At 38.6% G+C, this 72,089-nt stretch overlaps 1 protein-coding gene across 2 annotated transcripts; it reads right to left on the bottom strand.

Annotated features, from left to right (window-relative positions):
• Positions 1-20,186: 20,186 nt before the first annotated feature.
• Dcn (decorin) lies at positions 20,187-53,791 on the bottom strand. 2 transcript variants are annotated; one of them, XM_006989034.4, is made up of 8 exons: positions 53,332-53,791; positions 49,545-49,810; positions 41,303-41,415; positions 31,600-31,813; positions 30,660-30,773; positions 25,844-25,937; positions 23,774-23,912; positions 20,187-20,901 (listed from the first exon to the last, which is right to left on the bottom strand). In XM_006989034.4, exons 2-8 carry the CDS (start codon positions 49,765-49,767, stop codon positions 20,707-20,709), a joined length of 1,092 nt encoding a protein of 363 aa, XP_006989096.2. In that variant the 5' UTR covers positions 49,768-49,810; positions 53,332-53,791; the 3' UTR covers positions 20,187-20,706. The 2 variants fall into 2 exon arrangements, with proteins under 2 accessions (XP_006989096.2, XP_006989097.2); XM_006989035.4 differs by lacking the exon at positions 53,332-53,791 and adding an exon at positions 50,502-50,640.
• Between the last annotated feature and the right edge of the window lie 18,298 nt (positions 53,792-72,089).

The raw sequence follows: 72,089 nt of genomic DNA, 5'->3' as shown, positions 1-72,089 counted from the left end.
GGTGTATATTCTGACATTACTAGGACCCATGACAAACTCCTGGATCCTCTAGCTGTTGCAATCTTAATGTCCACTCTAATAAGAAGATTATTGCTAAAAGAAAAGCCTAACTGAGACACCATTAGGCATTTGAAAGGGTTTTACTACCCCAGAAATTAACCTTAGATTTTTTTTTCCTTTATTAGTCTAGCTTACCAGTATAGTAATGGTTGAGTAGCTCAGTGGTAAGTATGGACACTGAAATTAAGTTCCATGTCTCCCTCTGGTTTCAGAAAATGCTGTTCTACAGCCTCTCTCGATCATCTTTAAAAACATGAGCCTGGATTAGGGCAAAATTCCTGGAATCTGACAGGCTGTTCATCTATAACAAAATTTATGGTGTTGGAAACTTGCAACTTCTGGTAAAAACCCATCAAAATTTATGTTTCTTTCTGAAATTCATTTTCTATTCTTGCCTTCAGCAAAGAAAATGCTGTAACTAATATGCATCCTAAGAACATGAATGGCAGGTGTGGCTGCCATGTTCAGGTTCAGACATGTAGATGATGAAGTTACATTTCTCACATTGTCATCAGCTGACCGGGTGTAAACAATGCAAGTCCTTCACAGAATATGAAGGAACAGATAGTCTGGGTCTTTATTTCCAATAGGGGGAAAAAGTAGTACATCTGTCTGGAATATCCACTACTTCATGAGTAAGAAATGTGCATTTATTACATTAAATAAAAGGCTGGAAGATTTTCTTTTCTTCTAAATGAGCTGTTATCTTGTTTGGCATTTCACTGAGAAGCAGTACAAGGTCAAATCAAGTGCTTTTTGTTCTACAATGACTCTCGAAAATACCTCAGAACAGTGCAAGCACCCAAATTCCTTCCATTCTCTCAATATTTTACACATGGATTGAGACATAATAACCTGGGATGACTGCTTTAATCACATGACATTCTTTCCCTAAATGTTTCTAGGAATCTACATGTTTACCTTGTACTTCCCTTTATAAATTTTCCCCCAAGTCCTCTCCCCTTTTAAGTAAGTAATTAACACTACTGATGAATTTAAGCTACAGCATACTTGACAGGAATGCTTCTCTTCAGGCTACAAAGAACAAACTATTTTTATTTGAGTATTAAGAAAATAAAGGCTGGGCCTGGAGAGATAGCTCAGAAGTTAAGAACACTGACTACTTTTCCAGAGGACCTGGGTTCGATTCTCAGCACCCACATGGCAGCTCACAACTGTCTGTGACTCCAGTTCCAGGAGACCTGACACCCTCATATATGAAGGCAAAAACACTGATGCATATAAAGTAAAAATAATAATGTTTTTAAAAAGGAAAACATCCCCTTTTTAAAAAAAAGGAAGAAAATAATGCCATGTGTTTCTGTCCACTTACAATAACAAATACCAAAATAAATTGACATGAAAAAATTAAGGGCTCTTTCTGGCTTACTCTTTTAGAAGTTTTGGCTCTCAGGTATGGAGCCCTATCACTTTAGACCTTCAGAAGCATGATCATTCATCTGGAGCTCATGGTAGTAGACAAGGATTGTTCATCTGCCAAGAGACAAAAGGAAGGAAACCTTCCTTCAGGGACACACCTGGTATGACCTGAAGACCTCCTATTATTCCCAATCTAGTGAAAGTTCTACTGCCTGCCAAGTCCACCTCAGGTTGAGGACAGATACATCAACTTTTAGTGGTTAGTTCAGGTCTAAACTATAGCACCATAGAAGAGACACATCTACAAGGAGCATCACTTGTCACTGCCTGCATAGGCCCTTATAGCATGCCTTTCTTGCTCTCTCTCTGTGTAACTCCTATATTTGTGTCATGCGGTACATGATGTTCAGAAAACTCTCATATCCAGCATCAATACCGCCTATATTTTATTTCCTCATCCCAGGAACTTTCTGAACGCATTTAAAGTATACGATTTCATTCCACATGGTAGATGTTCAGACCTCTGAAACTTTCCCCTTCATCATCATGTGGATCATAAACATCATTAGCACCAAAAGTTTCCCCTTTCCCTTCACAGTCCATCCTTTCTGTGGCTCTCTTTATGTTATTATTATTCCATTTTATTAATAAACCACTTTCTAGAAAAACATCTCTTCATCTGTCAGTGAATATTCCAAGGGTGTCTGTCTTTGGGTTACCAGAGACCTGCTTTTAATATTCACATACAAGTATTCAGATGAACACACTTTCTCTGGTAAATATTCTGGCATGAAATAGCTGGAGAATACAATAAGTTTACACTTCAACCTATATTGTTTGTGCTCATTAGTTTTAACTGTTCACTTGACCTAACCTAAAATCTATAAGGAGGACAGTCTCATGTGAGTGATATCCTAGGTTGACTTTATCTATGGTCATGCCTACAGGGACAGTCTCATGTGAGTGATATCCTAGGTTGACTTTGCCTATGGTCATGCCCTTAGGGACTGTCTTGATTGTTAATTGAGGTGGGAAGAAGGTGTACATTAAAGTTTCATGATCTTGGCCCTGAACTGTGTGGGGGCTGAAGAAAGATCGCAAAGCAAGTAGCAGGTAGCAGGGGTACACACGTTTCTCTCTGCTCTCGACTGTGAATATACTATGACCGGTCAGCTCTACAAGTTTCTGACCCTGTCACTTCTCTCCAGTTAAGGACTGTCTCCAGGAATTATAAGTCAAACTTATATAAATTGCTTTGTTTTTCAGGGGTTTTGTCATAGTAATAGATGTGGAACCAGAGAAGAAGCCAGAAAAGTGAGGTTGGTTAGCTGTGGTATACCTCCCCACATGGCTTTTGTTCCTTGGACTAATTTCTTTGGAGAAAAGTGAAAGCACTTGGGACTTAAGGCTGGAGAAGATTTTAAGTGCCAGAGGCAGAGCTTAACAGGCCATTCTACTACAAGCTTGGAATATAAGAATGCTGAGAGAACATGGACTGTGGATGCCTGGCTCATTAGGGATTAAGAGTCTCAGGAGGGATTAAGATCTTTATCAGGAATTAAGGCAGGACAGGAGCCATTCATGTGATTTTGGCTAAAACTATGTGCCTGCTGGTCACGTTGGAGCTTTAGGTCCGGACTGAAGAAGCAGCTTTGATTAAGAAGAGATTGGCACTACTGAATTTTCTGTGCTGCATGGGCATGTAGGAAATGTTTCCTCGTAGTTGAGCACGCAGAAGCTGATGCAGCGGTGGTTCAAGGAGACCAATCTACATCTTAGCAGAAGTAGGCAAATGTAAGAGTTGTTAAGAGGGTACTCATGTCAAAGGTATGAACTTGTCATGGAGAACATTCTAGGCTTGGCATGTTATGTCAGGAAAATTGAAAACTCCAAATAGAAGCTCTGATATGCCATTAGCAAAGACGAAGCCTTGGTGGCAATGGGGACCTCAGCATATCTGAGATGCCAGGGCCATGTTTCACCTACCCAAGTAAGATGCAGGTGTGGAGCGGAACTGACCTAAGCCTAAGAGAGAAACTGTGCATGCTGCAGATGGCAGAACTGAAAAATATGAAGCTACACAAGTCTTTGGAGCCCAGAAGATAAGCCCCAGATGATGAAAACTGAACTACAGGATTTGGATTTGCATTGTTGGACTTTAGTCTTGTTTAAGTGTTGTTCCCTTGCTGTGCCCTGACATAGTTCTTCCCTTCCAGAATAACAATGTGTATATAACTTAAAAAAGTAAACTAGGGCTGTGTGTGTGTATGTGTTTACTTATGTCTGGGTTAGGCTAGGTACAAAAAGAGAACCCTTGGAGCTGAAGTTATAAGCAATTGTAAACTTCCTGATTTCCTGGTATAGGTACTGGAAATTGAACTGGTCCTCTGAACTAGGTCCTCTGAAAGAACAGTATGTATTCTTTACCACTGAATCACCTCCCCAGCCCCTATACCATTTAAAAAGAGAACTCAAAGTTCAGTTATTTCAGACTTCTAATGGGGCCCTTAACTTTTAAGAAGACTCTGATTTTTTTAAAGGTTTGAATATTTAAAGTTTGTGGTTTAAAAACTTGCTGGGCAGTGGTGGTGGATGCCTTTAATACCAGCACTTGAGATGCAGAAGCAGGCTGATCACTGAGTTAAAGGCCAGCCTAATCTAAGATGACAAGGGATACTCAGAGAAACCCTGTCTTGAACATAATATATATATATATATATATATATATATATATATATATATATATATATATACTATATTTTACATTATGAAGTTATGAGACCTTGAGAATATGAGGCCAGATTTATGTCTTAAAGTAATATGATTATGTGTCAAGCTGAGAAGGGTTGTATGGTGCTGCTCATTTTTAATGTCAAATTAATAAAAATCTTCAATTGCCTAAGAAGGGAGTCGTGAATGCCTAAATCAATTTGGCCTGTGGGGCGATGTCTTGATTATTGAGATGGGAAGACCCACTCTGAATTTAGGAAGCACCATTTCATTGATGGGGTTCTGAAATATATGAGTGAGGAAAACTAGCTGAGCACAAGTAGTAAGGAAGCAAGCAAACATACAAGGATCCATGCATTTATTCATCCTCTGTTCTTTACTGTAGATACGATGTTTTAAGTTCCTGCCTTGACTTCCCCAAAGCAATGGACTATAATCTGGAGCTATGAACCAAATAAAGCCCTCCTTCTTTAAGTTGCTTTTTTTCAGAATTTTATCACAGCAACACAAATGAAAGGAAGACACTTCTTCTTCTCCTCCTCCTTCTTTTTCTTCTTCTTCCTCTTCCCTTTCCCCTTCCTCCTCCTTCTCTTCCTCTTCCTTTTTTACATACCAACCACAGTTTGCCTGCCTTCTTCTCTTCCCATTTCCTTCCCCCACCTCCCCCATCTGCACCCCCACCCACTTCTCCTCCTTTCAGAAAGGGACAGCCCTCCTATGGGAGTCCTCAAAGCATTACATGTTAAGTTAAGGCAGAACCAAGTCCTTCTCTGTTGTTAAGCTTTCTACAGACCCACATTGGGTGCCAAAATGTGGTTGGTTGTTTTTTGCTCTTTTGAGAGGCTCACCACCCAGCTCCCAAATTAAATCACACACAGAGATTTATTCTTAATTATAAATGCTTAGCCATTGCTTGGCTTGTTTCTAGCCAGCTCTCCTTAACTTTTATTATGCCATCTACCTTTTGCCTCTGGGCTTTTACCTTTCTCTTACTTCGATAAATTTCACTTTCACTCTTACTCCATGGCTGGCAGGGTGGCTGGCCACTGATGTCCTCCTCTCCTTCTTCTCTTTCTCTTCCTTTTTCCTTCTTTTCTTCCAGATTTTTCTTTCTATTTATTCTCTCTGCCTGGAAGTCCTGCCTAACCCTCTCTTTTGCCTTGCTATTGGCCATTCAGCTCTTTATTAGGCAATCAGGTGTATTAGACAGGCAAAGTAACACAACTTCACAGAGTTAAACAAATGCAACATAAAAGCTTGCAACACATCTTTGCATCATTAACAAATGTTCCACAGCACAAATGTAGCACATTTTGAAATAATATTTGACACCTCCCACTGCATTAAGGCATCCCAGCATGAGGAACAGATTCCAAAAAGCCAGCTCATATGCCAGGGATAGGTCCTGATCCCACTGCTGGGGGCCCCACAAACAGATCAAGCTACACAATTATCACTCACATACAGGGGGCCTATGTCAGTCCCATGCAAGATTCTAGCTGTTGGTCCAATGTCTTTAAGCTCTCACTAGCTCAGGTAGGCTGTCTTTGTGGGTTCTCCTGTCATGATCTTGTCCCTCCTCCCTTGCTCATGCAATCCCTCCTCCTCCTCTTCAATTGTACTCATGGAGCTCATCCTAGTGTTTAGCTGTGAATCTCTGCATTTGCTTCCATCAGTTAATGGATGAAGGCTCTCTGATGGCAATTAGGATAGTCACCAATCTGATTACAGGAGGTCAGTTCAGGTACTCTCTCCACTATTGCTAGGAATCTTAGCTGGGGTTAACTTTGTGGATTCTTGGAAATTTCTCTGACACCAGGTTTCTCCCTAATCCCAAATTGGCTCCCTCTATGAAGATAACTCTTTCATTACTCTATCCCTCCTTCCCGCCCCCAACTAGACCAACCTGATCCCTCATGTTCTCATCCCCCATCTTCATCCCTCCATCCCCTACTCCAAGTTTATCCAGAAGATCTTAACCTATTTTCCGTTCCCAGAGAAATCCGTGTGTCCCTCTTAGGGTCCTCCTTGTTAGCTAGCTTCTCTGTGGTTGTGGATTGTAGCCTGATTGTCCTTTTCTATCCACTTATGAGTGAGTACACACCATGTTTGTCTTTTTAGGTCTGGGTTACCTCACTCAGGATGATTTTTTTCTCTAGTTCCATCGATTTGACTGCAAATTTCATGATGTCATTGTTTTTTGCCACTGAGTAATACTCCACTGTATAAATGTGCCACATTTTCTTTATCCATTCTTCAATTCTGGGGCATCTAGGTTTGTGGTGGTATTGTGTTCCCCAAATTATTGTGCACCCTAATAAATTTATCTGGGGTCAGAGAACAGACAGCCACTAGATGCAGAGGCTAGAAAATGGTGTCACTCATGCCTTTAATCCTAGCATTCCAGAGACAGAAATCCCTCTGGATCTCTGTGAGTTCAAGGCCACACTGGAAACAGCCAGGCATGGTGACACACGCCTTTAATCCCAGAAAAATGAGCCTTTAATCCCAGGGAGTGGTGGTAGAAGGCAGAAAGGTATATAAGGTGTGAGGACCAGAAACTACAAGCATTTGGCTGGTTAAACTTTTAGCTGGTTAAGCTTCAGGCTTTCGAACAGCAGTTCAGCTGAGAGATATTGGGATGAGGACATAGAAGTATGCAGTCTGAGGAAACAAGACCAGCTGAGAAGTTGGCCAGGTGAGGTTAGCTGTGATTTGTTCTGTCTCTCTGATCTTCCAGAATTCACCCCAATGCCTGGTCAGGGTTTGATCTTATTAATAAGAACTTTTAAAGATTCATGCTACACTAAGTTGTTTCCAGGTTCTGGCTATTATGAATTATGCTGCTATGAATATAGTTGAGCAAGTGTCTTTGTGGTAGGATGTAACATCCTTTGGATATATGCCCAAGATTGGTATAGCTGGGTCTTGAGGTAGATTGATTGCCAATTTTCTGAGAAACTGCCATACTGAGTAAAATAAAAATGCTACATATTCTGTTTATATTCATGAGTTCAAGCAGTGAGTTTTGCCAGTGTAAGTGTTTTCTGTATGCATGTTGATGTCATCATCTAATGAATACAGACTTATATTTTCTTGCCTGATATTTTTCTTGCAAAGTATATTGTTGAGGACTTTTGGGTCAATGTTTAGTAGAAATAGTAAGATTAATAATTTTTCTATTTTCTGGTTTTAAATGATAATGCTGCTTTTCATTGTTTAAAAAGTATGCTAATGTGTCTCTACTTTCCATAATAGACACCTTTATCATAGTTTTGGGTTAAGATTGTGAAACTGGTAACACATAAATTATATATTGCAAATGCAAAGGGTGTACCTGGTCAATTTGACCGCAGACATTGTGTCCTAATGACTCCTCTGTACTGGTCCAACAGAAGCTGGACCACATCCAGCAGCTACAGTTCAAGCTTCCACACAAGCTCCTGATCTTGGACTGCCTGCACACCCTTCCTTTACTCTGAATCTACACTGACCACACAGCCAGACCCCATCCTCTTATACTTATACTACTTTACTATTCATGTACTAAGGGTTTGGCTTTGTGGCAAGTGTGGGATGTAATGCATAAATTGGAGAAGGGAATGTAAAGGAATGGGAAGACAGAGAAGACCCAGGAAGCTGGAACTGGGAAAAGATCTGTTTTCTTCACCAACATTTTTAGCTACTCAGTTCCTTTCCTTGTGGAGAACAGAAGAAGCCTGTATCTAATCACAAAGATACATTCATAAATATATCAATGCCTTGTGAATCTCTCAGTCCTTGTTTCCTTTTCCTACCACAGTATGACTTGGTTGCATTGTTGTGAAACAACAATGAGCATACACTTGTGAGTGTACTTGTAAACCAAACAGAATATACAAAATGCAGAGCATAGCACTTGATTGGTGTTGTGAGTTACTCTGACATCCATGACCCAAGAGAAGTTTGCTGTTTTCAAGAGTCAAAAGTTTCAATTATCCAACTGTATTGTTGCAAATTTTATATATATATATAATACAGTTGGATATATATTATATAATATTTGCTAATCTTCATACTCAGGTATGACTCAAGTACAACTCATACCTTTAATACCAATGTTTGTGAGACTGACAGAGGAGGATTGTCATGAGGTCCAGGCCAGTCTCGATTCCACTGCAAAACTGTAAAACATAAAATAAACTAAGTATTCCATAGTATATACGTAGAGGAATCGAGTTGGAATATTGTTGTCCTAAGTGATGTAAACCAGACACAGAGAAACAGGAGGTACCTGGTCTCACAAGCTAAAATCTAAAAAGCTGACTTCACAGAAGATGAGAACAGAAGGAGGCTGCCAGAGCTGAAGAAAGGATGAGGAGAAGTTGAACAGTCAGCACTAACAAATAAAAAATCAAAAGTTCTGCTATGTTATTACACAAACGATGATCACAAACACCAAAAATGAACTGTATATGAAAAATAAAACTGGGAGGATTGTGAATGTCTTTGCCATGAAGAAATGGCTACAGTTTGAGGAGTTAGATATGCTTAACTCGATTTTTTTTTGTTGTTGTTGTTGATTCATTTGTTTGGTTTGTTTTTCTGAGATGGGTTCTCCTTATATAGATCAAGTTGACCAGACCTCACTGGATACACCAGGCTGGCCTTGAACTTACAGTTCTGCACTTGCTTCTTCCTCCCAATGGCAAGACTAGCAGGTATACATCATTACATTTAACCAACTTGACTTACAAATTGCACATTGTGGTTGTGAAACAAAATATCACACGGCATCTCCTCAATGTGTACTCTCTTCTGTTTTGATGCATCCATCAAAAACATATAACATACAAAATAGAACAGAAACCTGAAGGTCACTAGCAACCCACAAAACACTATTCTTTGCATTTTTACCACTCTAGTCCAACCAGTGTTGAAAGCAGTTTCTGCGAAAGAAATTTAGAATTAGATACTAACATCTGGAGAAAACATCTGCTCCGGGAAAGTGACAGCCGCTTGCAAGCTGGAGCTGAATCACAGTTATGCAGAGACAAGATCTCCATTAACACTGCTTCAGAAAACCACTGCTTTATAAGCATCCATCTTTAAAAAATAAATCTCTCACCAGTGAAAGTGGATCCAGGAAGGAATAACTTTCAAAGTCACCTATCAATCCAGATGGTGTGAGAAATTTTATTTTATTTTTTAATTTTTTTTTAAGCAGCATCCAGAAACATCTAGAGCTGTGGCTTCATTTGTCATTTCCTGGATCCAGGTGAAAGCCATCCCTTGACTTGTAGGTTGCCTGACATTTATTAAAGTGTTCCAGATGACTTTGCTGAAGTGGGATAAACCACAGGAAATTTATATAGCATTATACTTTTTAATCACCAGTGACTATGCAGTATTTTTGACTTTCATTTCCTCTGAGGACCCTTTTAGGTATTATCACTTAATTCATTTTTTTTCTTTTAAATTTGTTGCTGCCAGATGTGGTGCTACATGCCTATAACTCAAGGACTAGGGAAGCTGATGTAGGGGGTTCATAAGTTCAAGATCAGTTTCAGCTACATAGTGAAATGCCTGTCTGAGGAGAGAGGGAAAAGAAAAAAGGAAAAATGGAAGGAAGGGTGGGAGGAAAAGTATTTATGTACTATCTCACATTTTAAAGCTATCTATTAATCCAAAGAAAACAGACATATTTTGTTTTTATTTTCTTGAAATCTAGCATAGTTTCTGTGATATTGTAGCTCCTCAATAAACATGTGAATTAATTAAATCAGTGGCTAAGTTGTCAGACTAATATTTCATTTCTAGTTTCTGTCATAGAAACATGTTCAGATCAGAAGAGCACACGCCTCGCCTACACACAGGGATCCCTTATCTTACGAAAAGAGAAAGAAAAGGGGAATTATTTCAAGATTTCTTTTTATTTATTTCTGTTGCTAGATCAAGTAATCATATGTGTTCTTTATAAACCAGCGATTAATGTAAGTTACAGAAGAATTGTCTAAATGTTCCTCTTAGTTTTCTATTAGAAATTGCTTTAACTACAAAATTCATGCTTTTTACGGTTTTGTAGTTACAAGTGCTTGTAAAGTTAGTGCCTGAGCCCCACTGAGACTACCTACAGCATGAGGAATATGCTATTTTATCTTTTAACACTGTTTCTTTGTGACTGTGAAACCACTAGCAAGTTGTCCAGCCATAGCAACACACAAGGCAGCTCCAACAACTCCTGCTAATGCGAACTCCTGCGGGAAGAGAAACTAGAGAACCTTTACACAATTTGAAATTCACAAGAGAAAACAACGTGATGTTAAAATAAACAATAAAATTCTTAATCAGGAAGGTTTTTTTTGTTCTTGGTGTGGTCCAGCATGGCCAGTTGGGGAAATGCTGACATGTTGACAGCAAAGGCATCCACGGGGACACATATACTGTTTATTTATCTTAGCAACCACAGGAACATTGCAGACAGCCAGAACTGGCCCTGTAAAATGTGTTAGTAACGTGTGCAGAATGACTGCTTAGTTTGGATAAAGTCAAGCCGTTTCTGTGCTGATAAAGAACCACCATGGTTTCTATTTCATCTTTGCTAGGATTTATGTCCCTAGCAAAAGTCCAACGTCTAAGTTCCCCTTGATAAATCTACATGCAAGTTAAATCTGTGCCTCTAAAAGTATAGATTCCAAACTAAACATCTGATTTTCAGCCTTTCCAGCTTAACCTTCTCAATCTTTTCCATCTCTGTCCATGGTTACTCCATCCTTCCAGTGACTTGGGCCAGAACATGGAGTCATTTCTTTTCTCATGCCCCTTCTCATAGGTCAGCCAAACCTGTCATCTTCATTTTCCAAACACAACTGTGTGCTGACCTCTTCCAGCATTGTTTCTGTGCATATCCAAGCCAAAGTCTCCGTCATCTCTTGCTTGACAATTTTAACAACAATCTGCATATTCTTTCTCTGCCCATCCCTATAACCCTGGAGTCTGCACAGCTAAAGTATTCTATCAAATACAATTTTATCAAGCCATCCCCCCGCCCTGGAGACCACTTTAATAGCTTTCCATCTTACCCAAAATGAATGTGAATCATGGGGCTGGAGAGATAGCTCAGCTGTTCAACATTTTTGCTGCTCTTGGAGTGAGGCAGGAGTTTGGTTCCCAGTACTCAAGTCGGGTGGTTCACAACTGCCTGTAAATTCCATCTACAGAAAATCTTATCTGCAAACACACACCAGCTAGATTTCTTTTAAGACTTGGTTCTATGGAGCCTGGATTAGCCAAATTTGCTTTAGTCTTTAATAAGTGGTAAAACGCCATATATATATATATATATATATATATATATATATATATATATATATGTATATGAACCAAGTAGTATTTTATATCTCTTCATGACTTAGTATCCCTGAATGTCAGCTTTGTATATCTGTGTTATGTGTCTCTATGCCCAGTGTTCTGTCAAAATGTCTTGTGAAAAGATCTCATATGGGAAGCTGCAGAAATGGCTCCCATGATCTCTCTGGCCTTGTGTCTTGTCTCTCTTGTCTCACTTTGATGGACTCACAGTTGCCTTCTCTGTTGTGTATAGAGCCTGACTCAACCGAGTCTCCCTGTCTCGAGTTGCCCTTTCCATCCTCCGCACTCTTGCTCAAATGTCACTTGCAATAAAAAGGCAGTTATTTATAAAAGGAATGCAGCCAGCTAGCCTTACAAAACCACAAACTGTCCTGTTCCTGGTAGTGCACATCAGCCTGCATGCTAAGTGACCTCCTGCTGAGCCAACTTGGAGTCTGCCGCTGTACCTGGTGATTAGTGACACATGACCATCTGAATGCTCGGTGCCAATGAGAAAGAGACAACACAGCTAAGAGAGTCTCTGGATGCCAATGGGAAATCAGGAGGGGGGTATATAGGTTCACCCCATATTCACAATAAGCAAGTCTGCTGCTTGCTTATTACTTGACTCCTGGTGTCTGTGTCATTGATGCCACACCTTCTCACCCCTCCCCCAAGGAATGTCCAGATAGGGTGACTCGAAACAGTTCTTCAGCCGTTTAACTAATATATAAAATAGCAATACCATCTTCTCACATTTCTCACTACTCAAAACTGCCTTACTTCCCTCCACCTCATATGTCAGGCTCTACAGTGTCTCTTCCTCCTGCACTGTTCCCTGAACTAAGAAAAGACATTCATCACCAAAGCATCTCAGACAGGGGAATAGTGTCAAGAACACAGCAGGTCTGTAAGAGCTATTGTTGAATTGATGCAGCAACATTTTTGATAAGCATTTCAAAAAAGGCCAGGGAGATAAGATGGTTTTAATATTTTGCATATGTTTTAAACTGATTTGTTCTCCTATGCTTTTTGCTGATGACCTGGGAACATTAAGTAGGCTCTGACAGTCAGTGTTGAAGTAACTATCTGAGATCACCTGATGGCTTTGTTTGAGTCTCATACATTCAGATGAGGCCTTTCCCAGTCCTATTCTGGCTATTTATTATTGGGCTCAGGAATATAATATATCTTTTTCCTTTTCCTTGAGAACATTTCATGCCATTGAAGGTTATTTAAATTTGCAAAAAAATATGATTGGATGTGAATTTGCTAATAGTTTTCTATCCTTTAGTTATACTTTGTTCTCCATTGTTATGCATGATAGTATAAAACTAGCTTGTATATGCCTGTGCAGTATTTGTGGCAGATGGTGTGTTTGCATATATAAACAGATCCACTAGAAGTGTTTTAGCTGTCAGTGTGGGAATCTCGAAATGACTGCAGTGGCCACTCAGCAGCCCATAATCCCCATGCTATAGAGATTAGCATGTGAAAGATGCAGAGGTTTTATAAAGGTCCAGCGTGGCAGTCTAGGAACAGGCATGCCTGGAGTTAGGGAAGCATGAGAAACAGCTGTGTAGAATGCTCTTCGTTTACTTGAGGGATTAGGTGTTTCTCCGTTTACACAGAGATAACAGAGCTATGTCCTGTGTTTGCAACAGCAATAAAACTGTGGGTGGGAAGGAGTTCCTTGGCACAGTGTTATGAAGAAAAGAAGGAGGGAGAATGGAAGATGATAATGATGACTCAGAGAAATGAACACTCCAGGTGGAACACAGACCTCGTTTAGAGATTTTTTGTTTTGTTTTGTTTTGTTTTTTGTGATGAGTATGACATGGCAGCATCTATTGCCACGTCAAGGTCATGGATGAAAAATGCATTAAGAGACAGTGTGAGATGTTTTCTCGAGGGTTTGGGTCATTTGAAAAAGACAAGAGATGGCTGCAGAATAGTGAAGGACATGTGTGAGAACCGCAGGAGGTCAGAGGTAAATTCATGGTTTTCAGCCCTACATAAACCATATGTTCATCAAACTAAATTGTTAATAAAAAATAAGACTAGTTATTTTATAAAATTAAAATCTTTGCTAAGAGTGGATTTGTGTGTCCTCCTAAAAATATTTAGGATTTTCAGCAGCAGTGCCTGTGCCTAGGACATCAATGGAAGACAGTATGTCTGGAGACAGAATCAAGTTACAGTGAGTTCACACTGAGGCAGAGTGTTCTATAGTCCAGTACAGAGCATGGGTCTATGTGAGCCAGAGAGAAAACCAGACAATGACATCCATATGATGACACAGAGAAAGACTGCAATCACATTGCCCCACAAGTCCTACAAATGGAAGAAACAAGGATGGGTTAGTTAGAAGCTTTAGAAGGAGAACAGATAAGTCATTCAGGGTTCCATTGCTATAACAGATTCCCTGACATAGTCTATAAAGAAATAAAAATCTATTCTTATAGACATAGTAGAGAACCTCAAGAAAATCATGATGGTAGCATGTTTTAACCAAACACTTATCTCTTGATTGGAACATGGAAGGTGACAAGAAGAAGATGGGCTCCCACAATCCCTTGGTGAGCATATTGCTGTGACTACAATACCCCACTAGGCTTCATCTCTTAAAATGTCCATTGTCTTGCAATTGTGCAAAGCTGAAGCTAGATCACTCTGTGGAAAGGGGTATTCTAGGTCCAAATTACAGCAATGGCTGAACCAACACTCTTATTTTCAACTTTTGTCCTCTGGAATCATAATAGAAGAGATTTCTGTCATTTAAATCTACCTAGCTTGTACCACTTTGTCACAAAAGGCTTAGAAACCCCAGACAGTGGTGGTTTTACATAAGGGGACATAGGAAAGAATGCTCCAACACGAACCATGAAAACTTCCCATTGTCTTCTGGCTCAAAGGATAGGACTAGAGCAGTGACTCTTGACCACCGTAATGCTGGGACTCTTAAATACAGTTGTGGTGACCCCCAACCATAAAATTATTTTGTTAGTACTTCATAACTAGAGAATTGTTACTGTTATAAATTATAATGTAAATATTGATGTTTTCTGATGGTCTTAGATGACCCCTGTAAAAGAGTCCTTCAAACCCCTCAAAGTAGGCCATAGATTGAGAACTGCTGGCCTACACAGCAGCATTCCTCTTCTTATCTCAAATGCAGAATCTCAAACTCTAACTAAGGCCTGGACAAAGGAATTTCCCTAGAGATGAGTCAAGTCCAAGCTATGTGTCTGGAGAATGATAGCCGCAACCTCAGCAAACTTATCTGAGTTTTCCTCATCTTCAGGATTTAAATACTTCTTTAAACACGGCATTAACCTGGTTACACCACATACTACCCTATTAACAACCGGGAATTGAAATGCAAAATTATTTGCTTTCTTAGATGTTCCAATGGTGAGTTTGGAAGTGATGATCTTAATGTGACAGACCAAGAAAAGAAAGTTGTATGGCATACAAAGATGAGTTCTGAAGAGTCAGACCCTCCCCTCTATTTCAAATAATAATATTATAAATGGTTATACTTGTAGGCAAGATATGTTAGAGAATTTAATTGCAAATACCAATCCAAAGTCCTCTTCTCTCTCTTCTATCTCAATGCATCTCTCATTTAACTTTCAGTCAAGCAACAGGGTAACCTTAGACTTTCCCCTAGCAAGAGACAGGCTACAGCATGCAGAGAGGGTCATTCAATTTTAACATACAACAGAAAGCATGCTGTTCAAGGTCCAGGTCTCTGACAGATAGGGCTTTGAATTGAACACCCTCAAAGAAAATCTCTTTGCTTTCCCTTTCTCTTGAACATCCTGGGATATTTAGAGAAAACAGGAAAGTGGTGACTTCTCCTTAAGCCATAAGGTCTGTTGCAAATGCAAATGTATGTTTTTATATCTCCTTCAGAGGGTAGAGAAGCTGAGTATGACCTCTGTGTTAGTTAATCTTATCATAACTATGATCAGATTCCTGAGACAGAAAAAAAAGGGGGGGCGGTTATCTGGCTCACAGTTTGAAGGTTCAAGCCATCCTGGTTGAGGGAGGGTGTTGGTGGGAAACAGTTCCTGGCTGTGGTGGCAAGGGCATGAGTCTACCTGCTCACACCAGGGAAGATGATCAGGAACAGAGTCAGAACACAAACTTCAAGGTTTTTTTTCTCTACTGTACTCACCTGCCAAAGGCTACAAGACCTCCTCAAACAGCGATTAGCTGACCAATGTTACTACAGGTGCCAGCAGGAGATATGTGACACCCAATGATGACATCAACTTCCTTTAGACACACCTGTCAGAGGGACTTGCTCAGGTACAGTGCTTCCTCTTCATGCCCACTTTCAGCTCTGAATAGCCCTTCCCCACCCAGTCTCCTTGATGAGCCACTGTCATCTGCCAATCATTCTTGCTGACTGCCAGCTTCCCCTTGACATCCTCCATATCCCTTTGCTTTTCTGCCATGACTGGGAGAATGAAGCCAGCTCCTCTCAATCACTGCTGTGAGTGAGTAGATCTCTATCATGAAATGTTTCCTGATGCATTTCAGTCACTCGCTGTATGTCAAATAGTTAATAAATTCCAAAAATCCATCCTGTTGAACTTCAATTACTGTATCTTCTATTAAGCTATTGTGACCTTAAATTCAAATGTCACCTCTTATTCATTATTTTTTTGTATCATGTGTCTGACATAAGCCTAGTGAATATTTTTTTTTCCTCTGGCTCAAGATCCAGAAATCACTAGGAGCGCTTGACTGTTTTTACCCAAGCCAATATGATGTCCGTTAATTGTGTGTGCTTGTTTAATTTTAAATTCAGGGCTGGGGAGATGGCTCGGTGGTTAAAGTGCTGGCTGAGCAAGCATGGGACCTGAGTTCAAATCCTCAGCACCACATGTGGTGGTAGCATGTGCCTATAAGCCTAAGGTTAAGAGGTTGGTGCAGATGCATCCTGGCGGCTCACTGGACAGCCAGTCCATCCTAAACTACAAGCTCCCAGGTCATGGAGACGTATATGGAGGAAGCTGACTTTTCTCACTCTCAGCATCCCTTAGTCAACTATAGATTTTTGTTTATAGATGGAGTCCTTGAGATTTCTCCCTTTCTGTGTTATTGTGTCTATTGGTGTTGTCATTGTTCAAGTTTTATTTAGATTGGGGTATCCTCGGTGGTGATGTTTTCCTTTTATTTCTAGGAGACAGAGTCTCACAGAAGATTCCCTGGACCTCTGGCTTCAACATTCGTTGTGACCCCTCTTCTGTAATATTTTCTGAGCATTAGGAACAGGAATTGTATTGCAAATATATTCACTGGTGCTTGGCTCCCCACCATCAATCTCTGCATGGTGGACCAGTCCTAGTTTTCTGTATTGGTCTTTTTTCTCCTGTTGCAAAGAAACACTTTTTCCACTGGGAACTATACGTGTCTGTGGGTATAAATGTTTAGGATGAAGTTAGGAATTATGCTGTTTTAATAAAGTGGTGAAAGTAGATTTTCCTGTAAGATCATGACCGAGCTCACAAGTCCTGTGTCTTTGACTAGTTTCCAGTATTCAGCACAACTTCCCTTATATTATGTGTTTCTTAACTTCAATCAGATGCTGGTTACCACTAAGAAGGAATGCCAGCATTACACATTCAGGGACATCTTGGAATCCTGGTCATTGAGGTCTGTGGGTTCACAGTTGGGTAGAACTTTTGATTGCTTCCTTCTCTTGATAGCTTCCAGAGAGTCTTCTGGGACTATGAAAGTTAATACTCAGCCAGGAAGCTTTCAGGTCAGATATGGCTCTGAGCCTCCAGGTCCTGTGCCTGAATACATGGATTCTTCAACAATAAGGATATACTTTCAACTTCCAGAAGGAAACTAAGGCAAGGAATTGTTTTGGAAGTCTCATGGATTATCCTAAACAACAACTTTAAAGAGTTTCTCAGGCCTGGTACCAGGGTTTTATGAGATAGTTTATGGATCTTGAGGAGAGCATTGTCAATCCAAGAGGCCTAACCAGTTAAATATATCTGCATACCCTTTTACTTACATGTATTGTACAAAATTTCTCTCTAAATGGATTAAAGATATTAAGGTAAGCCTCAAAATACAAACAACTAACTCTGATGAGATAGAGGTGCAGGAAAAGAGTTTCTGAATGGGACTTCATTTGCCTGGGAATTAAGGCAAACCATTAACAAATGGAACCTCATAAAAATTAGATGCTACTGAACAGCTACAGAAACAATCAATTGAGTGAAGAGGAAATCCAGATAGGGAGAGATAAACTTTGCTAGCTCTGCCTCTGACAGTGGATTAATGTTCAGAATATATAAAGACGTAAAAAAAATTAATAGAAAACTAAATGATCCATCAAAAAATAGGCTACGGATTTGAACAGAGACCTCTCAGAATAAGAAATAAAATGTCTAGATGTCATATCACATCTGCACTCTTGAATTTCTTCTTCTATGGCCCGTCCTTGCATTTTTTCTCACAAATGAAAAATCAATGGGAATAGCATGTGAAATTTGAATGGAAAGATATGGAGGAGGGATATTTTTATACTGATGATGCCTCTATTCTTACTGGGGAAATGGACTCTGTTCTCTTTATAGTGTATGCCTTGGTGATCTTTAATGAATGGACAGGGAATCATGAGGCTGATCACTGGCCTGCTCCCTGGGTCATCTAGACAGTGTAACCACCTGCTTCTTTGGATTCTTTTTGCTTGGAACTTGGAATCCAAATTCAAAGTTGGTGATGATGGCATACACCTATAGCCTCAACATGTGGAAAGCTGAGGCAATTGACAAGTTTACAGCTATACTGACCTTGTAAGCATACTCTAGGCTTGAGACGTAGCTCAGTTGCATAGTGTTTCCAAAGTATATGCAAAGCACTACAACCATAACAAGATCACACACCACCACCACCACCACCACCTCCAAAAAAAGAAAGAAAGGAAGAAAAGGAGGAAGGAAGGAAGGAAAAAAGAAAGAAAGGAAGAGAAAAGAAAAAAGAAGTAAAATGGCTAAGAGCTATTTTTAAAAGTTACCTTTAGCAACTAAGGAAATAAAAATCAAAACAACTTTGAAAGTTCATCTTTACCCAGTCAGAATGGCTAAGATTAACAAAACAACTGAGAAAAAATGCTGGGGAAGATGTAAAAAAAAAAAAGGGAGCCCTCATTCACTGTCCGTGGGATTGCAAACTGGTGCTGCCGCTCTCAAAATTCTCAAAATACTAAAATTCATTCCACTGCATGACCTAGCTATACCACTTTTTGATACCTTCTCACATGACTCGACATTCTACTCTACAGATGCAGCAGAACATTGACCAATCATGTTCGCTGATGTTCTATTCACAATAGCTGGGAAATGGAAACAACTTAAAAGTCCTTTCTGGTGGTGAATGGGTAAAAATGTGGTACATAAGGAACACCATTCATCTGAGAAGAACAATTAGATCATGAACTTCGCAGATGAATGGATGGAACTAGAGAAGGTCATATCGAGTGAAGTGACCCACATCCAGAAAGACAAATATCCCATGTTCTCTCTCATCTGTGGTTCCTATCTCCAAATCTTCAGATGTGAGTGCGGAACTTAGAATTACCACAAAATCCAAGGAAGTAAAAAGGGACCATGGCAGGGCATGGGGAGGGGTACTTGGAAGGGGACTAACAGGACACAAGTGATTTGAAGGGGGGAATGGAAAAGATTGGAGGAGGAGTGTTATCAGGGAGAGACAGAAATGCAGGAGAGGGAGGGGAGAGGGAAAATAACACTCAGGATGGCTGAAAAAGCCAAAAGGAGCCAAAAATCATAATTTTTGATGGGGAAGCTTTTAAGTTTCAACCTCAGTTTTTGTCTCCGAAAACTGGTATTAATTTCCACTCTACAGAGATTTGGAACTGACATGTAAGAATTAGCAAGGAACTTGCAATGAATCCTAGACATCCTGAGATAATATGCTTGTCTGTTCAGAGGAGGGAAAATAGCAGTTGGAGTCCATCCTTTATGGTCCTAAGGGAAACCAGCCTGGGAAAGGAAAGGGAGCAGAGCTGAAAGAGGAGGGGAAGCTGGTGGGAGCTCCGACTGAAGAGAACCAGAAGGCTCATCCCGAATAATGAGCACACACCCCTTGTGGTTCAAGCCAGGTTTAATGTGCTGTCTTACAATTGCTGACCATAAGAAGTCTAACTTTGCAGCAGGACCAGACTGTTCTTGCATACTTTTCCACTAGGTATTGATGGCCCAAACATTCCAAGTCATAAATTCTCTAAGTCCAGCAGCCCACTCCTGAGACATGCTTAATTGCCTGATTCGATAGCTGTCTCAAGATTCAACTCAAAAATACTTTCCTAAGGTCACCAGCTAACTCATGGCAGTATCGAATTCCAGCACATGAGTAAATGCACAAATGTCTAGACAAGCAGCCCGATGGTGGACATAGTTCTTTTGAAACTGATTTCATAAATGAGTGTGGGAAATATGAGTTCTCTATGCTAATGAAACCGAATCTGCTTCCTGATTTATAAACTTAATACTAAATGTAGAAAATACTCATTTTCACTCTCACATGTAAATATAAAGAGTAGAGGAAAGGCTAAGAATTTGAATATATGCTATTATTGTTAACTGCCCAGAAATTTCAGGAATGTTTAGAATTAAATATTTATAAAATACCCATTTTGAATGCATTTTTAAAATTTTATTTTCCAATATAATGACAGTGAAATTTTACATAGCCTATATTGAATTGATGTATTCAAATGAGGCTTTACCAATAATAAAGTAGATTAATACATTGCTAGAGTTTGGCATTTGCCTTTATGTCAAAAGAGTTAATTTAGCTCTATGAATTACAAAAGACTTTGTATTTGGTTCTTTTAAAAGCATTACTAAATGGTTGACCTGTGTAGTTACATAATGTTTTGATAGCTCCATTCACATCTACAGAAACTTTTAAAAATGATTCTGAATATTGCAGGCAAAATACTTTTATTGTAGGCAATTATTTAATCTGCATATTTGGCTTGATGCATAATAGATTGTGTGGAAAAGGCATCCACAATATGCTTGAGTTTCCAGCATCTAGCTTTCTTTTCTTTTTTTTCCTTTTAGTAATGATATTGACAGACTGTTTTCTGGGTTTTTTTTTCTTTTTTCTTTTTCTTTGCCAGATTATAAAAATGAGGCTGGTTGGGAGTTACTTGTAGTTTCCGAGTTGAATGGCAGAGCGGACATAGACACATCGGAAGGTGGATGGCTGGATCTCCCAGTACTGGACAGGGTTACTGAAAAGACTCACTCCGGAGTACGAAGCCTTCTTAGTGTTGTAGCCAGGTGGGCAGAAGTCATTTGACCCGACTGTGGAGATGTTGTTGTTGTGAAGGTAGACAACCTGTAACATGAAATAGTGCGGAAGGATTATTCTCCCAGTATGTGTATTGAGGTTCTTCACGTAAATACTGCTTTTCATTTGGACCTTTTGATATGAATACATTATGACTCCTCAAACCAAATTCTGTTTCCTGCCTTCCTCTCAAAAGCTGTTTTTCCTTCCTCTATCTCTGTAAATCTCACGACAATCCTTCTAGATGCTCAGGCTGGAAACATTACAATTATACTTGCACTCACCTTCCACATGGACTCTCTACCCCATCATCCAGCTCTGCTCTCTAATCTTCAAAGTGCATCATAGAGTGGTCCTCCTCATATCTACTCCAACAGCCCAGCTTAAGTTTCTAGGCCCCTTCCTTAACTGTTGAAACTGCTGGTTGCTCCTCCTACTTTCTCCTTTGTATTTCAAAAGTCCATTTATTAAAAAAAAAATTACATCTCAGAGGAACTCTAAAAATAGCCACTACAAAAACCACCAACAAAAAGGGCAGTCTGAAGGTAAATTTAAAAGACGATCCATGTCACAAAAACAGAAGATGAAAATTACACTTTGTGCTTCCCTAGGGGAAGAGGGGGGAAGCAAGTTCTCACCAGAACCTTCCCATCCTACAGTTTGAAACCATTCTGCTCCAAGCCTGTATCTTATCCTGTCACTGTCCAAGCCCAGTCCAGTGTCACACACAGGCTTCCTCCCCTGCAGTAACTGCCCTAAGGCATCTGTAGGTTTGCTGCCTCATTTTCTCCTTTCAGACACACCTTCTCTCATTATCCCTATCTGCCATTCTTAATTCAGAGCTATGTCTATCTTTATTCATAGCGGTTATCACTATGCAATGTAATGGGGCTTCTCTATTTTTCTTTTCTAGAGCAAAAGTTTAATGAGAGAAGAAGCTGTTCCCTTTGCTCATGGCTACATCTCCAGTGTCTCTGCAGAAAGGAGATAGTTAAGAAATACAGTGACTGAATGGGGGTCATTTTATACATTGGATATGCATTTATCACATACTATCTACATTGAATATCAAAACTGTAGAGCAAAAATATAAAGCTAAACTACTTAATAAAGATCTATAGGATGAAGTAATGTGTAATAAACTGAACAATAAAGGAAAATTTACACATTAGAATTTAAATAAAGAAACACAAACTCCAAAGTATACTTAAGTATGCATTTACAAAGGTAGGCTTAAAAAGGTTTTCCTTTAGATTTTTTTGTTTTTGAGACACTCTCCTTGCGTAGTTCAAATTATCCTCAAGTTTTCGATTCTCCTGCCTCAGCGTCTCTCATTCTGGGGTTACAAGAAAGTACCAACATCATACTCTGCTGATATTTAATTTACAAAACCTACTCTAGAAATATTGAATTTAAATCCATGAAAATATTTTATAAAATACATTTTGTTGTCATGTGTAACACAATGGTAATTTGGCCATAAATTTTCTTAGTGTCACTAGACACCAGATTTACTTAAAACCTAAAGAGACATCAACCAGACATAATGAAACACACCTATAATCCTAATACTTAGGTGATGGGGTAAGAGGTTCATGAGTTTGAGGGCAGGCTAGGCTATATAGTGAGATAATCCAAAATAAATTTGAAGTAAAGACTTTAGAAATACGATTTTCAAGTGAGGATTTGTAATCTGTCACCTGCAGGGAAATCCTTATCTGCGTAGTGTTTAAAACGCCCTTATTCATGTAATTATGTAAAGGGACAATGGTATGTAACATTAAAAACCAGGAAAGAGTATTGTTATAACCAAAGCAATCATTTTGGTAATACTTTTAGGATTCTTACATTTTGAAAATGTTATATTGTTATTACTATCCTCTATTCCAGCAGTACTTGTCAAGAAAAGCAAATAACACTTAGTAAGAATTGATAGCTCATGCCAAAAAATGAGAGAAGAATATGTCAAGGAATATGACAAGCAATAGACCATGAACAAGAAGAAGCAGATTCCACATCCTATCAGGTTGGTGTTTTCTAATTCAAAGGCCAGACAAAAACTATAAAAAAAAAAATTGTAGTCAAATAAACAAAAGTTTTTAAATAGTGAATGAAATATTAAGAAGCTGTATTTCACAATGTATAGAAGGACTGAATATTATTTCCAAGAATGATTTATCTCAAGGACATAAAACTGTTTTAACAACTTGGATGAATTAATTTAACATACTCTATTAACAATGAAATACAAAGCATCATCTCAACAAGCACAGACAATTCTTGCAAAGAAGAAAGTGTTCAAAATTTTGGCTAAGCTAGGAATAGAAGGGTGCTCTTTCACTTGATAAAGAGCATTTGCAAAACAGTTCCAGCTAATGTCTCCCTTAGTGGTAAATGGGAACACCCCAACCCCCATTAAGACAAGAAAGTTACATCACTTTTATTTTACATAGTTATTCTAAAAATTAATAAGTTAGGCATGTTTACTACACAATAAGAATGTATATATGACAATATTTAAAGTTTCTTTATATGCAGTAGCTTGAATTTGTATCCTCCCAAGTTTGTGTTTTAAAACTGTCATCCCAATAATGTGGGGTAGGGAATGGGCCTTTGGAAAGTGACCAGTCTCAAATGGGATTGCTGTCCTTACAAGAAAACACTCTCTTTTGGTCATGTGAGACTAAGAGCTGATATCTGGAGTTCAACAGCTGAGTGAGGCCCTCACTAGAACTTAGCCATGCTAGCATTCTGATCTTAGGCCATGAATTTTTTTCAAGCCTCTAGCTCATGGGATTTTGTTATGGTAGAGGGCTATGACACTAAAAACTATTCCCAAGGAGACTTCCCTTCCTCCTAGAATCACAGAAGGAGATTCCTCTTCAGATGGTCCTCATAAGTAGGAATGGCTTTGCATTACCTGGATGTACTTATGCTCTGCAAGCCCACCAGGCACTTTGATGAGTTTGTTGTTATCCAAGTGGAGTTCCCTCAGATGGGGAGTGTTGGCCAGAGTGCCATTGTCTACAGCAGAGATGCTGTTGAAACTCAACCCCAACCTGTAGAAGAGAACAGAAAAAAATAGTGTGCACAGCAGTCAGGAATCCCTTTCTTATGGACTGTAGGTAATTGAGCAATTGATCACGCATTTCTTGCTTTTGCATTGGCTGTTTCTCACTTTTCTGAGCTTAGACAAACACTATTCTCTCTCTCTCTCTCTCTCTCTCTCTCTCTCTCTCTCTCTCTCTCTCTGTGTGTGTGTGTGTGTGTGTGTGTGTGTGTGTTTGTTCATGTATGTGTGCAGGTGTGTGTGTAGTTGTATGAGGTGTGTGCCAAGTTGCATGAGCATATATATATGTATGTATAGTTCAGAGGCCAGAAATCAATACTGGTTATCCTCCTCCATAATTTTCCACCTTAGTTTTTTAGATAGTCTTTGACTGAACATAGGATCACCAATTTGTCAAAACTAGCCAGTCAGCAAGCTCCTGGGATCCCCTTGTCCCTTTCTTCCAGGGTAAGTGCCACAATGCTTAGGTTTTTATGTAGGGAACCTGGTCTTAAATATTCATGATGAACAACATTGACTTGACTAACAGAATCATCTCCACCACCCTAAAAGCCTATTCTCAACAACTCAGCTCAGCATGACCTTTATTGAGACTCCTGAGTGGATAAATTGAATAAAAATTCTTCTGTAGCATTCTGAGATCATCTTGGAAGTTATAAAAGGCAATGTTATGACTTGATTAATTCCATTCCTCTCCTTTGAAATAGAAACTGTCTTGTAGTGTAAATCAAGTCCTAACATAGAATTAGTGTGGAAAGTGGCATAGTCAACAAATAACAATGAATTGATTTCTACATGTAATAAACATGCAAATTCATCTGGTAAAGAACAAAGGTAAGAAGGTAAGCCTACCTTCTAGAACAATAAATAGAATTAGTGTGCTGTCTTGGATAAAAACAGGTTCTCTAATGACCCTTTAGTGAAAATCTGGATCAGCTTGGTGTGAGTTTCACTTCCTCCCAGTCAGGCATCTGAGTCATTTCTCTATGCTTTACAAGTTCCATTTGGTGGAGGTCTTGGTTCATATGTCTTAAATTAAAGACATAACAAATGAAGATTCTATGATATTAATGGGATTCCAAGCCAGAAGAAGTTGGCTTGGAGGCATGACTAATCCACTAAACATTCTAGGGACAAAACCGCCCAAAGCAGAAAACTGTTAATCCATAGGGCAGATACCAGAATAATGAAAGACATTTAACAGCTGCAGGGGATGAGGAGAATGTTTATCAAGTGTCTTCCCATGCAAAGGAGTGGTCTGGAGATTTCTGAATGATTTCTCTAGCTATCAGGTAGGTCCAAGGCTTGAGCCCACTGGAACTCAGATGCTGGCCTTACATAAATAAAGCCTCCCAAGTATGGTCCTGGCTTTACTTTAAAGTAATAGCTAAAATGTGCAGATGATGTAAAAAGAAAAAATACAGATAGGCAGGGCCACAAAAAAAGAATTTTTACTTTTGTGAGCTTGCAGTAAATGTGTAATGATATTTTCTTTCAAGTCCTTCAAAGAACAGGGGTTAGAGAATTTCTTTGAAGTTATTCTGAAAGTAATATTTCTATGTTCATATAGATGCCATTTGAATACATTCTCAAATTTGGATTAACTTGTTATAGTTTTCTTAACTTTCTCCTTGATAATACTAAATTAGAATATACTAAATGGACATTTCATTTTTTAACTGAATACCTTTACAAAAGATCTATAAACAAAAAATATCCACAAAATATATGATCAATCTTGTTGTCTATAGTAACTGTAATAGTCCATTGACTTTTGCCAAGAATGCAACAGATAAACTGAAATTTTGCTTCGAAAATATTTTAACTTGAGATAGAATAAAAATGGGTAGAGCATCATACTTCTAAAGATGAATAACACACCCCCTCATTGTTTTGATAGAAAATAATACATTTTCTTACTTAGCCAAATTAGTCAGTCCTTTCAGGCTGGATGCATCAACTTTGGTGATCTTGTTTCCATCCAGGTGCAATTCAGTGAGGGAAGGAGGGAGACCTGGAACATGCAAACAGATGCTGGCTCAGCCAAGAGGCATCATACACACAGAACGTCTTTCCATGGGGACGCATACTGTCGATTTCTAAAAACCATTTCAAATCATCTTGAGCTTCATCTTTTTCCTTCTTTTTTTATGATAACAAATACATACTTTAAAGGGATGTGACACTTGACTGCTTCTACCTGAGAGGGACTTAGATAAAATGATGAACTCTTTACATCATGTGATAATTTTTTTTTCTGCTGGTACCCAAGGATGGAAGTCACACATCGAACCCCTCACAGCTCTTTCCACTTGTGTCCATGGGCTCACACTGCTGCTGTTTTATGAACAATTGGAATGTAGGACAAAATGAGGAGGTGAACATTGGAACTGTCATGGAAGGATTATGCATCAGTGTTATCAGCGAAGTCTATATATAAATAGAAGCAGGTATGTCATTTACAAGTATTAGTCATAACAAGCACTAGTGTACTGTGCTGAGGTTGGGCCTTTGACGTGACTTCTCCGTGAGAGTGTTGGATGCCTCTGCACCATGACTGGGCAGCATGGCAAAAACATACCGTGGAAGTGGCTGTCAACCTTCCCAATGCTGTGACCCTTGTGTTGCGGTGATTCCAACCAAACAATTATTTTTCATCGCTACTTCATAACTGTAATTTTGTTACTGTTATAAATAGTAATGTAAATATCTGTGTTTTCTGATGATCTTAGGTGACCACTGTGAAAGGAATGTCACAACCCACGGGTTGAGAACCTCTAGCTTACATGGCCCTACTACATCCAGACTCTTTCTTTGTAAGAGGGCTGTGAAGAGCCCTATAGTAAGTAACCTGACATTCATAGAGACCTGGATAAATAATCTGACATCCCAAGGACCACTAAACTCTCAACAATACTTCATGAAGCGCTGCTATTTCCCAAGATTTAGTAATGTAAATAATAAGCAATATTTGAATTTATTTTCATTTTTCTGCGTCTGCTGTGTGTTTATATAGGACTGTGTGTTTATATGGCTGTTGAAAATTCAGTGTCCCACTGTAAAGAATAACAGCAGTTACAAAGAACACAGTAAATGGATGCATATAGATCTAATAACTGGTTGAAGCAAGTTTCACTTCTCTTTGTCTATAAAGACACATAATAAGGAAATAACAGATTTCGTTGCTATGAAATTTGCATTACACCCACCAAATTATGTTAATGATTGTATTTATTGCAATAATTCTTATATGTCGGTTTTAAAATTGTTAAGGTTGTTTGTAGATGAATGCTTTAAGTGTCAGATACTATGAAAACATGAAGAAATAAATTAATAACTTCTACTTGTCCTGTCTCTGTTATGTACCAAACACTGACCATGTTACTTTTCTCAACGACATTAATTTTCTCAGTTCCAAAAATAATGAAAATCAATTCCTTTTCTTATTAAGGAAACAGAGACTAAAAGTTATAAATTTAAAAGTTTTAAGCAGGAAGTGTGCTATGCTTCCATCTAGACAGGAGGATTTAAAATAGTATTCTCTAAGCCAGAGGAAATTAAATAATAATTGAATTTTCCTCATAAATAAATACTATGAAATCACAACTACTTTTGTAATAAGATATTTCAACCACTGTCATCTTCTAGACGTAAATAAATGAAAATTTAAAAGTCCCCCTGAAAGTGTGACAAGGGTGTATTTAATAAAGCAAATCCGAGATGCCCCCTTCCCTCTCTAACTCAATGAAGTTTTGTTGCTGTTTTTTAAGCAGTGCCAGTGGAATACCACTAAACTGTCCCTCTATTACTGCGTCTTGGCTCCTAAATGCCTCTTTCTAGGATCTCAGTTTCCCAAAAATTGGGGCCAGGAAGAAGCTTGAATATGAAGGGAAAGGTTGCATTATTGCAGATAATTCAATTTAAAATGATCCTTATCATCCCCACAGTGATGCTTGGCCAAAGAATCTGTTCTCTAGTGACATATTTTTTTTCCTTTAACTTTTCATTTTGGAGGCAAAATAAACAAAAATCAGCTTGGTATAGGTGCTTTACTTACACAGTACAAGCTTCACTTTCCCTGGTAAGCCTCATGGCAATGCCAGAATGTATTTGATATTAGTACTTACATTTGTAGTTGACTAAACTCGTGTATTACAAATTTGAATATTTTTAGCCTAAAGTCAAAGAATAACTGCAAGATGGTGTCATACCCTTTACTGGGCTGGTCTACCTCAAAATTACAATATTATAATCTCTATACTATATTGACTTTGCACTTTTATGACTTTTGGGAGAAAAGATAATCAGGCATTTAGTGATATTCAGGAATAAGATTCCCAGCCTAAGAATGACAAACTCACAAATTAGTAAAGTACAGGTATATATAGATGTATATGTATATATGTGCATAAGGAAGAAGACCTAAGTCAAATAATTGATCCTGTGAACTATGAGATCTTCCATCGAAATCTCAACTCCATCAATTTTCATCGAAATCTCAACTCCATCAATTTTCATCTCTAAGATCCAGCTCTTTCTTTCAACTTTCTGAGCCTGGATTTTCTTATTATAACCAGGACAATATTACTATATAGGGACCCCTCAATCCATAAAATATGTCTGACACAAAATCTAGCACTTGTGGGCGCTTAATTAATTGTATTGTAAGTTTTGTTTGATTGTGAGGAATTTCATACAAGCAAGCCAGAAGTGGTGATAATTTGTTCACAAGACAGAGAGGACAGATACAAAGTAAAGGGAAATGGACACTAAATGATGAAATTTGTCACTGAGAGACATTTTGGAGCATGCATTAGGAAAGACAGTAAAGTCAAAGCCAAAATTTTTCCTTAATGCAAGTGACGTGCAGCAGCAAGTGATTGGAAATTTTCAGCTGCTTCAGTTCCTACAGCTTAAGGATATTATGGATATATTGGGTATAGTCCATTATATATATTTCATTATATATATATTATATAATCCATATATAATGTAGTATATATGGATTCACAGTTGTCAATGTGTGTAGGTATACATACATGCGTTTGTCACTTTGTATCTGGAAGACTGGTGCAAACTCTCTGGGTAAGGCAAAATTTGCAGTTGTTCAACTCCATTGTATAAATGACATATTTGCATAAAATCTATGCATATATGTCTTTATTCTCTAAATTACCTCCTCTTATAATTTCTAATACAATTTAAATACATTGTGAATAATTGTTACACTATACCATATTGGGAATAGTGGCAGGAATAGTTTGCCACTAGAAAAGAAAAAAATCTTTTAAGTATTTTTGATCCATAATTAATTGAGTATATGTGAACATATATATTGAATTTCCCTATGCTTCATATAAAAAGAGCATTTGTTGCAGGCAAGAAATTAGAGACTCAAAACAAACACACTTTTTAAGTTATGAATAAAGATGTGCTTATCTAGCTAGCTGTCTTACTCATTAATCTATCATTTAACATACCTGTGTGTATGCATGTATGTACCTGTCTCCCAATAGTTATTTTGCAGGGCACCAAAGCCAACCTCTGTAAAAAAAGACTTGTGTAGGCAAGGGTTGTCAGAAAGTTTTCTATGATCTAAAAATAACCAGTGTTTCCTGTGGATGAGAATTTGCACCTAATACCCAGTTCCAGAGAAAGGCACCTATGCTGAAGAGGGCAGGGGTGAGGGGCAGGCGGGAAACACAGAGTGACTTTTGTGAGACTGAGCTTTGAGGAGGGAGAAATGTAAAGTTCAAGGCACTTCTCTGAGGTGTTTTGCTGCCTTTGCTGGTTCACTTGGACAGGGTTCGGTGTGGCAGCAGATGCAGCGGTGACAACATTGATCACCCTTCAGTGCTCCGGCTCTGGTTGGCACAAGGAAAGTGTCTCTTCCTCACTTATATGTCTCCGGTGTACTCTATGTATGTAAGCTTAAAACTTTTCCAAAGAGTAATAGAAGGCAATATTACTCTCCTCCTTATCTATACCCATATGTTCTACTTAATTTTGAGGCTCCAACCCTAAGAATGTGAGAGTTCTTGAGCCGGTTAATAACAACTTGAACCCAAGCAAAGATTCTGAAGTCTACATTCTTTATGATGACCACAACTGAGTCAGCAGTTGGATCACCTTATTGAGATAGGGATGAATGGAAGGTTTTGCTGTGACAAGAATTCCCTGAAGGATTAGAAAAATCAAAGTAAAATTTGGTTCAATTACAGATATACTGCCAAGTATGAATATAATCTTTTCCTTTCTTTTTCAAACAAATTACTAATGCATTCTTATTAACTGTATTTTTCTTTAGGAAATCATAAATGCAGAATACAAGCTTACTGTGCCTTAAGTTACATCTTAGAAGGGATTTTTTTTTTCTTTTTTGGTTTTTCGAGACAGGCTTTCTCTGTGTAGTTTTGGTGCCTGTCCTGGAGCTCACTCTGTAGACCAGGCTGGCCTCGAACTCACAGAGATCCACCTGGCTCTGCCTCCTGAGTGCTGGGATTAAAGGTGCTCGCCATGGCCACCCAGTCTCTTAGAAGGGATTTTATAGAAGTCTACCTGTGTTTGCATAACCTAAAAGTTCAGTAGGCCCAAAAGAACCACTTCCAGGAATTGAGAGTTAACTGAAGGTACATTTGCCACATGTATCCCAATTTAAATCTCCACAATCATTTTCTTAATGTCAAAGCTGTTAGAATTTGGTTTCTTAAACTATTTTTGGAGAATTTCCTGTCACCTTGAGGGATAGCAGTGATGTTGGTGTCTGCGATGCGGATGTACGAGAGTCTCTTCATTCCCTGGAAGGCTCCATTTTCAATTCCAGAGCTTTTCAGTGGGTTGGTGCCAAGTTCTACAAAGACAAAAAGTGTAAGGCTCTTAGAGGACATTTTAGGATATCTGTGTCTGCTTCAGTGAAGATTCTAGAAAAATAATATTAGCTTTCAATAACTTCTTGACTGAGAAACAAATTTTTAAAAAATAGAAGGAAAGACCATTTTCTTTAGAGATACATCAAAATGAAATGAAACTTTGTCCTACTAAAACAAATGATGTGATGGCATGGGCCCCAACACTCATGGGCCTCGGGAAGGAAGAGCACTCCCTATTCAAGAGCAGATTGGGCTATATAATGGATCCCTGTATGAATGAATCAATCAATCAATCAAACAATAAAAAGTATTTATGAAAAAGAATAGCCATGGCACTATTTATAATTTCCCCAGAAATGCTAAGTAGGTATTAATAAATCATACTTCATGTTATAAATTTCCTAAATGTTGCTAAAGAATTTAAATCTATCATTTTTCAAGCCAATTGTAAAATCACATTTAATAATCACACACCCACCAAAACCTTATAAAACATTTTTAGAAAGGAAATAACCTACAGGTGGACAGTACCCAAAAGATCTCTGCTATCGAATGGTTTCTCCAAAACTCTCTGATTAAACACTGTCCATCCTGCATCCTGCTCATATAACCCAGTGTACTATCCTCCCTTCATGTTCTCAGATCATCAAAGAAGAATGTCCCCTTTCTCCTGAAGCTGCGACGGCTGTTCACACAACCCTCAGACACACGAGTCTCTGACTCCGTCTCCTTTCTACAGCTAAGGATTACTTGAAATCCATTCATGAACCCTAGCGCCTGGTCCTCAAGCTATAATCAGATCTGTACCTATGACAATCATCTGGTTCAGTCCATTGAACACAGTTTTCCGCACTTTGCTGATCTCGTTCTCATGGGCGCGAAGCTCCTGGAGGGTTTTGGGCATTTTGTCCGGCAGTTCCTTCAGTTGGTTCTTAGACAGATAAAGCCTTTCCAGTTTCACTAGAGGTGTGAATGCCCCAGAGCTGATCTTGCTGATCTTGTTGTTGACAAGAATCAAGGTCTGTAAAGATTAAACAACACATTACCTGAAATCCAAAATCATCCACACATATACATAAAACATCTATGGAGTCAATTCATTCTTTTCATGAATCTAGTACAGAAATTCAGAAAATCACAAGAAATTAGGAGAATTGTGGAAACATCCTCCTCTCATGGGGATGTTTGTGTGTACACATACTCATATTTTTTTAAAATAAATGATGCTAAAGAAATCACTGAGTAACATCAGATTCCTAGAAACCATCAATGCCACGGATCTCATTCCAGCATCAACCTTTCTGCCTGTCATGAATGGCCTTAGGTTATACTGTCACCAGAACTGAGAAGCTGAATGTAGCTGTAGTAGGTGACTGTAAGTAGAAGAGACTGCTGTCACCACTACAGTAGGAGGCTTCAGGGAGTTGTGCTTAGGTCTCTTCTGTCTTGGGTTTTCTTTATTCCTGCTGTGCCCTGTGTCGACAGGGCCTGTCAGATCTAGGAGGAAGCTGGGCTTGACTTTAGTAACAAGTGTCATAAAAGAGTAAGCCCATCATCTAACAGTGATGCCACTTGTAAGACAGGCTTTGTCAATTTGGAAGCTGTGGCAAGCAAGTTTGGAATACTGTTGAGTTATTCTGGGCGTCTGCCCTGGGACAGAGAAGGGTTGGTCTCTTTTGAGCTATTGGAGTTCTGTGGAGCCATTTTGAAAAGAGACACATGACCTTAAGTGAGGTAGCTTTCTTCTGGCAAAGGCAGTTCCCAAGTGGGCTGTCAGATGAAGGCTATGTCTGGCAACACTTCCAGAGCTAGGGAGAAGTCCTTTAACCTCAACCCTCACACATATGATTTATTATTAGCCTCTTTGCCCACTAGAAAGGAGACAATGGTGCTGGGATCAGTAATGATTTATGTAATGGTGGAAATATTGAGACTTTACTAGTGTGGTAACCCCTGTTAAGAGTTGAAGCTGGATAGTGTTTTATAAATTGAAGGTGAAGTCTAATACAGTAATAGTGCAAATAAATAAATAATAATAAATAAATAAATAAATAAATAATCTCTATCTATGGTGCTCCTGAAGAGAAAACCTGGCCATTTAAGTTTTTGATTTTCTGTTTTAATTTCATCGTACACCAATGTGTACCAATAACCATGACTGGCATACTTTTAAAATATACATGAATGTGTGTATAAATGTATTTGGGGGTCATTTTGGACTATATAAAAGCAATCATTTCTATGTCTTTTTTTTAAACCTAAAATCCAAGGATTCAGATAATCTTTCCCAACATAATATTTTTTTATTGATTATTCATTATTTGGGAATTTCACATCATGCACCCTAATCACTCTCACTTCCCAGTCCTCCTAAGTCTGCACCTCCAGCCTGGTGACCTCCCTACCTCAAAAAAAGAAAAGAATAAACAATGTCCAATTTGTGTTATTTAAAGAAAAAGAAACTATAATCAAGATTATCCTTGGCAGGCTTATCTAAACTAATTGAAATGTTAATTTTAAGTTTTTAATTAAAATGATGTGAGTTTGGTGCTTTCAAATGTTAATTATCAAAACTCTGAGAAAAAAGTTTAAGATTACAAAACATAACAAAGATAATGTAAAGATGGCTAAGTACATATTTTTATTATGTGCTTACAAAAATCTGAACTGCTTTTGCTAGACAAACTTAAAATGTAAAAACTATAAAAGATAAATTTATACAAAGCAATGAATTCAATTTACAGTAAGCCCATAATCATCTTCATAAATGAATAGAACCCCAAATCATTCTAAAATCAAGAAAAGGACAAGAATGTCCACTCTCTTCATACGTATTAAACATAGAACTTGAAGTGTTAGCTAAAGTCATAAGACAACTGAAGAAGATCAATGGGATACAAATAAGAAGGGAACTATCTAATCCAGGACCCATCAAGAAACTTCCACAGCAGCTAAACACTTTCAGCAAAGTAGCAGAATACAAAATTGGCACACAAAAATAAAGAGCCTCCCTATATACAGATGACACACATCCTGAGAAAGAAGTCACTGAAGCAATACCTTTCACAATAACTCAAAAGTATTTTGGGCCAACTCAAACCAAGGAAATGAAAGACTTGTATAATAAAATCCTACAGGACATTGGAAACGAAGATATTGAAAGATCTCTTGTGCTCATGGATTATTAATACTGATGCTATTAAAATGGCCATTCTACCCAAAGCAATCCTCAGATTCTAAGCAATCATTATCAAAATTCCAATACCATTCTTACACTGAAATTGAAAAACAATCTTAAAGTTCATATGAAAACACACACACACACACACACACACACACACACACACACACACATACACACACACACACACAAATGACAATAGCCAAAACAATCCTGAATAATGAAAGACCTGTTGGAGGTATCGCCATCCAAGATTTCCAGTTGCATTCCAGAGATATTTAAATAAACACAGCATGGTGTTGGCATAAAAAAATAAAACAGACGCATTCATTAATAGAACAAAATTGAAGACCCAAACATAATTCCACACCCCTACAGACACCTGGTTTTTAACAAAGAAGCCAAAAATAGATGTGGGAAGAAAAGACAGCATCTTCAATAAATGGTACTAGTCAACTGAATGGCTGAGTGCAGATGAATGAAAATAAATCCACATCTACAATTTTGCACAAAACTCAACTCCAAATGGGCCAATGACCTCAACATAAGACCAGATACCCTAAATATGATAGAAGAAGAATTGGGAATAGGCTTGAAATCATTGGCAAAAAGACTATCTTCACAGGACCCCAACAGGGCCCAATAGGTCCTATTGAGGCATTAAGATCCATGATTAATACAATAAATACTACCTGATGAGACTAAATACCTTCTGTACAGCAAAGGAAATTATCATGTGAGCAAAGTGGAAAACTACAAAGTGGGAAAAAATCCTTACCAATTATAAAACAGACAGAGCATTGATATAATAATATTATAGTCTACTAGACATAATAGAATATACAATGAAGTAAAAAAAAAACTGAACATAAAGAAAACAAATAACCCAATTAAAAATGGGTCTTGGAGCCTGGTATGCCTTTAGTACCCACACTTAGGAGGCAGAGGCAGGCAGATCTCTGATTTTGAGGCTAGCCTGGTCTACAGAGCAAATTCCAGGACAGCCAAGGCTATGCTGAGAAACCTTGTCTCAAGAAACAATTGAACAAAAAATAGGGTTCTTCAAGGAACTTTGAGAGTTCTCAAAGGATGAAACACACAAACACTTGAAGAAATGTTCACCATTCTTAGCTATCAGTAAAATGAAAACTAAACTTGAGATTTCTTCTTTCCCCAGTCAGAATGAAAACAAATGATGATTAGGAAGGATTTAGGGAAGGGGAAACATTTATTAATTGTTTTTGAGAGTACAAACTGCTAAACCTACTGTGGAAAATATGTTATGGTACCTCAAAAAGCTGACAATAGATGTACCACACAATCCAGTTATATATCCAAAGGACTTTATATCTCACTTCAGAGATATTTGCTCATCTATGTTCATTGCTGCTCTACAATAGCCAGCCAGCAGTTGAAAAAGGCCAAGCTGCCAATCAGCTAATGAATGGATAATGAAAATATGATACGTATTTCCAATAGAATATTATTCAGCTGTTAAGAAGAATTAAATTGTTTGCAGATAAATTAATGGTAAGGATGTAGAAACAATCATCCTGTCTAGGGTAACACAGACTCCAAAAGTTACATATTGTTTGTTTGCTCATAGATATGGATGCTAGTTTTATGCTTTATTATTTTTTTTTTTTGGTTTTTTTTCGAGACAGGGTTTCTCTGCATAGCTTTGCGCCTTTCCTGGAGCTCACTTGGTAGCTCAGGCTGGCCTCGAACTCACAGAGATCCGCATAGCTCTGCCTCCTGAGTGCTGGGATTAAAGGCGTGCACCACCACCACTGCCCGGCTAGTTTTATGCTTTAGATATGTGTGTTTCAATTAAAATACAAACAGAGTAACCTTTAGGCAGGTAGTAAGGGACAAGAAGGGACCCTTCCAAGTAAGGGAAAATAGAATATAGGACTGTAATAGAAAAATTAGAAATTAACTAAGAAGCTTAAGTAGGGAGGGGGATGAAAGATAAGGGTGAAGGAGGGAATTTGGGTAAGGACAAACAACATTAAAGGCTTTTTGAACAGCCATCTGGAAACCTACTACAGTAGAAGCTTCTTAAAATATATATACATATGAAATTTAAATGGAGTCACCATGCAATAGGGGAGACAATGCCCCAACAAGATATCTTACGCTACCAAGTAAAACTCTCTGTTTCAGGGATAGGTTACATCCTGTTGAATCTTCAGCCAAAGGGGTCTTGTAGATGTTCACTCCCACACCCTCTCCAAAAAGCAAACAACAACAACAACAAAAATCAAATGATATTGCAAAGGTCACCCTACACAATGCTAAGGCCCTGTTCCTGAAGACACCACTTACTTAGGTTATCAGACATGGGGAAATTGAACTGGTGCCCAATTAGAAACTTCACCCCTACTGAAGCATTCATGGTATTGAAAGGTCTTATGCGTGCTGTTGGAGAAGAAATGTAGTCATTAATATCACTAACTACAAATGCTGTGACCTATAACAAGGACTTACCTACAAGATATATTGGTGCAATAGTCACATATATTTTATGAGCATAACTAATCCCTTTTTAACTGTATTTGAGACCCACTCTATAAGATGGAACCCACACCTAACACCACGACCTACTATTATCACCCTGCTAAAATATAATAGCAATAAAATGACTCCAAATGACATATTGCTATACCCATCGACCAGAACATTGCTCAACTTTAATCAGAGAAATTGCTCTTTGCAGTAGATGGTAATTAAGAGAGATCAGCTGCTGGACAATGTGCAGAGCATGAGAGGTTTTAGAGCACCAAGCCCTAATTGGGATGTCTTTATCAACCACACCCCTCCCCCAAGACTCAGGGATTTATGTGGAAGAGGAAGAAAGGTTGTAAGAGCCATTGGTGCTGGATGGCTCCAAGGAAACAGTGTATTCCAGACACAACAGGACTTTCTCAGAAATGAACTCAACAGACTGTGACAGTACTCACAAGACCTGCACAGTTTCAAACAAGACAAAATTCCAGAACTGAGAGAAAGTAGTGGAGACAAATTCCCATCCCTAACTAAGAAACGATTTGTGGGTGAGATCTGCTGGGAAAGAGGAAATCAGTGTTGTGCATTGGAAGGTTACTGGATATATCAATCACACTCCAGACCAGACCCCATGCCCAGGAGTCGCTGGCCACCACAAAATGGACTCCCTGTCTTTTGTTATATTTTGGTACTCTTTGCCATATTGCTTTCGTTGTTGTGTTTCTGTTTATGTATTTTTATTTGTCGTTGCTTCTTTGTTTGATCATTTGTTTTGAGAGAGAGAGAGAGAGAGAGAGAGAGAGAGAGAGAGAGAGAGAGAGAGAGAGAGAGAGAGAATATGAAGTTGGGGGAAAGGAAATGGGGAGGATCTGGGAGAAGTTGTTGGAGGGTAAAGAATATAATCAAAATAGATAATTTTTAAAAATAAAAGTTATTTTTAAAAAGAAAAAATCAGTGAAGGCTTGAGCTAGAACAATACAGAATAAGGCAAATTGCAGCATCTGCAGGTACTCAAGGTTGCAGAACCTTAATTTAAGATGAAACAGAAAACCTTAAATGCCAGCTGTAGAGGACAGTCATGAAATCTTGACATTGTTACATGTATGCAATACAGACCAAAAAAATCTATTTAACTCTGCTGAATGTTGAAATACGACTTTTAATATTGTATTCATTTTTCTCAAAAGGTGTTCATGTAGGGGTTCCACTGTCCAAGGTACTGTTCTGAGCATCTAACTGGAGTCCCTCACACATTTATAAGCAATATCTAGTGCTCATGCTCACACACAGTGCTCCTGACCTTCTGGACTCAAGGTCTGGTTCTTATGTGTTGTGTGACTATGAAAAAACAACCGACCTCTCTCTGCCTATTTCCTTATCCATAGAGAAGGGGTATTAAAGTGTGAACATCCAGGAGGATTAAAATAAAGCCTCCTAAATTTGAAAACTACAACCACAGCATCGCAAGTGCCAGCCAGATATTTGTTATCAATGGCTGATAATTTTTTTTGATTTTTACTTTTAAACCCATTCCTTACTATGTTTATTAAGTTGTAGTTTCAAACGAGCATATCAATGGGGCTCTATGATTATATAAAGGATATGGCTACATATACATCTATATGTATATATGGTCTATAAAACTACTCATGCGATAACCCACAGAGTTGTAAATGCAGATAACTACTGGAGAATAAAGGACTTCTGTTTTCCCCTTAAACCTTTTCTATTTCAATCCTCACTAAACTTTTGTTTCTTCCCTTCCTTGTCATTCGGTACAATTTTCCCAACCCAAAATTATAAGGTCTCTTTTCGTAATAACAAGGAAGGAAGACATCGAGAATAAAAGGCTGAGAGAAAAAGAGCCGTCTGGCATCCACTGCATGATCACAGGCTCCAAAGAACTCTCCTCTTCTTCCGATGGACACTTTGAAGTAGAAACAAAGGTTTGCCAAGATGATGGCTGTGTCGCCAACTTTCCAGAAGGAAGCTTATGGAAAGAAACAACTTCTGTGACCGATAGCAGAAGCCTTCAGCCTTTCAGAAACTGGATGTCTCTCTATAAAGAACTTTCCAAAATTACCCAGATTGTACTTATATGTCTAAGAAGCTTTGTAGCTTTTGTAAGGGCTTCCTTAAAAAAAAGTAGATTGGAAATAAAATTTATGAAAGAAAATTCATATTTTAAAGTGTTTCAGTTCATTGGAATGATGCTCGCTCTTTATCTTCACTTTAATGGAATTCTCTTAGCAATGACTTGGACAAATACTGCTGGTTTTGCGATCAAGTCTGTGGTAAAGCCTCGAGATGAAAGCCGTGAGCTCGGGACTGGTGCTCAGGTTCATCTTAGCAGAGAAGAGCTGCGGGGATCCCGGCTCCTTGCTCCGGTCTTTCCTCCAGCATGGAAGCCTGTAACTTGTACTCAGGCTGCATATCTTCTTATTGCCAGCTGTTCATTTTCTACTGACTTTAGTTTTCTCTTATACAGTAAGCCCTCGTGGCTCTTTGCCTTTCTACACTGAGCTAATCCTTTGAAGCTATTAGGTCACAGTTTTCTCTCAACTGCCTGTTAATTGAGCATGCAATGGAATCTGAATTCTCTCTCTCTCTTTTTTTTTTTTTTTTGGTTTTTCGAGACAGGGTTTCTCTGTGTAGCTTTGCGCCTTTCCTGGAACTCACTTGGTAGCCCAGGCTGGCCTCGAACTCACAGAGATCTGCCTGCCTCTACCTCCCGAGTGCTGGGATTAAAGGCATGCGCCACCACTGTCTGGCATGAATTTTCTCTTAATACTCACTACTACACTTGATCTTAGCCAAAAGGCCAGGAAGCGACAATACTCACTACTTACATGTTGTTTACATTGGGACATATTGAAAACTGAATTTATTTTCACATGTAATATTTTATCTATTTGACGGAGGTTTTTTTTTATATCGTTGCATCCTAGAATTTTGTTTTTAACTCTTTCAATTTACACATTAGTTTTTAGCATTGTCAATATTGAATTTATGTTTTGAGAAAAAGATTTGAATTCTTTCACAAATCTAGTATACTGTCTCATGAATATTAATGGCTACAGTCATCTTGGCTGTCAAATAATTCACTTACTAAATCTTTTCCTAACTATATTAATTCCATAATGTTTTCAGAGCAGCTTATTCTACTTTACATTCATTATTGTTTTTATTTCTACAATACCTATTCTAATATGTAACAGCTGGATGGTGCATATTATATTTGTATTTTATCATATGTTTCCTATTTTATTATACATTTTCTCAGTTTGGCAATGAGTATAATAAATAAATACATGTGAATTAAATGTTCTAGGCCTCAGAATTATGTTACTATGACATTCATTATTAAAATATAATATGAACTATTATCACAGTTGGGGCCATATCACTAAAAGTTCTATTTTTCTGGGAATTCTCTTTAAATTCAATTTTAATATTGACTGAGAATGTGCTTCCATTAAGTTTCTTCCCACTAGGACAATTTTGTTGTCTCATTATTGACAGAAGTAATTGTAATCCCTCTTCCTCATTGAGGCCTCTCAAATATGTTATGTCACCTTCTATTCAATGTAGACATTGACATCTCTATCACTTGTGTTGAGGACACATCAGTCATATTCCTTCTACCCATGACTGTCCCTCTCTTGTTTGTTAAGGCCATCTTGATTTGCTCATTAAGGATCATACGTAATACTTCAATAGCTGCTCTGCAATGGAGGACAGAGACTGAGATTTTCACAGTGCAATATACTTTAGACATTGGTATCTGGCTTACATATGTTAACTGTGCACTGATAGTTTGAGAGGAATCATACTTACCCCACAAGAGTCAGACTGAAAAACTGATAAGTGACTCCTGTGGCCTCTGTAGATGACCTTGCAAAGGTTGGCCTCAAGAAGCTTGACACTGAATTAATCCTGACACACTCTCCACTATAATGATGCCGATTCTTTGATGTTTTGTATACTACACCGTGACTGTGGAAGGTGACCTCTGCCTCAACCTAGTGCTTTTACAATCCTCTAAGAAGATTCTGCAACATAGACAATGTGAGAAGTCAGAGGTGAGGCTTTCTGGTGCTGCGCCCCATAGTTCTCACACCTGCTATGTTCTTCAGATTCGAATGCTTCACAGACCCTTCCTGATTCCCAGCTGCTGTATGAACAAGGTTTCTGTGAAATGTTCTCATGAAACCCATTTGAAAGCGTCTTCCCTTTTCTGACACACTCTTGACAATCATCATGTTGGATAATAAAGTAGAGTAGAGGAAAATGAAAACACACAAACATGAACAATCTAAAGTAGAATGTAATAACTACACATATGTGTAGATATACATTTACTAAACAACGTGTGGATGATTCTTCCTTACTCTAGTGGTCCCAAGAAAATTTCAAAGGTTATTCACGCCTCTTTAGAGAATGAATCACAGAAAGCTAAAGGAATGAGAGCATAAAATAACACTAACATCAAGGTGTTTTGTGTTTTATTCTGAGTGAAATGCAGTTTATTTAAAGCAAGACATATTTAATAGTCATGAAAACATGGACAGAGATTAATGTATAAAGATTTTTGAAGTAAGTACTGAAGATAGAGATTATATGTAGAAACAGTAGTGATTTTTCAACTTTAGTATCTGCTTAGCATCTTCTGGTTACTTACCGTCACCATGAAGAGAATCTGAAAACATACCTGTGGGTTATTTTATTACCTCATCTAGTTTTGGTCTTACTGTAGGTTTGTTTGGGAAAGATGATGCAAGCCTGATCTTATAACCACGGAAAAGATAAAATAGTTCTTACGTGCAGATTCTTCAGGCTCTTAAAGTCCCCATCTTTGATCTCAGTGATTTTGTTGTTTTGCAGGTCTAGCAATGTTGTGTCAGGAGGAAGGTCCTTGGGGACTTTATCCAAACCTAGCATAAAAGAAATAGGAATACATAGTCTAAGTGAAGGAATTCCAAACGACAGAATCACAAAAGTGTGGATTTTTGTTTTGTTTTGTTTTGTTTTAAGTTTTTGAGACAATACTTTACTGTGTAGGCTACCCTTACATTTGCAATCCTCCTGCCTCAGGATACCAAGTGCTGGAATTACAACTGCTTCCAACTTACAAAGTATATGTTTACAAGGAAATTAAAGTTTCAGTGGTAGGTCTGTCTGTAACACATTTTCCTCCAAGACTTATATATATTATAGTTGAAAATGGCTCCCAACCAAGTCATGATTTTTTTTCCTTAGTCATAAACTGAAAATGTTTCCTGTATAATTGAATTGGTTTTGGCATAAGGGAAAATTGTGTTTCTTTTAGGATGTTTCTCAAATCACCCACTACATGTTGCACCTTAAGAAATGTTTTATAATGTTTTATAGGAGCACATTGTAAACCTGTACTACCCATACAAATACTTTATCAATAGAGTACTCCAGCCAAGTTCCTTCTTCTTTTTTATACATCCGACATTGACACGACACAGATTTACATTTAAACTTAGCTAGTTGAACTTGTAATCAAGTTCTTGTTTGTCCGGTGAAAATAATCTAAGCTTTAGGAAGAGCAATTCTTTTCATTTTAATTGGAATGCCATGATGATATCAGTTTTAATAGTCACTTTATAACCAATAGATCTATGGTATAGTAGTATGAATTGGGGTAAATTTGGTGGTATGTGTACTGTGAAATTAATTTTTCGAAGCTTTTGTTTTGGAATGTAGATTTTCAATATATTAATATAGACACTTAACAGCCAAGTGGTCCTTGGTCTTCAAAAATATGTTTCACAAGTCACTTAACCAATTTTGTTAAATTTTTTTATTTCCATTTTAAGGAATATAGGATGTAAAATAAAAACTAGATATTTGAGTCCAGAGAGATGGCTCAGTGTTTAAGAGTGTGTACTACTTTTCCAGGGGATCTAGGTTTGCTTTTCACCACCTATATCAAGAGATCACAACAGACTGTAAATTCCAGCTACAGTGAATCCAATGTCTTTTTTGGATTCATGGACACTGAGACACATACAATGCAAATTCATATAAACAGGTATGCACATATGCATGCCCCTGCACACACACACACACACACACACACACACACACACACACACACACACACAATGACAAAACATATTTCCAAAAAAAATACCCTGGAAATTCTATTCTTACATAGAATGTCAATCTCTATATTTTAATAAACCGCAACAAAATTTCTAATATTTTTATAGGAGCAAGTTCTTCTTCATTATATAATTTGAAGTACTAATGATCTCTGACTCATTTGACAATTCTTGGTTTCATTGACTAGAGGCTGGATGTACAACTGGAGCAACAGACTTGGAAATAAAACTCATGAAAAATATAACTCAGTACAGTTTTCAATTAAAACTAAGATTACAACCAAATATAATAACTGCTATGTTGGGCAGATAGCGCTTCATTTCTGAGTTTTTAATGAGCATGGACTCAGATACCACATGGCAATCAAATTTCAAATCTCATGATTTCTTCTATGGAAATTTACATCAATTTAAAATAACTTATTTCTGAGGTCTTTTTTTTTTCACTGTTATTTTTGTTGGTCTTGTCCACAGACCACCACTCCAATGACAAGGGGCAGAAATAGGATTCATATCTGTGACCAGTGTCTTAACAATGTTCAGTATCAAATGCAGTTGTTACTCAGCTGACATCATATGCTCTGTAAACATAGAACTAATTACAGACATGGTTCCCATGGAAATGTAAGGCTGAAGTGTTTTCAATACTGAGAAGTAAACTACAAAACAGCCACCTTGTAGGAGGATGAATGAGGGTACCCCGCAATCATAATCATCGCAATTTTCAGAAATGTCAATTTGCTAATTGCATTCAACTAGAGGAGGTAGCCTTCTGCCAAATCTTTGATAATTAGTGTGATCCAACCACGAAAAGACATGATTTCCTTTAATTTGGAATGGAGTGCCATGTCTCATTATTACTGGTTTTCTGTTTTCTGTTAGGGATTTAATTTCCATTTATGCTTACTTTTGTATAATTGAGAACTAAAATTCTAGAGGCTGTCTTAACATTTGGACAATGTCAAGTTGACATGAAATCTCACATGTGTAAGAAAAGAACACCATCTCTGAATGGCTGATCCTTTGATTCATGTTGTCAACCTTGAACTTTAAAGCAGAAACTATTTGACCTAAGTTTATATAGTTTATATAGCTGAAGACTTAGCATAAAAAAAACACCCCCTCAGCGAACCAGACTAGTAGGAACTCAGGAAATTTAGATCAACAGCTGTGGAGCCTGCATGGGACTAGACCAGGCTCTCTGCATGGCAAGACAACTGTGTAGTGTGATCTGCTTGAGGGGCGCCCTGGCAGTGGGATAATAATCCATCCCTGGTGCATGAGCTGGCTTTTTTGAGCCCACTACCTATAATGGGACACCTCCTGCAACCTTGAAGCATGAGGGGGTTGGGCCTGCCTTTTTGTAGAAGGGAATGGGGGCGTGGCTTGGAAGGGGAAGGCTAGAGGGACCGGAGGAGGGAGGTGAGGGATCTTAGATGGTTATGTAAAATGAATTTTAAAAATTCTTAATTAAAAAAAATACCCCCTCAGACTTTTGATATTTGCAGATTAGCTCTTGGAGGCCCACTATAGTGAGAAAAATCATAATGCTTATGTATCTGCTCTCAATGACTGATGGACTCATACCCATTTAATGCCCCTCAGTTTATCATTGTTACTTTGAACTACATAGATTATTTTAGTCAAAACTATGTTCTACTATTCCCTTCACAGCCGTACGCTGATAACATATTAAACTGTCTGTAAACGCTTTTGATAGAAGCTAAAACTTAAAGCACCGTGGTGTCTTTCACCCAGCGACTTTCAGAAAGGGCTCAATGCCATGAACCAAAGTCTAGTTAAGGGCATGGCTAAAAGACAATCCTTCAGGCTTCAAATATGATATTTTTAGGTCAAATTTATCTGTACTCCCAAGGGAAAAAAATTGTTCTCATACCAGATTCCCCCAAAAATTTTATACATTTTATGTCTAGATGAAGTGGCATATTGTTAATTAGCATATTCAAAGATCTAGGAAAAGTATAATAGGTAAATTACCCAAAATATGAGTTCTTAGAATGTCCCAAAGGGAAAGAGCATTAATTGTTAGCTGGTCTGTGGTTTTGTGTATACTCTATGATAAAGTTTTTAGCAGACTATCTTAAAATAAGAAAAATAAATAAGCTAATATGACTAATTTTGATGTAAGTTCATACACACACCAACATAAACACACATACACACACACACACACACACACACACACACACACACACACACACACACAATTCTGAGACCATTCTCTGCTTTTATTTTATTACTTGCTTTCAAATATACCTTCTCATCAAACTGAATTGATAGCTGCTGAAAAATTGTGTTATCTTTTTAAGCTTTGTTTTAAATGTATGAAGTGACAGATTTTCTTTAAAGAGAAAAGAAAATGTTTATTTGGCTGGGTTTCATGGTGGATACACTTAATCCCAAAACTTGGAGGCAGAAACAGGGGAGTCTCTGAGTTCAAGGACAACCTGGTCTACATATCTGATCCAGGCCAGCTAGTGCTAAATAGTGAGAACTTGTCTAAAAGAAAAAAAAAATTATTTGTCCCAGAAAAAAAAAAAAAAAAAGCAGGGAGGGTAACTTGTAACCTAACTGAATCCTCTTTTTTTCTGAAGACAGAAACAAGACTAGAGAAGTAAAGTCTCCAAGCTAGCTCAGAGCTAAACTAGACCAATAACTAAGATGCTCCAGTTTCTCCCTCCAGAAGTTTCTGGTATGGTATTCACACATGTGACCACTACCACACCCTGAGCACCTACAGTCATCCCTAGAAATTCATTTTTGTTCATACCATGGATATTTTGTGAGAAACTCCTCCCAGCCATTGCTCTTATTCTAGTACCACTGAGAGCTTCCTCATCCTCCTTCCTCTATAAATATGCATCCACATCACACCCTGGAGCAGTAATACCTGGAGCTCAAACTCCTTATAGACCACAGACTAATGCATGCACTCTTATCTTTTCAGAATCTTTGCTTGCTCACCTGCAAATTCAGAGTAAACAGAGAAGTGTTTTTGTTGTTGTTTTTGCTTACTTGTTTTGTTTTCCATTATGAAGTTGTTTTGGCTATACACAGGTTTCTTTCTGACATTATCAAATAAAACACCAAGCTGCCTTGTGATACTATACTGAAGAGTTCTTCAGTATAGTCTTGAATTTTTTTCTGCCACATTGCGTTATAAAATCTCTCCAGATCCTATTTTCATCAAGGTTTGCTTGTTACTTCAATGTATTATGGCAAATAATTCCTGGCTGGAGGAATCTTCATTTTGGTCCTAATTTTCAGTTATTAAATGACTCTATCAATTCTGTCATGTGCATTGTTTCCACCTATGAATGGCTCTCTTTTCTTTGACTGCAATTTAAAGGCATCTATAGTCACATCTGTAGCTGAAGAAGATTGTTTGTTCTCTCTGTTTTACATGGCCCTGACAAAGGGGTAATAACTTCTTTGCATGGTACATATTTCTCTTGCAGAAGTATAAACTGTGAGCTGCTAGATGGAGAAACATATGCATTCATAGACAGATATTGACAAAAACCAATACAAACAATTCATTTTGAATTTGATCATTGGATCTAAACCTTCACTTGAAATGAGTAAAGATAATGTAATAAGTTTGAAACCAATAATTTCACCTCCATACTTTTTGTTAGCTGCTCTGTGTGTGTTTCGTGGCCCTGTATGGGGCTACAGTGAACATGCGTATAAAGGTGCCTCTCTAGCTCATGGCCAGGAGTAGGACAGATAGAAAGTACTGTGTTACTTTTATTTCTTTGAGGACCCTCGATACTGCCTTCCATTATGGCTATACTCCTTTTTATTTCTTTCCTACAGAGTTCAAGGGCTCCCCTTTTTGATACCCTCCTAAGCTTTGGATAGCCCTAGTATTCTCAATAAAGTAAGTCACTCTTCCTGCTAGCAGGTGATAGAGTTTCGATTAGCATTTCCCTGATAAGGAGTGATCTTTAGCATTTTTTTTCATGTATTAATGGGTCACTTCTGAGAAATGTGTATTTAGTTCTATTGCTCAAAAAAAAAAAAAAAAAACCATAACTGTTACCATTGATGAATGTCCCTCAAACATGGCAGCTTTTAAACATTTTCAGTTGGTTTATGATCTCAAACAAGAAATCTGGCAAGGGATCAGGAAGCTTGCTCTCAATGAGGGTCTCTCATTCATTTGTAACCAAATATTAACAGGACTAAAGGTCATAGAAGTCTAGTCTGGACTGGATTCCCCAAGACTCAGTCTTATGAATAGCGGTCTGTGCTGCTGCTATGGTGTCTGAGCCGGAGTTGTCTGGAGTCCCTGAGACTGGCTTTCTAGGCACAGCCTCAGTACCAACATATTTAGTCTCAGTCTTGTTTACTTTCTTGGTAGTGAATTTTTGGAGTTCCTTATATGTTCTGGAAAAAAATTACAATTGTACAGCTAGCAGTTACGTTTTCCCATTGTGGAGACTATCTGTCACTTCTGTTGTTCCATTTTCTAGGTCAAAGCTTTGAAATGTGTTACAATACTATGTCTAGTATGCATTAAGTGATGTTAGAAAAATTGTGATGCACATATGCAAGGGACTACTGCTCATTAATATTTGTGAAATCCTGTCTTTTGCAACATGAATTAAATTGGAGAGCTATGTTCAGTGAAACAAGCAAGGAATAGAAAGACAGGTATTGAGTGATCTCACTCATGTGTGGAATATAAGCAAGCTGATCTTACAGAAGTTGAGGGTAGAATGGTGATGACCAGGAGCTGGGCAGAATGGGTTACTGAGGAAAGTCTGATGATCCATGGTTACTAAGTTCAGTTAGAGAAGGATGTTTTGCAGGAGGGTACACAGTCAGGCAACTCTAGATAGCTACAATGTACTATATATTTCAGAATGCTAGAGGAAAGGATTTGGAAAAGAGTTCTTCATGGTGTAGCACTAAATATTTGAGAAGATGGGCATGTTTAACAGGCTTACAACTCACTCAATGTATATGTGTACCAAAATATTACATAGTATCCACATTTTACAAAATCATATATTTATTAAGAGTAAATATAAAAGGAACGAGTTGTACTTTCTGTTTCCTGTCTTAAAAATAACAACTGGGCTTCTTAATTAGTTAAGACTACACTGGCTGCTTGATTTTTCAATAAAATGTTCTTTATCCGATAAAGATAGAAGAGAAGCTGTGGTTCTCACCCGAGCTTCTGGTTCAGCTCAAAAACTGAATTGCAACAGAATCTGCAAAAGAATTTGGCCACTATCTATGGCCACTTCATGTTTACTTTCTCAGGCCTCTGTGCCCTAGATAAGAACATAGTGATGGTACCCTGTAATGATAGCTAGGGCCAAACGTTCCATGCATCTTCCAGAAGCGTTTACATCACCTCAAAGACAAATGACAGGGCTTTAGTCTCTCAATTTTAATTTCTTGTCTCTGAAAGGACAGTTTAAGAATCAATATTGTTTAACATCAGCACAAATAACCCTTAGTGGAAAACATGGAGTCAAGCATTTAAATTGAAAATGTCTGCTCATATTCTATAGTATATAGGTTATATTGACTAAAGAGTGGACATTGTACCTCCTCTGCCTCATTAAAAACTCCTCCAAGGATAATCCTATGGAAAACTTTAGCTATGGAAACTGATAATAATTCACATTCCCACCCCTAAAATACCACTGATCCATCATAGGGTGTAATGGATCAATGAACTATCTGTAGACTTCGGGAAGCATTCGTATACACTCTCACTAGAGCTTTAAAGCGGGGTACAGTTTGTGTGAGCACAGAAGAAGACAGAGATAAATGTTTCTCAGTTACTGATGTTGAATCATTTTATGTTTTTTTCTGAGCTCCTTCATTTGTGCATTCCTTTGCTTATTATTAGAGGTCATTTCTCTGCAAAATATGGCTAGCAAATTGCCCGGAATAAATATGGAGCTTCTCAAAGAATCACCTTGTTCTGTTGTGATATTCCTTCCATGAGGAAAGACACATAGCAAAAGGGAAGTCCCATGATCATTTCTCCCCTTTACTCTAAGAAAATATACAAGCAAAGGAGAAGAAAGGAAAAGCAGCTGCCATGGGAACCAAGTCCATTGACCTTTGGCCCAACTGCTGAGCCTTCAAACTTTCTGAAGATTTATCTTCTAAGCATGTGGCTCTTGGAATTCCAGGCCATTTTTTTTCTTTTAAAAGCATAAGTCGGCTGTCTTTAATGTATTAGTCTAGAGTTTTATGTGCCAAGATTATATCGTATATTTACATTGTACTGTAGTTGTAGTTATTTCTTTTGAAATTTTCTAAAGACCATAATCATCTGGGCTACCAACTGCCAAAGGTAAGAAGAAAACCAAGACCAGAGGATAAAGGGAGTATTTATGTATCTGGAAAATAAATTCCTGTTGCACAATCCAACTCGTTTTGCTTCTGATAACTGCATATTTGGCAAGTGAGTAATGTTTAATCTTTGGTGCCTGGGCCCTGTAAAGAGTAAAGGGGCTTTCCTCATATCTAACATCTGAAGAAAACAAATCATGAATTGAAAAAACAAAAACAACAATAACAAAGAAACCCTGGAAACAGACTCTAAGATGAGGCATTGGTAGACATTTTACTTTGCAAAAGGAGGTCTGTTAAAGTCAGAAAGACTTCATTTTTAAGTGATTCATTGCAAGCTTTAGAGTTGATGGAACTGACTTAAGACGGGCCTGGGGGTGGGAATGGGGTGCGGTGTGGAGAAAAAGCAAAAGGAATCCTAGCCTCAGTGTTCCTTCTCTCTGCCCTTGACTGCTTTCCTTACTCCTCGTTAGGTGGCGCTGTCTCTTGCTTCAGGAATCACAGAGATAAATCCTGAAAATACCAAACACTCAGAGAATCCACTTCTGTGAACAAAGAAGAGGCACGAGGTTGGCCTGACTCACCCAGATCGGAACACTGGACCACTCGAAGATGACATTGGCAGCGGAAGGGACACACAGGCCCCATGGGTTCCAGGTGTGGTAGATCAGGAGGAAGACCAGAATCTTCCGTTTCTGCGGCGCCGGAAGCCTCATCTTCCAGCATGAAGTCGAACAAGCCTCTCTGTTCAAAGGGTCCAGCCCAAGAGACGTGTGCTAGAAGGAGCAAGATGAGAGTCGCCTTCATGGTTATCGCATGTATGTGCAACAGCCTGGGGACCTGGAACAGCCTGGAACAAAGCAAAAGGTTCGGGAGTAAGGTTGCCACTTAATTCACGTAGTATTTCTTACATAATAGCTCATAGCAGAGTGAGTACAGAGAAAAATATAGAAAATAACACTTGGTTATGCAGAAGTCAGGCATTCAAAAGTCTTTGAAAGGTGGTAAAGGTGATTACAAGCACATGTAAAGACTTTGCTTACTAGTAGCCATCCAAACAGGACTAAATTGCTTGTCTCTTCTTGGGACCTGAATTATGATGAGGTGGCACATCCCTGGCCAGTTGCTTTTGACTAAGAAATCATCTTGGTATTTTCCATGCTCACTCAACAGTGCCATACCACAATCAAATAAGTCTCTGTCTACACAGTGAGACGTCTCCCATTCCTACTGATCCTCCTGAGTTTTCCTTGGTCTAGGGTCCCTCACCGTTATTGTTGTAAGAGACTCCTACTCATTTCTGTCCTGAACATTTCTTTTATTCCAGACCGTCTTCCACAGTGCTGCCCAGGTCATTGTCTAAAACTTCAGCTTAACCCTACTTGGTTCTACTGTCACCATTGGTTGACATCTCATGACTTGTCTACGACAACCGGGTTCTCTGATCTGTTGATACTGAAAGCTACATTTCTCTGCATCTTCTCTCCTCTCAAGAATAGACTTCAACCCTGACACTCAGACCCCCTTGCCATTTTGCTTACCTATCTTCCGAGGAACTTTAGAGACTATGTGAGATTCTGGGGTTCCCTCCTGTATGTCCCGACTCTTCCAAGCAGGGTACTGCTCTTTGCCTCTTCTGTGATCCCAAGCACGCGGCTCTGACCTCTTTTAATGAACTTATCACATATTATAATGTGTTTTGTGTGTTCATTCTGTCCCCACGTTAGCGGATGTTCTCCCTCAGGGCGTGTCTTATTATTCCATGTTCTGTACCCATGCCTTGCACAATATTTTGAACACGAATGACTCAGCTGAACATCAGTTTATTAACAATACAGTGTATTCTATTTGTTCCAAGAAACCAAATAGGTCTGATGCTTTAAAACACCAAGTGTGTATTTACAGCAAGTGTCAAGTTATTTGGATATAAATTAAATAACTCCAAATGACCAGTCTAAATAACAAAGTACATTTGCTTAGATGGAGATCAAGCAGTCTATTTTTGAGATGGTATGGCTTAATATCCTTTTGCAGCTCTATAAGCAATCCCCAAGCATATTGCGGGTGTTACTTTTAGATTCATGATCTCAACTTAGAATTATACGTTTACTTTTGTATAGCTGCACCTCTGCAAATACAAATAAAATGTTGTTTGAGTCACACTTTGCCATCATCGTTACCAAATAAGAAAACAGCATCTTTGAAGAGATACAGAATACATATCCTAGAAGCTTTAGCCAGATCCACTAGGAAAGAAACAAATGGTTTGTCATTTAAAAAAAAAATCCCCTTTTCATTCTTAGTTCACATTTAATACTGGAGTGTGTCTAAAACAGCACACACCATACAGGACCGTGATTTTCAATTAAAAAGCTCATAAAGATTGTGATTCACTCAACTGCCCTGAGTTCAATACCAAGCGTTCTCTAGCAGCCCATTCCCACTGAATTCCTGGGTCTCTCTTAAAGGGAGGTTATTGTTTTGGCAAGAAGTTTTCTTGGATTGCTGTAAAGGAGAAGCCTCCTAACTGTTTCACATTAAAATGCAATGTTTATGGTTTACCACAAGTTTGCTGGCCTTGCATATTTAATGCCTTGTAATAATTTTAGGAGAAAAGAAAATGAATCAAAGTAATCTCAGCTTTAATAAAGGGGAAGGAGAGTTAGTGCAGATGTCTCTTGATAATCCATTCGCCAGAGCAGAAATGCCTGGTGGCTTCTCTAACAACCCAAAAAAGGAAATGTTGAGCACTGGCTCAGAGGACCACTCATCATTTATGTTTGTTTACCCTTGTTAAAATAGTGCAAATTCTCTGCACAATCTTCCCTTAGATTAAAGCTGGATACAGTTAGACTGCATGCCACCTCAGCTATTTGCTTCTCTCTCTCTCTCTCTCTCTCTCTCTCTCTCTCTCTCTCTCTCTCTCTCTCTCTCTCTCTCTCTCTCTCCTTGTGTGTGTGTGTGTGTGTTAACTCCATTATCCTAGAGAAGAAAAGCATGCCTGTAAGTTTTATTCAAATTTCCCATGATATTCTTTTATATTTTTTTTAGAATACTCAAAGTTCCAGCATGCTAGAGCAATTAATATTTGCCAAGGGTCCTCACGATTTCTTCAGTGTTTGTCTTTGTTTTTGTTTTTCCTTTTGTGGTAAATAGCAAATAGAACAGCAGAAAGAGGTTGTTCTTATACAAACAAAGAGGCTGTAACAGAGGTAACACACTTTTTACATCTCATGGAAACTGTTGCTCTCCAATATTTGCAAAGCCACTCTCACTAATAATGGTTGCTGTAGTTTAGAAATCTCTCATCAAAAGTAATACTTCTGGCCCCTGTTTAATTAGCCATGTCGTCCAGATTAACTTTTGTATAAACACGTTTATACTTTTGGTGGTTGTTTCAAAGCTAAAACTTAACATTTAAGTATCAAAAGAATCTGTAAATACAGAACAAAATTTAAACCCCCCAGTATTTGTTGAATTCAAAACTCTGGTAACCATAGAAATAATTAACAGAAAAGCAATAAAAGTAACATTTGTTCATAAATAAGAGCTACTATAAAACTCAAATTTTGTTTTTCTTTTCTTTTCTTTCTTTTCCTGGTAAAATAAACAGCAACAGGGGGGGGGGGGAAGCCATAGACATTGAGATTACTGGGGTGTACTTAACTAGTCTCTTTACTCTGCTTACCATTAAAATGAGAATCAACCCCCACCCTCACCTCACAGTCAACGCATCTCTTCAGAAAGTTTCATTTGCATTGAATATATTGACAGGAACATTTATTTATATCCAAGAAAGTATGAGGCTCTACTACCTCAGATCTTAAACATAATAAACATTTTCAGTGTTGCTTTCCACCTCTCTGGTAATAATTCCTATTCATTTCTGGTGTTGCAGAAACAGACATTATATCTCTATAACTAGACCTGTTCACTTGCTGAGGTTTTAAAGGATTGTGAAGTATGCAAGAATCCAGGACGGGAATAAATCTTTAAATAGCTAACCTAGGCACAAGTAGTAGAGTAGTTTAGATTGTTTTTCTGTTAGCAGATCATAAAGAGTGAAGCGTTTCATCAGTACAAATGCAAAAACATCAGTATAGACAGTCGTGGTGTTGTTACAGGTTTTTAATAAGCATCTTTGCAAGAATAAAAGAGAAAGCACTAAAACAATGCATTCAAGTAATTATTTTACCGAGTGCTTCTGTTTTCAAGCAACTCTTGTTTCTAATGTTGCATCAAGATTATTAAAAGTTTAGCACAACTTCTTTCTCGTTTCTTTCTCTCACTAGGTATTTTTTCCCTGCCCTCCACTTGACGGAAGTTTTATGAGCCTATAGCAGAGTTCAGGACAATTATTGAAAGCCATACCTTTTAATCCGGGTATTTGCCACGGGAGCCCTCAGAGCTGAGATGTAATTACACTAAATATTCAGCCCCAGCAAAAGAGTTTGCAGGTGTGGAAAGGAGGAGGGTGCTGCTCTCTGGCACTAGGTTGCGAACCTCCAGCTTCTACTCCATAGCCCAGTGAGAAACGAAGGTTTCACTCAATGAGCACAGCCAGCTGACACCCACATTAGATCATATGGTAATGATACGTCTCTTGTATTGTAGCCAGAAACTTTATCGGCCTCCTTTTCCCCCCTCCACGTTTGCTTTATTCCTTTTGCATCCGCCTAACATTCCAAACTGCTTTTGTCTTCTAGTGGAGTAACTTGATTTGAATTTTCTCTTATTTGTTTTTTTCTCCCCCGAAAAGATCGTCACTGAAGGGTTTGTCTCCCCACTCCCAACCCCATTCCACTCTCCACCCTTTCCAGCCTTGTTTGTGAGTAGTATTTATTAGCCTTCTGAAATAACATTCGTGTGTGTATGTGTGTGTGTGTGTGTGTGTGTGTGTGTGTGTGTGTGTGTGTGTGTGTGTTTTGGAGATGTGTGGGTCTGCAAAATGGAGTGAAATGAATCTAAACGTGGTCTTCAGAGCAGCCTCACATGGAATTCTGCCTGGGCTCTGAGGTTCAAGTGCTGTGCGGTTCTCTGCTCATTTTGAATGTATTTCTAGGGTGTTCTGGAAGAAAGCCAGAATTTAATCTAGAAAGCATGTCATTTATTATTTTCATTACTCACGGTTTAAAAATCTTTCTTATTGTCCACCCTTGGCTGTTGCTAAATCAAACACATAGAAACCAGAAGCTGGTTATAATATAATTTAGTTTGTAGGTTAAAAAAATGATTTTTATGGATGGGACCTTTATGGAGTCAGGGCTTTCTGTGGCTCTTTCCAAATTTCAGTAAACAGGAAGAAAAGAAAGAAAGTGCAAATAGATGAAGAAATGTTTATTTAGTCACTGGAAAAAGTTTTAGAGGTTTTATAATCCCGTTGCTGGGTCCTGTGGGTGGTTCTATTTGCCTCTCCAGGTTCTGACCTGCATCTTTAAGCTCAGGCCCCCAGGCCCTTACCAGGTGGGAACTTGAAATCAACATCTGTGAAAAGTGAGAAGTTCCCCCTCTGCCTCCCTCTAGGCATCTAAGGGTATGTATGCTTTTACAGTAAATATTCTTTAGCGCTATGAAGCTCAAAGGGATTAAATTCTTCAGAGGGAATCAGAAGGAGGGGGAGGGGGAGCCACACTTATTTTTACTCTGTTCCCAAGTCTGACTGTCTGTCCTTTAACTCTTCATTCTGCCCAGCCCCTTCTTGCTGTGAGTGACAACATACTGGGTTATTCTGGCGCCTTAGAAAGAGTCAAGCGCAAGCCTTAGTTGACATTGCTGTGAACACCAGTACCTTTCCTCTAGTATTAATTTATTTCCTCCTCTGTATGTTCCTTGTATTTCATATCTTTCTTCTTACATGTGATGACTCTTTGCTCACATTACAGTTATTTATGTACATGTCTTACTCCCAAAGAGCATACAGAGTCGCTCTAACTAATATAGTTATAGTATTTAGGAAATTATCTCAGAAATACCCTGTGAATTACCAAAGACAGTCAGATATTGACTGTGGGCTGGCCTGCACTGTGACCATTATCTTTCTTAATTTCTGATCTGTTCTTTAGCCATACGGAACATTACTAGAGTGAATCACGTGAATCAGGGCAAACTACGACAGCACTTGTTACCCACTGTCGAAGCAAGACAGGAGAAGAAAGAAAGGCAAGGGAATAGGAAAGAAAAATAGAATGCAGATGACAGGAGGAACATAAAGAGACATACACATCATTTCATTTTTTTACTAGTAGAGTCTCGTAGTTTACGGTTCACGTCTGGGTTCTTCCCTGTGAAAACAGGTTTATGAATTAAACAACCCCGGCAATCTCTCTGCTCTACAGTGGCTGCACTTGAATGAATGCACAGAAACCGCTACTCAATGTATAGCTTTAGATGGAACACGGAAGAAGACAATAGATAGAAAAAAAAGTGACTTAAGGCCTTTTCAGTGTAAGTTCTCCATCAACATGGCCTCCCTTTATTTTCTGGTGTGTTGCATAGTTTTCCCTTGAGTCAGGCAGGAGGAATAGTATTTACTCCTTCTATTTCATAAAAAAAAAAAAAAAATGAAAACTGGAGAGCAGTGACCCACCCAAGCCTGTGCAGCTGGTAAGAAGCAAAGCAAAAAGCAACTCCCAGAAGTTCTCATTCTGAATCTAGGTTACAAAGCTGTAATACATCATAAGGGGAATAAATATTAACCCAGAGAGAGTTTTATTGAATTGCTAAGATAGCATACCTTCCCATGTTGCTTCCCACTGTGCTGAAGTTCAATACTGGGGCCAGAGAAACAACTTAGAAGATAGTGATATTTACCCCTCTAGGCTGTCAATGTTAATTAATATCTGAAACCCAGGTAAAGGTAGAAGAGCCAATTCCTCAAACACAAATCACACACACACACACACACACACACACACACACACACACACACACACACACCACTTTAATCATTATCATCATCATCATCATCTAATTTTTAAAAGTTTTAAGAAGTTATAATACTGCATAAACCTTATTCATACATAGGTAGAAATAAATACTTTCATGACTTTTTAAATTCAGTGACAACTTTAAATTTTCACACATTTATCAAACTCCATCTTCAGTTTTCTACAAATTACATAAGTGTGATATCAAATATATTGTTATTTCCTTTTTTAGAGGCAAGAACATAGATCACTGCAAAGTCATGAAAGGAAGGTAAGTACATCATCAGTGGAGTCCATGTCTGCATTCTTTACATTAGTAAAGAATGATGCCGAGGCTGGAAACAGCACTTTGTAGAGATTGCTTAAGCGCCCCCTGGTCTGCAGCGTTTGAGCATTGGATTCCCTGAAATCCTGGCTGCCATATAGATATGTGAAATATTCCAGCTCCCAGTGAATACAGAGCTGTTGCTAAGTCCACTCACACCACGATAAGCTCACACTGTCAGCCTACCAGCTAGCGCAACTGCGATCTACATGCTCTCACGGTCCATTTTAAAGTTAGTCACTCTTTCTCACCCAAAGCACACACAAATGGGTTAAGTTACACCCTGAATATTACACATCTGAAGAGCACTAAAGTCCAGAAGGCCCTCCTGACACACTTGTTTTCTAAGCGGTCTTGGAAGTAGGTAACTATCTTCAGAAACTGATGAGACTGTCTTACTACTAGACTGATTATCCCAAAGGAAGTCAAGACGTGCAGACTTTGCATCACTCTACCTTAGCAACATAGACAGATTTCTTCCCCCAGCAAAGGAAAATAGGTAGGATTAGACCTAGTGAAGCTTGAGAGAAGTTTCAGGAAACGTTTGTGTGTAGAGAATTTTCCCTTTGGCTCACTTCTGCCTCAGTGTCCCCAACCCATCGCCACTGTGTTCATTACACTTGTACCTCGTATGAGTTAGCAAAACTTTTCCATCCCACAGGCATTCAACATTTCAAATGCAGGCAGCCATTGTGCTGTTTCCGGTGTGAGCTAAGGCTGAGCTTTAAAGAAGGCTAATGGGTAAGACATTAAGAACTCTATCTGACCTTCCCCATTAACACACACACACACACACACACACACACACACACACACACACACACACACACACACAGTTGTTCTTTGTTCTGTTACTATGGCCCTTGTGGCCGTTGTTTCCTAAGCCTTCCCCAATAACACACACACACACACACACACACACACACACACACACACACACACACACACTTGTTCTTTGTTTTGTTACTATGGCCCTTGTGGCCGTTGTTTCCTAAGCCTTGCTTTGTACAATCAAGTTCAAAAATGAGAACTGCATCCCCTCTGTAGCCCAGCAACTCCCAGCTCTAACAACTTTCAAAGCACTGACATCATGTTACAATTGAACAAATTTCTTCCTTAACATTTGAGTTAGACAAGCCTGGTTCTAATATTTCACTTTGTATTATTAATGACTCAACTCTCTATTTTGTTTGTTTTTGGTTTTTTTGAAGGTTTTTTTTTCCTTTTTTTTTTTTTTTTTTTTTTTTTTTTTTTTTTTTTTGATACTGGGTTACCCATGGCTGTCCTACAACTCACTCTGTAGACCAGGCTGGCCTCAAACTCACAGAGATCTGGCTGCCTCTGCTTCCTGAATATAGGGATTAAAGGTGTGCGCCATTACACCTCTAGACACAGCTTTCTTTATATCTTAGTTTTACTTGCCTTTGGAGATGCTAAGATGCATTTATGTACTTTATAAACCTTCATAGGCTCCAGGTTAAGTTTCTGTACTCTGAGCCATGACACAGAAACAGAATAGCCTGGGCTGATGTCAACAGTGCATACGGAAGATACAAAGATACAGCCTTTCTCTGCAAGGCCATATGCTATCACTTCACTGTATGATTCTTCGGTGTTTAAGAACATCTTTTTTTTTTTAATTCTCAATTTCTGTCAAAATATTTAGTTTTCTTTCTATACTACTAATAACTCAGTATGTCCTGGGCCAATCAATCAACATTTATTGAATAGCTGGAAGTACCTAGGCAAGGCTATAAGGAAAGAAATGACTAGTAACCTATCTGTCAATCAATAAGCAGATATCAATTACGGAACAACTATAGAAGAAATCATCAGTTTTAGGCATAAAAAAGGCACAAAATAATACAGAGAACAACTCAAAGGCCATGGCATCAAAGGATTTATATGGCATAAAAGAATAAGAGGCAGCTAGTTATTTATATAAGAACATCTTAGCAATATCATGGCAGAAAACCTACATATAAAGCACAATTCCCAGCCAAAATAAAATATGATATAGTTAACAAAAAAAATGTCTTAGTAAGCCAGAGGAGGAATAAGGTGGAGATCAATTTGCACTTGAGTGGTTATATAACTGTGAAGAACAAGGGTAAAATGTAAGCAGAATCATGAAGGATTTAAAAAAAAATGCATTTGGCATGAAAGGAAGGCGGTGGCTTAATTGAGGCAGGCAGAACAGCACCAATAAAACCTTGAATGCAAAAAAAAAAAAAGGCAGAAGATAACGTGTAATGGAATGGAAGTTTAATAGATGTTTTCTTTAACAAGCTGGGGCACTTTCATCTTCCCTTGAATGTTCAAGAGTTGCCATGAGTGTTCAATGCTTCACAGTGTTACAGAAGTAAGACAGGGGATAGCCAAAGGACGGAAGGACTTTGAAAGTCTCCCATGAGGCACTTGTCCAAGTATTCATTCATTTCTTCAGCAAATAGTCAGTTAGTGATGAACATGTTCCAGCTACTGTCTAGAAGCTAGATTTTTATCAAAAGACACTAAAAGGACATAATGACATGAGAAAAACATTATCTCATCAGGTCATATCCACCCAGTTTGCCCAGGGTAGGAAAACGACAGTCGAATTTGGACGATAATTGCTGGCTCTTGCTTTAGTCTTGACCATAATATCTTGGCAACACGATAAACTTGCCAGACATGGGGCTGCTGCTCAGGAAGCTGATATGGTAAAGATAAATGTTTGGGTTGCCAGTTATGACGGGCCTTGTGGTGTGTTCTTTAAAATAATTATCCCAATCAAAGCTCATGTTGATCAGTTTTAAAAGTAAAGAACTAATGTGTGAGCAATCCGTTTATTCCTGTGAGTGTATCACTTCCACTGCTTGTGCTACATTGGTAGCTGCAGAAGAGTGACTACTTAGCATGCATTACCTCGAGTGAGAACACGGAGTGGAGAACAATGATCACACACACACACACAAAGAATGAGTGAGCTTGCTAAAGCTCTTGACACTTGTGAAAATCTGAAGACATTAACAATTCTATATGGGTTCCATTCTTAGAACAATAAAACAGTGTGTGCTCTCAATAGTGATGCTGATATTACAGTGAAGTGATAATTCAGCTTGAAATACACGGCATGAAGAAAAGATTAACATAGTATCGTCGTCCCTCTACTGAATTCATCAATGGGAAAGATTTTATTCTGAATGAAGGTTTCGCTTACAAAGGGTTGTAAACGCTGACATGTCACAGATGAAACTGCCGTTGGGCCTACAAGTATTAGAAATGACTATAAACGTTAAGGGAAAGAGGCGAAAGCCAGGTATGACCTGGAAGATAATATCCTGGGTCCTCGTCATACCAATTCAAAGATGAACTGACGTGTACTCTGGGAAACAAGGCCTGCCTCCAAAGACCTCCTCCTTTGGTAGTGTTCAACAAAGACAAATGCCCCATGTAAAGACTATACTTAAGGCTAAGCCTGGAAAAGATGCAATAGAACAACAGTCTTAAAATCTGGCCTAGGGACACTACTCAGGGGCAGAGTAGCTGCCTAGCATAAGCAAGGCCCTTGGTTCAATGTTCACACTGGTCACTGAATTCTTTTTAGTGATAATACTTAATTAGGGAAATCAACAAAAGTACTGTGTTTGGATTTTCCTTGAACAAATATTTATTCTTCTCATTATGCCATAGAGAGTTAGTGACAGGTAGGGGGTGAGGACTTAGACTCTGGGGCCAGGTTGCTGATGTTTGATCCACTATGTAACTGTACACAGTTTCTCCATGAATGAGATGAGCACTCCCATGTATGGATAAAAATGAGTCAAGGCTGTAAAAAGGATCTAAACAAGCCTATCAGAGTTGACGAGTCTCAAGTTCATGTCAAGTAACTGATTTTGGAGTGGACATAGGATTTAAGAAATTTCTGTCTCCTCTTGGCCTTTCTTTTATTCCTGCCCCTGAAAGCTAGCATCCTGTTGACTTTGGAGCATACAGCTGCAGGTCATGTCTGCAGTGTGTGTTTAATTCTGGGCACCTATCGGGTCTGTAAATAGTCTCCTTTAAGTTCGCACTGTAGCCTAGGAAAAGTAAATGCTCTGCCACCAAAGCAGCCTTGTAGAGTTTAAGAAGGCAAATGAATGAAAAGTTTTATTCTAAACTCAGTCCTGCAAAATAATGACTTCATTTAGCAGCCTGTTAAGAACTATCCTGTACAATCGACCTGTCCTGTCGATTTCTCTATGGAAGGTATTGCTTTAGTAATTTACGAGATGAAATTTTGATGCAGATGGATATTAACACAGCAACATGAAACAACTCCTGATTTGAATTTGGTGAGAATTTTTAGCTTGGAGACAATTCTGTATCTTGAATAAAACTTTGAAAATCACCTGAGCAAATAATACCTCTTGGAAATAATTTATGTGCCCACCTTTTAGAAAGCTGCATGAACTTATCATATTTTTAAAGTCACTAAATCACCAACATGCAGGCTTCCTTTATAATTAGGAGCCTGTGGGGACAACAAAAGAAACTTGGAGCATGATCACATTTGGCGTGGCGCACTTCAGTTCTAAATCTCTCTGGCACTTCCTTCATCAAAAGATTGGCTTCTCATGAAACATCTTCCCTCCTGGAGGCCAGTTTCAATCACTTCTCCAGCATCACTAATGGTCTAAGATAATACAAAACCCAACTAGAGAGAGAGTGCTTAATTCTTCCCACAGGCCAAAAACCATAGAAGTTTCTGCTATCAAAACATTCTCCAAGTAGGTGATTTGTCTACAGTCTGGAAGATAAGGTTGTTATGCACCACATAGTGAAAGCGTGGGAAATGTGGAGATTCATTTTGTTTTTAATTCCATTCTCTGTAGTCGCACATCATTACGGTTGCCAGCTAGAGATTAAAATGTGATGGCACCAGGATTATGGCCATGGGCATTTAATGATGTTATGACAGATCTGGTGGCTTTGAAAGGAAGCTTTTCTTTTTATTTCGTTTGTTTTCCCTTTATTGTGGCAAAATATGCACAGCATAAATATTCCCATGTTACACTTGAAGTGGATATGCTAGCAGAATAAAGTACATTTCCAGTGTCATATCCCCATCACTGTGGTCCGTTTTCAGAGCTTTATCATGCAGAACTGTGTGGATACATCTCCTTCTTCCCCCAAATACTTGGAGCCCTTCATTCAACTTCTCCATCCACGAGTCCACCCATTTAAGGCCAAAGAAGAGGATCATAACAAGCTTTCAATTTGGAGATAAAGACAGGCTTTCTATTTTGTAAAGGAGAGGCTAGATTTTCTTTTCAAAATTAAACAGGGTGAGGGTGGAATGGGAAGGAACTATCCTAAAAGAAAGAAGCCGGTGTTCTACTCCTTCCGGGAGAGGGGTTTCCAGAACGTAATCCTGGAGTCAGCCAAACAATCCCAAAGGAACAGAGGCCTCAGAGCTTGCTGTTCTCATACCAAAGGCGGAATTTGGAAGCACTTATTGGTCTTTATGAAAATAAATGCCAGAACAAATGTGATACCCAGTGTACAGATTTTCTGTAGGAAAAAACACCTCAATGAAGCCTTAATGGCATCAAATGTGTGTTTATATCATGGACCAGATGATGCATATAGAGGACAGTACTGACTCTTTATTTACAGGTTAATAGTCTAGGTTCTCTCAGTACAGATTGCAGAGCAACAGGGATACAGCTGTAGCTTCAGGAATGTAACTGTCTTGTTTCAACAGGTCTGTTAAGTGGGAAAAAATGCATTTTATGACTATACAGAACAGCAAAACATAATAAAATAAAAGATTTAATCTTGACCTCATTAGAAACATTTTTACACAATGAGCATTTTATAAAAACATTACAGACGTAGGTCTTTCTAAGATGATTGCATCTGCTAAGACTTTAATTTTTTTTCAATGCATTGACATTGTAAACAAAATATATAAATATTTTATTCCAAATAACAAATACTTTAAATATTATATAAACTTTCCTAGAATAAAATCCAGTTTAAGATACAAGTTGCTTTGGGAGAAAATAAATTACTTTTCCTCTCATTTTAAACATTTACCTTGTTATTTTATGTACATATATGTGTGTATGCCTGCTGTGTTATGCACACCATGTGCTTGCAGTTTCCTGTAGAGGCCAGAAGAGGGCTTTGGAACCTCTGCAAATGGAGTTAGAGGAAGTTCTCATCAACCCCACAGCGGTGCTGGAAACTGAACTCCTTTCCACTCCAAGACAGAAAGTTCTCTCTTTTTTTAAATTTTTTTTATTTTATAATTTAATTTAATTTTACCTATCAGCCACAGATTCCCCTGTCCTCCCTCCTCCGGCCCCACCCCCCATTCCCATCTCCTCCAGGACAAGGACTCCCCTGGGGATTCAGCTCAGCCTGGTAGATTCAGTCCAGGCAGGTCCAGGCCCCTCCATCCTTTACCCAGGCTGAGCAAAGTGTCCCAGCAAAGGCCCCAGGCTCCAAAAAGCCAGCCAGCTCATGCACTAAGGACAGGTCCCGGACGCACTGCCTGGGGGCCTCCCAAACAGTTCAAGCTAATCAACTGTCTCACTTATCCAGAGGGCCCGATCCAGTTGGAGGCTCCTCAGCTCTTGGTTCATAATTCTTGTGTTTCCACTAGTTTGGCTATTTGTCCCTGTGCTTTTTCCAATCATGGACTCAACAATTCTCATTCATACAAACCCTCCTCTTTCTCATCATTTGGACTCCCGGAGCTCCACCTGGGGCCTGGCCATGGATCTCTGCATCTGCTTCCATCAGTCATTGAAATGGATGAGATCTACATGAGCAAACTGGACTTAAGTGGGGGGGGGCAATGAAGGTCAAGGGTCGAGGGAAAGAGAGCTTGGGGAAGCGGGAGATCCCAGGTGGATCAGGAGCAGAGTGAGATAACAAGGAAAAAGAGACCACGATAAATGAAGAATTCATGGGAATAGGAAGAAGCAAAGTGCTAGAGAGGTCCCCAGAAATCCACAGAGATACCCCCACAATAGCCTACCGGCAATGGTCAAGAGAGTGCCTGAGCTGACCTACTCTGGTGATCAGATGGCCAAACACTCTGTCGTGCCAGAAAGTTCTCTTAACCACTGATCCATCTTCATAACTCCTTTAGTTGCAGTCAAAAGATTTCCTGTGTCCGGCCTGGCCTGAGGTCAGGACAAATGTCTCTCATCTGCTATCCTATAGCCACTCATAAAATAATCATTCAGAGACTTAATGTTAATTACAAACTGTATAGCCCATGGCTAAGAATTCTTGCTAGCTAGCTCTTTTATCTTAAATTAACCCATTTCTATTAATCTATGTTTGCCACTTGGCTGTGGCATTACAGGTCTGGTGGCATGATGCTCCTTGGGTGGCCCGCAGGCATCTACTCAGCCTCTGCCTTTCTTCTTCCTGTCTCTCTCTTGGATTTCCTGCCTGGCTATAACCTGACTCACCATAGGCCAGAGCAGCTTCTTTATTAACCAATCATGGCAGCACATATTCACAGCTTACAGATAGATATCCCCCAGCATTTAGTCTCATTTTACAAATCATAATTTCGTTCACCCCAAGCTTGGTTATTGCTGGTCATCTCAGAATGCATTCTCTGTAAAGGTGGCCTGTTGTCTCTTCTGTTCCTGTGATAACCATCCTCCTTATCAGTCATTGCACACAGTGAACTGGGTAAACTGAGTGTTTCTCGTGTATTACCCTGTGTGACCCAAGGATTTGTAAATCCAAGGCACACGCATATGACTTTTCTGTGTTTCATCCTTCAAGATTCTAAATGACTGTATTCACAGGCAACTGCCTGCTTCATTGGCATGCCATCAAGTTCCAGTTTGGTCCAAGCTGAATGCTGCTTCAGAGTGTTAATATTGGACATCTTTGCTGTGGTTTTCCTGTCGCATTCCAGAGCTGAGACTTCAGCATCCAGGACTGCTCGGAAAGACCCCAAAATGGCCTAGTCTGCTCTGTTGCGAAAACCTCTCCTGTCAGTTCTTCCTTACCACCTCCCCATTTTCAACCTGCATCTTTTCTATCACCACTACCATTTTGCATCAAATTTGGTGATACTGGAAATATGATTCAACAACTATGAGGATCCGAGTTTAATTCCCAGCACACACATCTGGCAGTGCACAACCACTGGTAACCCCAACTCAAAGGGAAAAGAGGTCTTCTAGACATCCTCACAAGCACATAACTCCACGCAGGCACAAATTCACATCATTAAAATATCAGTCTTTAAAAATTCAGTCCATCAATTACTAGCTTCATAACATGTATCTCTTCATACTTAATACTTCTAAATAGAAAGTCTTTAAAATACCACTTTGTGGCAGCTATATTTTCTACCCTACATAAAAGAATTACATAATTACTGTAATTACATGCAACCCTCTGTTTCTAAGACCAACTTCCAAAATGTTTGGATGCCACTTAACAAATTTTAGGCATGTAGAAACATGGAGGATTTCCATCTGAAAAACAATTAAGTTTGATAAGCTCACATTAAACATCATTCCCTGCATTTGGGAGGTCATCCAAACTGTGTTCTCAATGTCCCAGAGGATTCACAGTGACGCCAATTTGAAGGCTAAAGGAACCTTGTGTCCTCTGACATATACTCTATCTCCAAATGATTATACAGACTGACCCTGTTAAGTGAAGCTATTTCAGACACTGTTGAGTGTGGCTCACACTAATGCTTCCCTGAAAGAGTTCCTCACTTTGTGCCATGGCCCGATCTTAGAATCCCCAGTCTCATGTTCCTTTTGGTACTTTAGACTGTTAAGTGGATGCCCGAATCAGAGATGCATGGTTCCACGTAAAACAGACTCCAGGACAATACTATCTCACAGGACGCCAAGTGCAGACACAATGGAAGTAGTGTTTATTATCAAGCAAACAAAAAAAATGGTATAAGGATGTGCTACACTACGGTGACCTCATGGACACCCAGCTGAAGCCAGGAAGCTTTGAAGCTCAGAGATATTTAGGGGCGACCTGAAAAATGATCTTCAGTGTTCCATAAGTCACATCTTGGGGTGTAAGTTGCCCCAAGGAAAGGGTTACAATCTTGCACAAGGGAGGTCTCTTCATCCAAGGGATCAGGCTGTGAAATCTCAGAGGTGAACCACTCTGGCATCTGGAGCTCTCTTGGTCCTGAAGACAGAATTAGATAGTAACATCCACTAGAAGAGCTTCCTGTACTGTCATGGTACTAACGTGGAATTAAGTCTTCACAGGACTTTCTGTTGTTATGAAAACAACAAGTGTAATTCATTGTCTCCTCAAAACCCACCTGGGGACAAGTATGCACCAAGTCTTTCAACAGTTTGTCTCTGGTATCCGGAATAAAAGTGATACAGTCATTCTACAGTGGTTTGCTAAATAATCAAGCTAAAATTAAACAAACATAAAAAAAAAAAAAACTGGAAACTCACCACAAGTATATAAGCTCTGAGTCAAATGACTTGGAAATTTCTAGACATGGTAGTGCACATATGGAATTCTAGCACTTGGGAGGTGGGGGCAGAGGACAGTGACTCTGAGGTAAACCTGCTGACATCAAATGGAAATGGAGGACAAATGGAAAATGGACAGCTCTTTGTTATGGAGTGTGATACCGTATTGTCTAGTCGATGGAGCTGACACCATGATACCATCTGAAAGATAAATGATTCTCTTCCAAATCTCCCCTTTAACCACAGCAACACTGATATTTTCTGTCCACATCAATGAACCACTAAGAAAAAGTCCACAAAATACACCTGCAGCCATTTCACAGTACTTTAAAAACGTACTTTTTTGTCATTATTTATTATACTTATAAGCACACATAAAGTCATCAAAAGAACCTGCAAGTAGATACAATTTAAAAATACTTTGTTTCCTAATCTGAAGCTGAGGCCACTAGTTTTAGATACTTCTTTTCATATATGTATTCATGCAGCACATTTCCCACAGCCCCAGATTTACTGCCTTCTCCAGATTTTGACAAGTTGAATTTCCATTTTCATTTATTTTAGATATTTAAACGTTTTTTCCTTAGGTGTCTTCTTTGATCTAATTGTTGTTTAAAAGTATACTGTCTAATATCAAATATTTCAAATTATATATCTTTCTGTTTTGTTTCTCTTTTACTTTTGTTGAGACTGAAGACATTTTTTTAATGTTTTCTGTTCTTTTGGATTTGTTAAGGCTTATTTTGTGGGTCTGAATGTGGTCCATCTTGCTGAATGTTCCATGTGAGCTTGAGAAATGTGTGTTGATGTTGGACATAGCCTTCCATGAGTGCCAGTTAGGTCAAATTGATTGATGGTAATATGGAGACTAAATACACTTTAACATTCCGCCTGATGATCTGCCAGTGACTGAAAAGGAGATGTGAGAGTCATCAGCTATGTGGTGGGTTAACTTTCACTCTTTTCAGTTTTGTTAGCTTTTGCTTCATGTTTACTGATAACATTTTAGGCAGAATTATCCACACATAAAAAATTTTAAAACTGACTCTATTACTAATATATAACATTTCATTTTCCTCATAAAGTTTCTGTTATGAAGTATGCTTTTTATGATGTGTGTGCCTGTGTGCCTGTGAGTGTGTATGTGTGTGTGTGTGTGTGTGTGTGTGTGTGTGTGTAGGTGGGGCGTGTGTGCCATACTGAATTTGTGGAGGTCAGAAGACAACCTTCAGGAGCACATTTTCTCCTTCTGCCATGGTTCTAGGGATAAACCCAGGTCATCAGCTTTGGATGAAAGTACCTTCACTTAGTCATCTTGCCGGCCCAAGTGAGCTTAAGATATTTATATATATAACTATATATATACATATATATATATTATAAATGTAAATTATAAATATATTTATAAATAATAAGATACATATATGTACGTATATATTATATATGCACAAGGCTTCTTTAGATTGGTGTGAGTATACTGTATCTTTTTTATCCTTTTATGTAAAACCAACACAAATTTCTCTTGCTTTTGTGCATGTATGTATACGTATATATGTATTCATGTGTGTGAGCTATACATGCCTATGTGGAAAGGTACAGTTGTACACGCATGTTTGCATGCACATGAAGACTAGGGCACAATCTTTGTTTTGTTTTAAGGTATTGCCCATCTTTTTGGGAGACAAAAATCTCTCACTGACCTGGAACTCATAAAATAGGCTATGCTGACTGGTCAGGGAGCACCATGAATCCATTTAATGTCAAGTGCCTAGTGTTGGGATCATGGGTGTGCTACAATGCCTAGATTTTGTACGTGGGTTCTGGGATGGAACTAAGGGCTGCATTATTGCAGGACAGTCTCTTTACAGATGGAAACGTCTCTCTAGCTTTGAAATTTCACTTCTCACAATTTTAAATGGTCTGTTTTTTTTTTACACCCATTATTAAGAATGACTGCTGATATAGTTCAATTAACATCGAATATATTGGTGCTTTTGACTATTTGAAGCATTTAATGCCTCTTTCCTCCTTTAACTCATTCTGTTTCCTTTGGTTTTAAATGAACATGTCACATAATTTCATCATTATCCACTAAAAGTAAAGATCATCTTATAAACAACAATTTCCATATATTTTTCCACATGTAATTGAACTGTAGAATTTTTATTTAAACAACACTATTTTATCTCATTTCTATCGCAGCACATCACAACAGCATTTCCAGTTCCTCCGTCATTTCTCGGGGACTGTGTTGCCATGCACTTCACATTCCAATGTGTGCACATTCACACAATAACCTGTATGATTCAAAGAAAGGATTGACTTTTTCATATCTCATTACACCCAGCCTGTGTGCTTTCTCCTCACTAGATCTATATTTATATTCTATAACTTTTTCTTTCTGCCCAGTGGAAATTTCTTCCTATTTTTTGCATACAGGTACTTTGGCAATGTTTGAGAAACACCTTAAGTTTATTAATTCTGTAAGATAATTTTTCTGGGCATAGAATTTATAGCTGGGGCTTTATTCTCTTGCGCTATGTTTTTAATACTTGACTCTCTGAATAATTTGTGACAAGGCATCTACTCCAAATACAGAAAACTGTTCTTCTGGATTCTTTTAAGACTTTTTTTTGGTCTCCCTCATAGAAGGGAGAAGGGAGGCTAAAGTCTAGGTTTTGTTTTGGCAACCACAATGTATTGTGTTCCCAGAGCTTCCTGAATCTGGGAGAGACTTTCATTGATCTTGGAGAGTTCCCATTCACTATTCCTTTAGACTCTTTCTTTATCTGCTGTTGCAGGTGTGAGATTGTTCAACAGGTTTCTGTTGGTTTTGTTTTGTTTGTCTGCTTGTTTTGTTTACTAATTTGTTCTTGCCATTTTTTTTTCCTCTGCCAGTCTTCATATTAGGAACTTTCTGATACTCCCTCCTTCAGCTCACTGAGTTTCCCTTAGAAATAATCACTTTTCCAAACACCATTTGTTGAAAGGTATCTTTTCTCCAGTGTTTCCATGGGGTCCTTGACAACAATCAGGGAGGTATATACTCAGTATATTTCTATGCCTTCTCTTCATTTTCATGCTTATATGTGTGTCTCTGATTAAAATGATACTGAAGTTGAGTATCTTTGAGGTGTCTCTTGAAACAAACAAGTGAGTTGTCTCAAGTTTTGCTGCTTTCCATCCACCTATTCTTCCTTGGGCTTTTAATTTTTTTATCAGTTCTTGTTATATTATTTAATATATTATAATTAAAACATTAGTATATATTTCCCCCTTCCTTTTCCTCTCTTCAGCCACGTCTGCATCTCTCCTTTCCCTGTCTCCTTCTCAAATTGAGGGTCTCATTATCATTATTATTGTTGTTGTTGTTAAATATGTGTGTGCTAGAGAGTGACTGCTTGAGCACAAATACATAAATACATCCCAATTAGTGCGTTTTTTCAGTGTTTCTATGTATATGGTTCCCGTGCTGACTGCTTTGCATTAGACATCCAATAAAGGGACTCATTTCTGGGAGAAGCCAATTCTTCCTTATTAAGCAATCATTACTTGCCTGTAGTTCTTCATCTAGAGGTAGGGCTCCATGGGATTCCCATCATCTGTCTGTGTTGGCATGTCTTTTGATGTTGTCATTATTCAGGTCTTGTTTATGTAGGTATTTATAGGAGAGACAATCTCACAGCTAACTTTACGGGTCCTCTGACTCTTACATAGAATCCTTTTCTGGTCCAATTTCTATGACACTCCTTGAGCCTTAGGTGTAGAAGTTGTGTTGAAAAAGTACCTTTGGGAGCTGAGCTCCCCACAATCTATTGATCTCTGCACTGAGTCCAGTTATGAATTTTGTCATGCTCTTCATTTTTTGTGAACAGAAGCTCGTTTGATGGGGGTGGGGTGGGTGAGAGCTGTACTTCTCCTGAGTATAGAATAAGTTTTAGGTCATAATTAAGACTTATAATGGTCTAGGAAAGTGGCAGCACTGGGTTCTCTTTTAAGATCCATGAACTCATTTGTCCAATAGGTAGCTAGGTTTGTAAAACTAGGCATTATTTTTCTCCTGTTGAGTGGGCCCTAAATCCACTTAGTAAGCTATTGGTTACCACTGAGATATGCATGCTACAATTGCACCTTTAGGATACATTGCCATGCTGGGGTTCATAGCTGTCCTAACCACTGTTTTATTGCTGTGAAGAGGAGCCCCCAGGACCAAGGCAACTATTATAAGAGACAACATTTAACTAGGAGTTTGCTTACAGTTTCAGAGATTTAGTCCAGTATCAACAAGCCAGGAAGCATGAGTAGCCTTCATGCAGGAGCAGAAACAGCAGCTGAGAGCTACTTCCAGATCCACAGGCAGAGAGAGAGACTCTGGGCTTGACATGGTCTTTTGAAACCTCAAAGCTCATCCTCAAGTGACACATTTTCCACAACAAGGCCACACATCTTAAACCTTCTAATCTTTTAAAATAGTGCCATTCTTTGGTAATCTAGCATTCAAATCTATGAGTTTATGGGTGCCGTTCTTATTCAATTCACCATATTCCACTCCCTGGCCCTCATAGGCTTGTAGCTATAGCAAAAAATGCATTCAGTTCTACTTCAAAAGTCCCCATAGACTATCTGAGTCTCAACATTGTTTCAAAGTCCAAAGTTCAAAGTCTCTTCTGGGATTCAAGGCAATCTTTTAACTGTAATTAGCTGTAAAGTCAAAATAAAAAAACAAATCATATACTTCAAATATACAATGACAAAATATATGTAATACCATTATAAAAGGGAGAAAAAGAAAGACAGTGAGGAAATATTGGACCAAAGCAAGATCTAAAATAAGCAGCGGGAACTTCAAAATTTGCATGTCCACACCTGATGGAAATGGCTCTTCAGATCTCCAACTCCTCTCAGTTTTGCTGACTGCAACACACTGTCTCTCTCTCTCTCTCTCTCTCTCTCTCTCTCTCTCTCTCTCTCTCTCTCTCTCTCTCTCTCTCTCGCTGTTTCCACACCCTGTTATCAACTCTGCTTGGCATATATCCTTAGACTCTGGCTTTTCCAACATTTTGGGTTCTCCAACATAATCTAGGCTTCACCTTCACAGCTTTACATATTGTCTTTTCTAGACCTCCATGAAGGGACACCCTTGACACCAGCCTGGTCTCAGTGACTTTCCTTAGCCAGGGAGGGAGAGTCTACAATCTCCTCATGTATCCTTGTCTCTAGAGCCAGAACAACATGGCTGAAGCTGCCAGGTCCTGTGCCTGGATGGGGCTGGAACTTGATCCATTCATAAAATTACATCTGCACCCTCTGTTGTTGTTGGTTTCCTTCACTGCTTAAGGGTTTCTTTAATTCTTTTCCACAAGTTGGAAGCTTAGATGGGTGAGGTTTTGCCCTGAGGTCACAACTCCCCTTATTCCATTTAGCATCAGGCTTTTCTTTAAACATTTAATCTCCTTGAACACTGGAGATGTATGTTTTATATTTCTTTTTCCTGCTGGTTTCCTTTCTTTTTCATTATAGATCTGCGTAAGTGGTCACAAATAACCATGCAACACAGCCAATACTAGGCTATTGTGAAATCTCCTCTGCCAATACCATTAGTACAAAACTCTTCAATTTAGCCTTAGGCAGATTTTTTTTTTTTTTAAGACATGGGCAAAAAACACCCACATTCTTTGCCAAAATTCACAAGAATTATCTCTAGGCCACTTATTAGTATTCTTCCCTTCTGACAGTTTTTAAGCAGGACCCAAAATTCCATATTACCCTTAGCACCGGGGCTTCCATGTTACTAGTAGGATGGCACTTAAGCCCCTTTAAAGCATCCAAGCAATTTTTTTCTTGTCCAAAAATTGTTTTCCATATTCCTACATGTTCAGTTCAGAAAAAATCTCCCCTATCCCTCCAGCAAGCAGCATGGTCAGGCCTGTCACATCAACCCCCCACTTCCTGGTACCAACATTTGTCCTAGACACTGTTTTGTTGCTATGAAGAGACACCACGACCAGGGCAACTATTATAAAAGAAAGCACTGAATTTTGGACTTGCTTACAATTTCAGAGGTTTGGTCCATTATCATCATGGTGACGTGCGGGCCAGCAATGAAGTAGCTAAAAGCTATGTCCAGATACATAGACACACGGAGAGAGACTCTGGGTTTGACACAGTCTTTTGAAACCTCAAAGCCTACTTCCAGTGACATACTTTATCCAACAAGGTCAAAACTCTCAACCCTTTGAATGTTTTAAAATAGTATCACTCCCTGGGTGATGAAGCATTCAAATTTATGAGCCTGTGGGGGCCATTTTTATTCAAACCACCACAATAGCTACCACAGCTGTATAGGACTATTAATTTTTTCCTTCTTAGTAACTCTCATAGTACTTCCTGGTTTTATGAAAGCTAAAC

This window comes from Peromyscus maniculatus, chromosome 18 (genome assembly GCF_049852395.1).
Source record: "Peromyscus maniculatus bairdii isolate BWxNUB_F1_BW_parent chromosome 18, HU_Pman_BW_mat_3.1, whole genome shotgun sequence".
NCBI classification, from domain to species: Eukaryota; Metazoa; Chordata; class Mammalia; order Rodentia; family Cricetidae; genus Peromyscus; species Peromyscus maniculatus.
The sequence above is the reverse complement of the archived record's forward strand: the minus strand, read 5'-3'. Positions and strand labels throughout refer to the sequence as shown.

Excerpts from the sequence above, each read along its gene's own strand:
- Dcn (XM_006989034.4), bottom strand. The coding sequence starts at position 49,767 with ATGAAGGCGACTCTCATCTTGCTCCTTCTAGCACACGTCTCTTGGGCT. Across the intron at positions 31,814-41,302 it reads AGAGCCTGAAGAATCTGCAC|ACCTTGATTCTTGTCAACAA; the intron begins GTAAGAACTATT and ends TAATCTTTACAG. Across the intron at positions 23,913-25,843 it reads GGACTGACTAATTTGGCTAA|GTTGGGGTTGAGTTTCAACA; the intron begins GTAAGAAAATGT and ends TCTCTTCTACAG.